This window comes from Candoia aspera, chromosome 3, assembly GCF_035149785.1.
Source record: "Candoia aspera isolate rCanAsp1 chromosome 3, rCanAsp1.hap2, whole genome shotgun sequence".
In the NCBI taxonomy this organism is placed as follows: domain Eukaryota; kingdom Metazoa; phylum Chordata; class Lepidosauria; order Squamata; family Boidae; genus Candoia; species Candoia aspera.
Genome location: NC_086155.1, coordinates 188,662,961 through 188,723,908, shown reverse-complemented (window position 1 = coordinate 188,723,908; position 60,948 = coordinate 188,662,961). Strand labels below are relative to the sequence as shown.

The window sequence follows — 60,948 nt, the reverse complement described above, 5'->3', positions numbered from 1 at the left end:
TTCCTTTTATTTGCATGTTTTTTACTTTTATATTTTAGTTTAACATTGTTTAATAAAAATTAATTAAAATTAAAATATTATTTATGCAGCCAATATATGATTACATAATTTGATAATGTTTAGATAACAAATTTGAAGTTCAAAATTTGTCCAAGTGGTAAGCAAGAAAATAGTGGCTCATCTGTTATATAAGTCAAATTATTTAAAAGTTTAATTGTATGCTAGCCCAAGGAATAATTGTTTGATTTAAATGGCCAACTCTGGGTATGGAAAGTTTTGTAGAAAATCTCAGGTTTGAATGAGGTTCATAACTGAAGATGGAATATGGAATAATTCACAGAAAGGAATGGCATGCCAATCTCTGATAATAATATTTTAATAACTGTATAAATCAGCTGGGTGATATGGGGCCAGTTATATATAAAAAGGTGAGATAAAAATCTAATAAATAATAGTATTTTGTGGTTGGTCCATACTTAACATATTTCAAGAAGTTACTACTGAAAATGACACAGCCAAAAAAATTAAGAGTCTGTTTAACTTCCTAAACTTTAGAGAATGTGTTATTAATTTCAGCTGTATTGTGCTACAAAAAATACAATAAAGATCAACAGTTAATAAAAAAAATTGGCAATAATCACATTCAAGATGTTTATATTGTTATTATTCCACATTTTACATATAGTATAGAGAAGTCTTTATTAACAGAGACACAAAATGAAAGTATAATATTATTTGGTAGGCTGAATCAGGACACATAGGTTACAACAGAAAGGGGGTTTGATACAATGTTTTTTTACTAAATGGTGCCCAACTATTTGGGAGACGGGTTTGCCAATCTAAGAATACTTTTGTTCACATGCTTTTAGGACATTACAACCTAAAATTTTGGAAAACCTATTGCAACATACTGAGTTAGTGCCTCACATCCTCTTGTATGCAGCATTTGTACGTCCTTTTTAAGATACTCTCACTTTCAGTCTCACTCTCTCCCAACGAGGCAGCAAAATGAACACTATGGAGATACCACAGGTAGCCGCCCCTACAGAAACCATACATCTCAGTTTATTAATATTTTCAAAATATCAAAAAGCAGAGCTTTGTGTTATATCCTGTAACAAAGTTATGTAAGTCACATATAAATCACATCCATAAGAATTTATTACCACTAGTAATTTCATGTATGATTACTTCACTACAGCCATAATGTGCTTCTGCTTTTCTGACACAAGTGGCATAGATCCAGGCTTGCTATGTTTACGACGGTTCAGTTCCCTAGAAAAAGAGACATTAAAACATATTTTATATATTTCATTGCTTAGGGAATAAATTTATTAACTGCATAACCAATATTTATATATCAGGATATATTATTATATTTGGAATACAATTAATTTATTATGTACTGGATTATGATTCTGGAAAAAATGAATTTTGAGACACTCTCTTCAGGGCAAATTCAATTAAAATCGAAATAAAACCTGGAACACAGATACTCAAAGTTCCTCCAGTTCTCCATGAATATGCTGTGCAGTAAGCTAATCCTGATCTTGTTTTTCTAAGGTAACATCACCTCCCATTTGTACAAAAGGTGATCAGAGTAACAGATGAATCCTGTTTAGGTAGCAGAAAAAGATGGCATCCGCTACTACCTGAACAGCCGTAGTTTCTGCTGTACAGAATAAGAGCTCAAGGAGTGCATTCTCCTTTTTGCTGCTTTCCCCCCCTCAATTTAATTAATAGTAGGATGAATCTGATTGGGAAGCATGAAGAAAAATAAAAGCCCTATTTAGGGACTAAGTAAGCCATTAATTACTTAAAAAGATGCCATCAAATCAGGTTCTGATGACTGCATGGACAAATGCTCACCATCTCAATCTGTCTCTAGCAATAACCTGTAATTCTTCCAAGGACATTCGGGTAATGTCCCTGATCCCATCCACCTTCATTATCCATTGTCATTCCCTTCTACTTCCCTCAACATGGCCAAGCATAATTATTTCTATCCTATTGACTTAGACCAACTGCTTGTTTCAGCAAATAATTATTATTAAGAAATTAAGCTTGGAAAGGAAACAATGTATTGTCCAATCCAACATCCTGCACTTTAAAAACAGATCCAATAAATCAAAGCAAGTTACTGTCCAGATTAGTTTTATAATCAACTGGAAAAGTCTGTCTAGACAGCTTCTTTCACAGCTGAACTGCAACAAATTTGGAGTTCCATAGTCTATTCAAAAGTGAATAGCAAACAAAAAGAATGATAGAATACATTTAATTTTTAAAAAATGAAATAAAAAAGCATACTTTCGACGACGAGCTTCTTTCATGATGCGTAGCTCTTTGGCTTGACTATAAATGATCTTTGGTAAGTGACGATGGCGATTTATACGTCTGATTTGGGGATGGTGCTGGAATTTTTCTTTCAGTTTTTGATTGTAGTTAATAGCAGCTCTCTCTCGAGGAGCAAGCTAAGAAAAAAATCATGATCTTAAAACACATAGTTAACAGTGGTGTATTCCACAAAACCAGAACAGGTTTATGAATGTGCGGTTTCTCATGAAGCCTTGTCGATTTCTATATACTGACTATGGGAGTCACAGAACTGCCAAGATCTCAAACAATGGCACAAAGTAATATCTGGCAAATACCTACTGATGAATCTTAAATTGGACAGTGATGGGCGGGCGGGCGGGCGGGCGGGCGGACAGGCAGGCAGGCAGGCAGTTTGGTCTAGAGGTTAAGGCTCCAGGCTAGAAACCAGGAGACTGAGAGTTCTAGTCCTGCCTTAGGCATGAAAGCCAGCTGGGTGACCTTGGGCCAGTCACTCTCTCTCAGCCCAACTCACTTCACAGGGTTGTTGTTGTGGGGAAAATAGGAGGAGGAAGGAGTATTAAGTATGTTTCCCGCTTTGAGCTATTTATGAAAAAAAAAGGAGGGATAGAAATGAAGAAAGGAAGGAAGGAGATTAGTTCCAAATTTATACTGAAACCAAAGAAATTGATTTTAACTGGGAAAATCTACATACATCTCTGATCATCATAGTTTCAACTGGGAAACTGTGAGCATCCTAAACCAAGCCAAATCCAAAAACGCCAGAGAATTCCTGGAAGCCTGGCACTCAGACAAAGTAGCCATCAACAGACACATAGAGGTAAACAACATTTACATACCATTCAAAAGAGACAATAGAAAATCCAAAAGACCAGTACACTCCCTTGCCAGCAATCAACACCCAGATATGCAAAAATCAACACTAGGATTAACACAAGATGAACCATCAAACAGCACAATATACCCTACTCAAGGAACTATTAACTCAATCAACCAAGCAGCAAACAACAGCTCAATCAAGGAACTCCCAAGGAGAGAACAACACCTCCAACACAAGCAGGGCAAGCCACGGTATATAAACTGAGAGCAAGGCCCACTCCCTCTTTGCACTGAAGATGTTGCCTAGTCTGGCAATGAAATGTCTGCAAGAAAACAAGGCTCAGAGAGCACCAAGGACTCCACTGATTATCTTTATTCCAACAGAAAGCACGCCAATAAATTCAGTTAAAAGGCAATCTATTGCCTTCTGCTCAGCCTGGTTGATAAATCCCTGATGATTTAACCATGTTAAATAAATGAGAAAAAGTTGTATTTTGGACATTGGAATGATACAAAATATACCTCAAAGTCCAACTGGATTTAACCTAGTTCTCAAGCAGAAGAAATGTAATTCTTTTTCAACAACTGCTGATATAGACAGAAAGACTATACATTAACCTTTATTAGCTGTAAGGGGTTTTTTCCACCATTCATTGTATTTCATTTCTTCTGCTTAGTCAGCAGTACATTTCAATCATTCCTGTTGTGCAAACTGTCAATACAATCCAAATTAAAAGGTTTTCATTTTAATTAAAGGCAATTACATTAAAACGGTAGCTGACAGAACCCTATTTCTTTCAAAGGGATAAGCTTTTTTAAAAATATTCACAGCACTTCTGGCTCTATCTGCTCACTCTAATTATAAAATGAACAATATAAAAGAGTAAGAATGAGCTCTTATACAATTAGATTGGCCAAATCTGCATGCCTAGAAAAGCCCATTTTAAGTCACTAAGGTAGAATTCTGTAAATCCATTCCTAGGAATCAGCAGTAGTAGCACTTCATGTTGCAACATTTTATAGCAGCTCTTATTTATTTCCAATATTTATATACTGCCAACATTATAAAAACTCTAGGCAATGTAGAAAGATAATAAATTAAGATGTCACATAAATCTCCAAAATTCAACTGATTAGGTTTACGCTAACATTAGAATTAAAACAGTTTCAGGAACAGTATTATAGCACAAGATTGTCACCATCCCAAACCCTGCCAGAAAAGCCATCTCTTACAGCTGTCAAAAAGATGTTAAGGGGGGAAACCATTCAGATCTTAAGGAGGATCTTGTTTCAGAAGACCAGGGCAACTATGGGGAAGCTCTGCTTCTGGGCCCTCACTCCCCTTACCTCCCAGGCTGAGAGAACCCCAATATACCATCTTGAATACAGCAGACAGCCAAATAAAATCTGTTTGGATGAGATGGTCCAGAAAGTGCTCTGGACCCAATCCTTTTTATAGGCTAACACTAGCATCTTGTATACAGAAATGTATTGGAAGCCATTGCAAAACCTGCAATATACATCATATTATACTTCTGAATTCACTCTCACTTGTCAACATTTGCGCCACTGCATTCTGCATCTACTGCAGTTGCTAGATAGTCTTCAACGGCAATCAAGATAAAGTACTTTGCAATAATCCAATCTAGATGTAAGGAGATGAGTTACTATTGCCAAGGTCTTCTGTTTACAGCTTCACAAGGGCATCCTTGGCCAAGGCCCCCACCTTGGATGCAGCTGGAGCTATAAATCCAGGTGCAACTCCAGTTGTAGACCTGCTCCTTTACAGAGAGTGCAATTCTCCTCCAGAGCCACAGAGGGAGATATTCATCCATCACAGCTGCATCACCTCAGTGGGATTCCATTTCAACTTGCTTCATCCCCTAAGTGCTGGGTTCTGTAGGTGTGGCAAAACAGGAGGATGGCTGTGCTCCCCATCTGCCTACCCATTCTATGTTTTTGGGTGATCTCTGGTAGAAGCAGGACAGGGGTAATGCATCTGTCCTTGCTCTCTTTGACTTTCAGTGGCCTTCGATAACATCGACCATGGTATCCTTCTGGATCGGCTTTGTGGGTTGGGAATGGGCAGCAAAGTATTGGGCTGGTTCTCTTCCTTCCTATAGGGCCGGTACCAGTCAGTATTGACTAGGAGTGGACTAGAGGTCCTGCCCATGGCCCTCATTATGTGGGGTGCCCGCTGGGTTTGATAGTCTCTTCACTCCTATTTAACATCTACATGAAGCTGTTGGGTGAGATCTTTTGTCGCCATGGGGTGAGGTATCATCAATATGTACACCTCTGCCCCTGGCGAACTAAGCAATGCTGTTGATGTCTTATCCCGGTTCCTGAAGAATGTGGGGGTCTGGATGGGAAACATCCTGCGCAAAAGTTATATTGTATTTAGATGAATGTTCTTCTCCCACAATCTTGCTTTTATTTATAAGGTTTTTTTTTTAACAGTTGTGATATTGTTTTGTTGGTTGTACACTGCCCAGAGTCACGTTCAGTGAGATGAGCAGCTGTATAAATTTAATAAATAAATAAAAGCTTGTGTTCAAAAGTAGCAGCTGGTCCTCACAGGATCAGAGACACTGGAGGCTCCTTTAAACCATTTACTTGGCAAGAAGTATCCTTGCCATATACTATGTGCAACAAAAAAATACCTGAGCTAACAATATATGAACTAATCCCAATCATTAACAATAAGTAAAATCCTCCAAAGCCAAAAGACCATCCAGATAAATATTTAGCCCCTTAACCTACTTCAAAACAGACCAAAGCATTTACATATCCCATAATAAATACAGAGCTATTTTCTTAAAGAAATCAAACAGCCTGTCATGGAGAGCTCGGAGTCTGAGTTGGGGGACAAGGAAGGACAGCCAGGTCCTGGAGCAGCCTTGGAGTGCGAGCAAGCAGCACCTGGAGCAGCCTTGGAGCACAAGCAGATGGCGACAGGGGTGCTGGACGAATGGGCACCTGAACAGGCAGAGGAGGCAGGGCTGGCCAGCAAGCAGTGAGATCCAGTTCCGCTGCCCAGCAAGGATGAGAACGAGGCGTTGCAACCCGCCCCCCAGCCTGAGAGCAAGGAGAGCGGAAAGGAGAGAGGGACAGCGGAAATTGGCAAGGCTGCACGTGAAAAAGCAGCCCCATCCTGTCCAGTCATTGGAGGCAACGGTCTGCTTGCCTGGACTCCATGTGCTTTGCCTCTCAATTGGAAGGCTTGTGTCTTGACCTTGGACTGGCCAACAAACTTCCTGCAACTTTGGGACCCTTGGAATTTGCGTAACTACTCTCACTTGGACTTGGAACTCTCTAAAGGCAAGCTAGCAGGACTTTGGGAAGGGTTTGTTTCTTGTAGTGCGTGTGTGTGTGTGTTTGCGCCACACTTCCCTTGCCAGCTTTTTATTGCTTCACAAACCTTGCAGTAAAGTTTGCAACTATCTCCCTGGTGTATTGTGTGTGATTGGCCTGGAATAGGACACAACCCAACTGCTCCCCTCACAAACACAGATTTCTACTCAAAAAATCTCCCATACATAATAACCCCTTCTTTTCCATAACATTCCATCAGAAGATCAATTTCACTCATGTCTTGCAACTCAATTTCTCCATTAAACTTCAATTCAGCAGTGCCAATTTCATCCAGCATTTCAACAGAAGCCCCAGTCTCACTCTTAGAAGAAACATTTCTGTTGCTGTTAAATTCTTCAATTTCATCCACAGCTTCCCTAACCAGATGGCACATTTTAGACCACATATTTTCCACAATGCTCTGAATGTCTGACATAATAACTTGGCAGGAATCAGAAAAAATCTGCTTAATATCTTGCTTAATATGTTGATGGAAGTCGGAGAAAGCCTGACTGAGATCCTCCATGTCTCACTCAGTAAATTATGGTGCCCTGGATACTTAACCAGCAGAAGTAAAAGGTAATGGAAAGTTTCCGAACTGAGTTTACTTTCTTGAGGCAAGATAACAGACAGTTCCCAGAGAAAGTAGTGGCAGGAAAGTAAAAGTTCAGAACAGCAGATTCAACGTGTAGGAAAATGCTAAAATCTTCAAAATTAGCACAAAAATGCTTAAATCTTCAAAATTAGCACAAAATTAGCACCAAAAAAAGACAATAATATACTCTCAACCATCTTTAGTACTGGAATTCACAAAAATAACGATGAGCACCAAGAGAGATCATTTCTCCTTAATGTAGAAAGCCTCTCTTAGGCTACAAATACTTTAAAATATATATATAAATGGGGTGCTTTAGAAATGGGGTGGCTGGATTTAATGTCCCTTTAAGGCTGCAGAGCGGCTTGGAAATGGTGACATCCCAGTCTCCTGGCGAACTCTTACCCGTCAATCACAAAAGCTGTTTATGATCTCCTGGCTGCAATTCGCCGTCTGGAGGACAAATGGGTCAATTCTGAGCATTTTCCTTGATCTGGAAAAACACTCCTGGACTGCAGGTGAAACCAGCCTGAGCCTGAAAAAACTGCCATGATGCCAGTTCTGCCCATGGAGCTGATGGGCACAGCTGTTCAGTGTGCCATGTCCCCACCAAAGTCCAAGGATATTTTCCTTAATATATCTTTTTAGTGGAATATGTTTTTACAACTCCTAAGCATCTTTGCTCTTCAAAATATTTAAATTCTATAAGTTTTAATGAATAATGATTTCACTAACTGATCATCATGGAGATCTATTATTCATAACCATTTCATTTTTTATTATATTATTATTATTATTAAACTTATACAGCACCTATCTCACTATAAAAGCAACTCTGGGTGGCTTACAAATAAATCTAGAAACATTAATAACTGCTTTTAGAAAATTCTGACTGAATCAAGTTCAAAACGTATTTAGTCTATACAATGGAACACTGTATTTCTAAATAAGTAAATGCATTTAATATTGATGTGAAGTAAGAGGCCTTGGTTAGATACAAGTTTATAGGTATAGCCATAATAGAAATCTGTCTCTTATCTAGGCAGAAATATTTTGTAGCATACATGGACACTATGAACAAGAGATGTAGCCTGCAAACTCAGTACAGTTTTTATTCCATATAGCAATCAGTTAGCTAAGCATACTATTTAATAAAGGAGATGAATTTCAAAAAGAGAAATTTGATTTAAATTGATCTATTTTCTTAGCAACTGAAAGTAATGATACTACCATGACTTAAATCAATATGCCCTGCTATAGATTAATTCTGGATGTTCTAAGCAATTAGTAAGTGGCCCTATTCCGTACCTATGAATGTGTTTTTAGAGGGACACATTTTTGTTTGTTTGTTTATACTTCAAATTTATTCATTGCCCATCTCACTCAAGGAGCGACTTATCCTTTATTTCTAAAAATTTTACGTTTACTTTCTCTCAGTTTAAAAAAGAAAAGGAATCTGCAGGGCTAAAGACAGCAGGCCAGTACTCACACTTCCTCCTTTGATAGCAGCCAATTCACTGGAGACAGCAGATGTAATATAATTGTGGTTTTATTGTATTTTAATTTTTTAGCTTTATTGTAAACCGCCCAGAGTCCCTCTTCGGGGGGGGGGGGAGATGGGTGGTGGCAAAATTTGATAATAAATAAATAAATAAATAAATGACATTTGAACAAGACCTCTATGCTCTAGGATTGGCAAGAGGAATGACATCTTCCTCTGGTATGTATCCACCCCTCTCCAGAGGAAGAAAGGAGAGCAAAAGGAGTGAAAGAGTCTCCTTCTCTTAAACCCCAGTCCATGCCTCCCCTATCTGCATATAAAGCAGACCCAATGGGAAAAACAGGAACTCCCTACTTCCTCTAACTCCTAAGCTTCTTCAAATAAACCTACCTTCCTTTCTTCTGCACCACATCTTCCATCATACATTAAAGTTAGGGAGGAGGCATCAATAGGATGCAACGAGGTACTTCAGAACAGATGTGAGAGTGCTCGTTGGCGCCTCCATAAGTAAAATATAAATTTTATGGGACCCTGCAGGTAATGCACAAGCCCAGGGAAACATGCAACTTCTTTAAGAGGTGCCAACGGACATGGCACGCACATCCACATCCACTTCGAAACACCATTTCAGCTTCAGTTCTGAGGCACAGTACATCCCTGCTTACGATCTTACTAGCTGTACTGTATTCCTTATGTACATATGATCTACCTTTCTGTCCTTTGCTAAAGCATCTAGTGTGAGCATTTCCTGAACACAAGACTATAATAAGAACAAAACAGTTGCAACACTAGGACAGCTCTCTCTCAAAAAAGAAAAAAGAAAAAAAAAACAGGTCACAGCAATATCAATTAAAAATTCAGGATGGTGTACAATGAATGTATTTGACAGCACACTAAACCAGGCCTTCTCAAACTCTGTGGTGCTGTGTCCCACTAAAATAAATGAATTTGTGCAACCCCACCATAAATAAAACTAAGTTCTTCTTCAGTAGTACTGTACATGGCAGCTATACATTTAGCATTCAATTGTTTATCTCACTCCTTTGTGCTCGCAGAGCCAGAACCCTGTCAGAACTCAATCCTGCTGCAGCTTGTCTGGGCATGGAGAACCATGTTCCGGTAGCAATCCAACTCTGCATGGGCAAGCCAGCAGTTCTCACGGGGCTCCCACCTTCTGTGCCCAAGCTGCATCATTGCATGAACTTGGTCCTTGTCTGTCAGAAAGATCAGCTGTCAGTTTATCCAGATAGAGTGGGAGCGAGTTCTGACAGCAACCTGGCCTTCTGGTCGTTAGGTTGCTTCAGTAGGAAAAACCAGGTCACTTGGTCCAGCTTTGTGTGAACCAACAGGCTTTTCCAGGCAAAATGGGAGTGAGTTCTCACAGGGTTCTGGCTTGCACAAACAAAGCCAGCTTGTTGTCAGAATGACGGCTTGCACATATAATGCCAGAACCCTGCAAGAACATGGTCCTGCTCTGCCTGGGCAAACGGAGGGTCAGCTTGTCGAGGGACAAAGGGACTGAGTTCTCATAATATTCCCAATGGTTGGTACTCTAGCTGCCACATTTCTTCCAGCTGCACTGTCTGCACATTTTTCAAGGGCTACACTATGTGCAGCACATTGCAACATTTCTCAGGTTGTAATCAAGGCATGGATAAGTATTGCCAAGTCCAGCAAGCTCAAGAAGGATCCCTGTTTATTTATTTATTATTTATTTATTAATCAAATTTATCACTGCCCATCTCCCAAAAAGGACTCTGAGCGGTTTACAATAAAACATAAATAAAAATATAAAACTGTAAAACACTATAATACATAATATAATAAATATAATAAAAACCTTGATGGCTGGAAGTTCTTTATGATTTGCAGGCAGAGCTGGGTCCTGCTAAGAAACTAACCATCCCCAAGAATGGCTACTCTCCCTCCCGCCCCAGGCATAAGTACAGAACCAGGCCTTTAGCTGTTTCCTAAAGTCCAGGAGGAAGGGAGCCAATCTCACTTCCGGGGAAAGGATATTCCAAAGGGTAGGGGCTATTGCAGAGAAGGCCCGCCTCCTGGACCCTGCCAGATGGAATTCTCTTGCAGATGGGGTCCGTAGCATGCCCTCTCTGCACGACTGGGTGGGACGGGTTGATGTGATGGGGAGGAGACGGTCCCTTAGGTAACCTGGACCCGTGCCATATACGGCTTTAAAGGTGATAACCAACACCTTGAATTGGACCCAGAAGCATACTGGCAACCAATGCAGCTCGCAGAGCAAAGGGGTGACATGTGCTGATCTTGGGAAACCCAAGATCACCCGCACGGCTGCATTTTGCACCAGCTGTAGCTTCCGGATACTCTTCAAGGGTAGCCCCATATAGAGCGCATTGCAGTAGTTATATGGGAGATAACCAGGGCATGAGTGACCATTCGAAGGGCCTCTTGCTCCAGGAAGGGGCATAACTGGCACACAACACGAAGTTGCACAAAGGCCCTCCTAGCCACGGCTGCCACCTGCTCTTCAAGCAGGAGCTGTGAGTCCAGGAGGACCCCCAAGTTACGCACCGGGTCTGTCTGGGGCAGTGCAACCCCATCCAGAACTACAAATGACAATTTCCCAGAAATCGAGCAGCCATTAATCCACAGCCACTCCATCTTCCCTGGGTTCAGCTGCAACCTGTTGTCCCCCATCCAGGCCCCCACAGCCCCCAGGCACTCAGAAAGGGTGGCCACAGCATCACTTACTTCACCTGGGATGGAGATGTATAATTGGGTATCATCTGCATATTGATGATACCTCACCCCGTAGTGACAGATGATCTCGCCCAGTGGTTTCATGTAGATGTTAAAAAGGAGTGGAGAGAGTACCAAACCCTGCGGCACCCCACAAAGGAGGGGCCGCGGGCCGGATCTCTCGCTCTCTATCAACACCTACTGGGACCGACCCTGGAGGAAGGAGGTGAACCAGCGCACAACCACACCGCCCACCCCCAACTCCCTAAGTCGGTCCAGAAGGATACCATGGTCGATGATATTGAAAGCCACTGAGAGGTCAAGAAGAGCAAGGATGGATGCACTGCCTCCATCTCGCTCCCGCCAGAGGTCATCCATAAGTGCGACCAATGCCGTTTCTGTCCCATAACCAGGCCTGAAACTGACTGAAAGGGGTCTAGATAATCCGTTTCATCCAGAATCCTCTGGAGCTGCAAAGCCACCACTTTCTCAACCACCTTCCCCAAAAAGGGGAGGTGGGAGACTGGGCGAAAATTGTCCAGTATAGTAGCGTCCAGCGATGTTTTCTTGAGGAGGGGGCACACCAGCACTTCCTTAAAGGCTGCTGGGAACACCCCCTCTCTCAAGGATGTGTTTACCATCGCCTGGACCCAGCCACATGTCACCTCCCGCACTGCTTTCACCAGCCAGGAGGGGCATGGGTCTAATTGGCACGTGGTAGCATTTACAGTCCAAAGGATCCTGTCCACTTCCTCAGGTTCAACAGGATCGAACTGATCCCAGATAACCTGGTAAGTACGTTCCTAGGGTATCTCCTCCGACTCTGTCTCATGCTTGGAGTCCAACTCAGTCCAGATCCGAGCAATTTTATCCTGCAGGTGCCCTGAAAATTCCTCCACATGGCCCTGTAGATGGATTTCTGACTCCCCTTTCCCTAAAAGGGATCGGGTAATGTTAAACAGGGCCTCTGGGCGGCATTCTGCGGACACAATAAGAGCGGAGAAGTACTGACGCTTTGCCACTCTTACCACCACAAGGCAGGCCTTAATCGCGGCTCTAGCTTGTGTTCAGTTGGGTTCGGTTTTTGTCTTCCTCGAGCGGTGCTCTAGGTGTCTCTTAACCCTCTTCAAAACCCTCAGCTCCTCCATAAACCACGGGGAGTGCCGGGTTCTGGTGGGCAAGAGAGGCCGCACAGGCACGATCCTGTCCAAGGCTCCAGCCGCCTCCCTATTCCAGGCAGCAGCCAGGGCCTCCGCTGGACTGTGCAGGAGAGACTCGGGTATAAACCCCAGCTCCCTCTGAAACCCAGCCGGGTCCATTGGTGCACTAGCTGTGACTGTGCAAACACTATTCTGATCACAGCTACCACTTGCAAGCTGAGGATCAAAGAGCATTCTCAGACTGTGAACCTACTCCTTTTGGTGGAGCCCAACCCAATCCAGAGCAGGCTTCTCCTCAATCCCCAAGCGTATGTGTGTGTTTGTTTTCCTTCCCAACAGCACTTCCTTCCTGTCAATATTTAATGTTAGCTTTGTCTGTCTCATCAGCCTATTGAGATTACATGGTGTCCAAGGGTATTGTTTGCTTCCTCTGAGTTAGAAGGTAAGGAGCAGCATCTTCAGCAGACTGATTGCATCTCACTCCAGAGCGAGTTGATGGAACGCGGCCCCTTAATTATTATAATCTTGTCATAAAAATATTTTTATTTTGTTTAAGATAAAATGATTACACTGAATTATAATTGCTACCAGAATGTAAGATTATCATTTTAAAAAAATCAACTAAATGGTTTTTGGCTTTCTAAACTACTCTGCATTAAGCCTAACAATGAATTTGCAGTTACTTACCACACCCAGCTTTTCAGAAGCATTTGCTTTCCACAAACGAATGTTCATTTCATCAGAGCCACACAAAATGTATTTGTTGTCTGATGTCCATTTGACAGTGATGACATGTTGCATTCTCTTTGTATGATAGACCTCTCTAAGAATAGAAAAGATAGTTTTCTTTCATTTTAAGTGGAAAGATTTTATGGTATTTTTACAGGGCTGTGCAGCTTTTTGGATTCAATCTCCACAGTGTGCTTGGGAGGGTACAGGAGCATAAAAGTAGCATCTGAAAGCACTTTTTATTGACTTATCCTAAGAGCTATACAACTCTAATATTTTATTTCTAAAAATTATCTGATTATGCTGATCTCTGTTATTAAACCTGGAAGTTAAAATGTCAAAATAATAGATATGAACAGGGGGTAGGTGTGGTAATTAATCTTTCTATTACTTTGTTTGGAATAGAATAATTTTAGAGAAATGTATTTAGTGATTCAGAGAAATTAACCATCTTTTCTTCTATTAAAAGGATGTTCTAGTACAGCAGAAAAGTGAGGATTCAAAAGAGCAACTATTTGTGAACTCAATCCCATCTCTGCCTTACATTCCAGTTTTTGTTTTGGCTACTGTGAAATGAGTGTTTGTTAATGGCCATGTTGACTATGACAACTATGTCAAGAACGAGCATAACCATCCCATGACACTTTCAACTTTCATATGTAGCCCCTCACTTCAAGGATGCCCTCTTAAAATCACCATAATATTAAATGAATGATATATTTAATAATAGTCATAACTTTCCCTCAAGTAAGAAATTAATATACAATTTTATTATGGCCTTTTTTTTCAAATACAATTTTTAGTGTCCCGGGTTTGGAATTCCTTATGGATTTTAGGCCAGGGATGACTTATTGTTCGCAGTCACTCACATGCTGGCCACTCCCCACTCGAATGACTGCAACGTGCTCTACATGGGGCTGCCATGGAAGACCACCCAGAAGCTACATCTGGTCCGGGATGGGGCAGCACACACAGCACTGGACACCCCTACGTTCGCCCATGTTATGATGGAACTGAACAAAGGGACTTAACGACCAGTCCTTGAAGTTCCAAACATCACAGCTCCCCTAAAGTCATGTGAACAAAGTTCTGGCCCGCGCACATTAACAACCACCCCCCTGCCACCGTGCCCTCACCCTGAGCTGACCTTTGTCATCATCTTTGCCTGCCTCCACTCTGCTGGGCTCACCATCCTGGCCACATGTGGGGAAGGCGCCATGGAAACATCCCACAGGCCAGTGGGTGAGAGCTGCAGGCAGATGTGTGCTACGCCGTGTGCCACTACCTGCTGGGGCCTCCTTTCATGAAAGAAGGACCTGGCTGGCATGCAAAAGAAGGCTCCAGCTGCACCAGCGCAAAAGAACGACCCAACCAGCATGCAAAAGGAGGCTCTGGCCAGCACTCAAAAGAAGGCTGGCATGAAAGAAGGCTGCACTGGCATGAAAGAAGGCCCCAGCTGGTAGTGATGGAAGGTGCAGTGGGCAGGGCCAGGTGGCAGGGGCAGCTGGCAGCAGCAGATAGGAGATGGTGGGAGCTGAAGTGGAGGCAGTCCCTTACCTTCTTCCAAGAATGGCTTGGATCCAGGTGGGTCCTCACCTAACAACCACATGGGATTTGCTCAACGACAGCAATTGGGATTGCTGGAACTGCCATCGCTAAGCAGAGCAGTCACTTAATGTTTCGTTTAATGGCTGCATTGCTTAGTAATGGAGTTGCTGGACCCAAGTAGGGTCATTAAGTGAGGGGAACCTGTATATGGCATGGGACCAGGTTATTTGCAGGACAGCCTCTCCCTGAGGACATCTGCCCATCCCACCAGTTCAGATAAGGTAGGCACGCTCCAGATCTCTTCCCTTAAATGCTGCCATCTTACGAGACCAAGGAAGTGTGCCTTTTCCATGGCAGCTTCTGCCCTATGGAACATCCTTCCCCATGAATTCCAGCAGGCCCCTCCCTCTGAAAAGCACTTAAGACCTGGCTTTTCTCCAAAGTGCTGGGATAGAGTGAGGGTGAGATTGGCATGGGATAAACATGTTGTAAGCTGCTTTTGTTTTACTATTTTTATTTTATTGTTGGTATATATAGTTTTTATCCTGGGTTGTGAGCCACCCAGAATTTAATTTAAGATGGCCAGCCATATAAATGTTGTAAAAAAAATTTTTTAATGTTGGAAATAATCTAGCAGAAACAACTATTTTCGTTAAAAAACAATTTTTTTTGGTTCTTGTAACAGGTTTTTAAAACAAATTACTCTTAGAGGACACCTGTAATAGAATACCATATGGATGAATAAGCTGATTCTTTCATTTAATCACTTAAACATCTGGCTCATTTACCAAAAGCTCTTAATAAAATTAATAAACAAAATATGTCTTGTTTCTTCTGACTTCTAAAGTTTCATATTCAGAGTTTAATTAGGAACATAAAATAAGCCCTGGCATCTGGGCCAAGAGCACTCTGATGGAAACTTATATAATTAAGTCCATAAATTTAACATGGTTTTGCTATGTATAGAGTTATGCATATTTATGAGACCCAAGTCTTTTGAGGGGATATTGTCAAAGAAATGTAGTAAAACCTTGAAAAATTTCAAGAAGAAACTCTTTCTCAAATGAGAATAGAGATATACGCATATTGAAGAATTCTGCTTTAGAAGCTCTACTTGTTCCCTAGCTGAAATTACCTTGGAGAAAAAACATCGCAAAATGTTTTAAGAAGAAATTATTAGCAAAACTGCTTTTGTTTTTTATTGTTTAGTTGTTTCTGATATAGATCTTAGAAGCCAGCTGATATAAACTATTTTGAAATATTAATACAAAACCACATTATGAATGTGAGTCTTCTTTATGAGGTTTCCTGTGCCCTAAGCACATACATCATAAAACTATATCGCATCTGCAACAGCCATGCCAACAGCACTAACTGCAAAAGCATGCAAAACTACAGATGACAGCTTGAAAGTCTTGTTAAGAAATCGGCACTCAACCTCCACATTCACTACAGCTTTGCACAAGCTGTACTGCTGATCAATCAGCATGTAACCATTTCAATAAGCAACCATATTCTTTCTATTTCATCCAAAGATGAAACGCCCCACTGATCTAAGCACCCATTTCAGTGGCAAGCATCTAAATCCCCCCACTTAGCAGTAGTTAAATTGTAATTAACAATAGCTTAACTTTCTTGACTGGCAATTTATGTGGCATAGTTGGAATCATCTTGAAAAAATAAAAAGTCCTGGGTAAATAAAAATTCATCTCCATTGCTGGATTCTGTCCTAAGCAAGTACAGTTTTATATTAGAGATATGGAACAAATCAGAAATTTGTTCAGATATGGAACAAATCAGTTTTTGAACCCAAGAACATTTTAGCCTGGCCATTTTTATAACAGTATCAACAAATAGCAGAACAATGAAACACCAAAATCCACAATTAAAAATTTCACAAGCAATGCTTTTGGCTTAATAAAGATTAAGATTATATCTTTACAAGAGATTCAATATATTAAAACAAATTGAGAGATTTAACATTGGTGGCAAAAGAGGAACTCAAGAAGTGTAATTATTACAAAATTTCACTGACCTGCTATGACCTTTATCTGCAGGAAAAATGCGAATAGATTTATCAAAGCTGGCTGACACAAATTCTTTTCCTGTAGGGGAGTAATCCACATCCAGGACTGCTGATACATGGTCCATATGAACCATTAAAGCCTTGCCAAGGAACCGCATATCAAAAGTATATAAGCTGAAAGAAAAAAAAATGTCCTAAAGGTACTACTCTTAATTACTTTACAACTGATTGATCAAACACTGTGGTACAGCAGGTTTGCCATCCAGTGCCTATGGATGTCAGACATTCCTCAGAACAGTGCCTCTAGCCCTCATAAAAATATATTTTTTTTAAAAAATGGGCTGAAATCTGTTTCAGCAAAAATATCTAAAGTATCATGAAAAACTTTTTGATTTAGGACTGATTGGTTAATGGTATGGGAAGCTGGAAAGGCTGCCACTTCTATATTAAAGGCAAATGAGTGGAATAATAATTAAAAGTTAAACTACTTAAATCCAAGTATTCCGCCAGATTTTGGACTGACCCCTGAATTAGTTCACAAACAATACCCTTAGGCTGTTACTGGCATTCAAGTAAGCATTAGGCATAGAAGAAATTCTATCGGCTTTAATACAGGACCACACCCTTTGGAATAAGAAAAGGAAATTTTATTAGCATTTCTCATATTCTACTTGAATAGAAGCCCAGTGAGGTGGGGGCCCTTAGCTGTCTTTGGCTGACCTCAAAAAGCTAAGCACGGCTGGATCTACAGGGGTTAATTATTTTTTAGTAGTTTCCTATTCTAGGAAATCCCAAAGCTAGACTGAGAAGATGAAAAAGCACCCTGGAAGAAGGCAGGGATAAATCACTTCCATATTGTTGGCAAGAAATTTACACTGGCATATGTCTATGAAGTAACTCAACTTGAAGTGAACTTGATCTACCTAAGAACCAAAAGGAGGACACAGTTCTCTTTCCCAAGGACAATTGTGTTTTCAGCTCTTACACTGAATCCTGGTATGTAGCCAACTTTAAAAAAAATAGAGAGAGTCATGATAGCAGAGAATCTGGAATATAAATAGAATTAACGTTTACTCAGATACGTAAGTATCTGAGGCATTGTGACATGTGAAGCGTTTTATATGAGACTGTCTCTGAACACACATAGTCCTTGACATTTCTGCATTCAGCAAAAAGAGTATAAAAATACTAAAAGTAGCTTCTCAGACTCCAACTAAAGTTTAAAATCTCATGTTATTTTGATGGAAATAATTTCCTAACCAAGTCATATTATATTGTGCTTGTATCCTTTTTTGACATAATCCACCAAGAAAACATTTGTTACAGAGCAGATTAAAAATATTATTAATCAATATATCAACATTTACAAAGCCCTGAAATATCTAAAGCAGTCAAAACTGAGAGCAAGCAAAATCAATATTTCTTACTTGTAATCCTCATTTGCTGCAGTGAAAATGAAAGCTTCCATGGGATTCCAGCAAAGTGTATTTGTTCTCATATCCAAAATAACCTGAGAAAATTCAAATATTTAAAAGTAGGAAAAAGCAATCAAAAGTCATATACTGTTTATTACAGTAAATTCTACATTACAAATAAATTATATCATTACAATACAATACAAATGTGTTTATAATAAATTATATAATACACAATTATTACTTCATTCTCTCTCAGCCCAACCACCTTACAGAGTTGCTGTTGTGGAGAAAATAGGGGGCAGGAGCATTAGGTATGTATGCCACTTTGAACTGACCAAAGCTGGGATATAAATCAAATAAATAAATAAATAGCCATTAAGTAGATGTGTTAACACTGGTTAAAAACTGAGCAATCTAAACAACCTCTCGGTGAAAGATGAACATATTGGTGAAACCATCAAGAATCAACTTACCCAGATATATCATAAGACTCAGCCAGGTAAAAAGGCACAGTATAATAATGTAATTACAGGTAGTTCTTGACTTACAACGGAATTGGGACTGGAATTTCTGTAGCTGAGCAATGAGGTTGTAAAGCATGAACACATCACTTAGCAAAAGCAATCCCTGCAGTCCCAGTTGCTGTCGTTAACTGAATCCCATGGTCATTAAGTGACGCAACCAAGTCAGTGGGGAAGCAGGCAGGAAGTTGCAAGTCCCAGACAGCTTGCAAACAGGCCAGCAGGCAGGTAAGTGGCTGCTGCCAAATGGGGGAGGGTGTGAGGGAGGGGCAGCAGGGGTCAGGGAGAGCGTGCAAGGGAAGCGCAGTGAGGATCAGAGAGGGTGTACAAGAGGCATGGAGAGACTTGAGGGTGCACGGGTGAGCAAGGGAGGCATGGTGAGCACAAGGGTGAATGAGGGTGCAAGGGGGGCATGGCAAGGGTCAGAGAGGGTGTGCAAGGGTGTGAGGGAGGCACGGCAAGGGTCGGGGAGGGTACGCAAGGGTGCAAGGGAGGAGCAGCGAGGGTCAGGGAGGGTGTGCAGGGATGCATGAGTGGCAGGGAAGTGCAGCGAGGCTCAGGGAGGGTGCATGAGTGGCAAGGAGGTGCAGTGAGACTCGGGAAGGGTACATGGGGTTGTGTGAGTGGCTGGTGCAGCATGAGTGCAAAGGAGCTGGGGGAGGGTGCACAGGTGGACATTTACCCCAGCGATTTGCAACCTTCCCTGCTGGCTTCCCCACTGACTTTCTGGGAAAGCAGGGAGGGACAAAGATGGCAATCATGTGATTGTGGGCACTGCAACCAGTCACAAGTGTGAACCAGTTGCCAAGCACCCAGATCGCGATCACATGACTGCAGGGGTGCTGGGATGGCCAGAAATTCAAATGGTTGATGAACGAATGGTGTTAAGTCAAGGACTACCATATAGCAAAAGTGAACTCATTCTATGAAATTTATTGCAGCACTGAATGGAGGACATCTAGCCTATTTATCCAATGGATTCTTGTTCACAGAATCTACTGCTCAAAAAGTTCAGTTCTGGCACAATTAACATTACCAGACACACATACCCTTCCTCAACTGATTATCATTTATTACTAAATTTATACCCTCCTTTTCTATTTATATAAACACTTTAAAAATTTGCTACCTTCCAGATTAATTGGAACCATAATTCCCAGAATTCAAAAATAAACAGGTACTGAATTGGGGGAAGCTAATGTACATTTTATTTTCTAAAACATTTCAATGAATCTAGCATATAAGTGATGCACCATTTTCTCATTAGAAACATTTTCCAATTTATCTTAACTGAAGCAGTAGGTGAAAAATAAAGTCACTCCTATTTTAGGCCATCAATCATCATAACCAGTGCACCTCTACAATACTGTACACAGCAACAGGTTCAGCTCATGTTAGGACAGCTAATTTTCAAATTACATTTATTGGTTTAAATGTAGATCAGAAATACACCAGCAGCAATTTGCTTCACTGCTCAGGAATTATCTAAACTGGTTTGAATTAAACAAAAATGCAATGAAAGGGACTGTGCTGGATGTCTTGTTGAAGTGGCAAAACTGACCACTTATTCTAGCAAGATCTCTTCTTGGGAGAAGTCTGATAAATATGAAGAAACCCATATATTCTATGGCTCCACTTCAAAGGAACTCCAGCAATACAGCTGGGAGATATTATAAGCCAAGAAAGTGTATTATTCTTAGTCAGTAAACCCCTTTCATTTTCACTGAACTTTAGAGAATTTCCTGATATCTCAATCCATCAGTTAATTATTTAGACTCAGTGACTGCCTGCTACTTTGTTGCTAATAACATCACCCCTGAACTATCTGGAGAAGACTTTTTTTTGTATACTGCACTATGTAATCTATTCTAGTTTATTGCAAATTCCTTAGTGAACAATTAAACTCAGCAGGAAAAAATTAATACATTCAGAAGGCCAAACACATTACATATCTTTGTCTGCAAATCTACAATCCATCTGAGGTACGTATTAAAAATAAAAGCAAAGTATGCAATAGGGAATATAATGATATCCACAGTGCTTTTCCCCCTATTGAGGATTATTATATATACACATGCGCAAACCCACATACATATGGAACCCTGCTTCTCTATAGCAGAGGTGGCCAATCTGCAGCCTGCATACAACACCAAACACTATTTTTGTGGACTCTGGAGCCATAGACTACATCCCCAACATTCAGAAGCAAAGTACTAAATGACTATGATAAAAATTTTCACTTATTTTTTAGTGAAGAACAGAGAAAAAGTATTGTGTGAAGCCTCAGAAAAAGGGTTAATGAATCTAGATAATGTAACCCCCACCAAGTCTCCAAATCCTTCCTTCAATGATGGAGTGGATTAAATCACCATTACACTCACTGTAGGCCTGGTCAGACAAAATAATTTTTTAAAAAGCCAAGCTTACAACTGCCAAAAAATTGTCTACCCTACCTACAATGATCTCCAATACAGCTGTTTTCTGTGATTTATATATTTTACAGGAATTTGAACTAAAAAAAATCTGAATCTGTGCAAATATTATCAAAATGAAGCAGTATTTAATGTACAATTGATCAGTAAGTACATGTTCAAGCAAGTGGACTTTTTTTAAGAGCGTGTACATTACCTTCTTTAGAGCAGTTGATTGTCTCATATCATACAGCACAATATTTCTGTCTGAAGTACAGCTTCCCAAAAGATTCATCTGAAAATAATTAATTACTGTATTTTGAATCTGCCAATATGGAAGTTCTCTAATAGAATTTGATTACAATTGCATGACTGTTTAAATGTCATTATGCAGGAAATTGATGTCTTAAATGTAACTGCAGTTATTAATCAGAAATAGTTATAATATGTAAATGACCTGTTTTAACTAGCATCCATATCCTTTCATTAGTAAAGCTTTCAAAGACGTGTATGCAAAACAGCAGCTGAGTTTTTTTAAAAGGTATTGTTGTTTAAAAAAAAGAGCAAGTAAGGAGGATCAAACTCAAAGTATTCATGTTGTCACAACAATCCTCCGCCCATCTTTCAAGTGTTCTTGGGTGAAGAGGATCGGTTTTCTTACATTCGCCAAATAGCACTTCGGTGAGAGCAGGATCCTACAAAAATGCACAGAGTTCACAGATGGAGAACCTCCTCTATCTGCAGACTCCACGTATTATTTTTAAGACTCACTGCTCTCAAGCTGAACTGATAGCTATGGCTCCTCCCACTCCCTTGCTGCAGACATTCACCCTCCACTGTGGAGAGCAATGAAAAGGACAGTGTGGTAGCACACTTATCAACCTTTCTTACGAATGGGAGCAGATTGTTACAGGATTGTATAATCCTAGAACAAAACTGTAGGCCCTACCCATTCCTACACCAGGAACTACTGAGCTCAAGGCTACCTAGTGCAGCGTAAGCAAGCATACGATTATCTTTGCTGAGCACTGCTCTGCATCAACTTAGCATTCACCTGCTGTGAGGCTTCTGGAGCTTTCTTCAAGTTCCAACTTTCCTCGTATTGCTCTTTTTTCTGCAAATACCTCCCTGCTTTTATTACTGCTGTTCAGCAAGTCACTCTCCCCTGACTTTAAAAACTCATTTGCACCTTAATATTCGATCCTACTGTTATTTGCTATCCATAGTTCCCAAGAGTTAAAATTAATTCAGCTTAGCTGTCAGATTTATTCTTGCTAAACCAAACTGTATCCTCTTTTAAATATCAATGATTTTTTTTAAAGGTGAAAAACTACATAGGCTGAAAAATGAGCATAACCGTAAAAGGTTTTGAGGAACTGTTCAATTAAGGACTGTTTTATTCAAATGAATCAATTTATCTAATCAGTGTTTAAGCTGCCTCAGTCACTATGGACACTGTAGGCCAGTGTTTCTCAACCTTGGCAGCTTGAAGATGTGTGGACTTCAACTCCCAGAATTCCCCAGCCAGCAATTCTGGGAGTTGAAGTCCACACATCTTCAAGTTGCCATGGTTGAGAACACCGCTCTAGGCATTTCTGCAGTCATTTAAGCCTTCTCATTCCCCTTTAGCTTTGTTTTACTTATGAAGGTTTACCTCTAATTCCTGTGGCAGAGACCAATGTCTTCACATATGCTTTATGACCATAACCATGTTGCTAGTATTAAGTTATTTAGTGAAAATAGTTATAGTATCATATATAAACCAATCAAATTATTACCTCAATTGGATTGAATTTAACACTGTTTATGCTGTCGACTCCCCAAGTCAAAGAACATAAAGGACTAGTTCTCTGCTCATCCCAGATATCAACTTGATGACCACAAGTAGCAAATATAGGTTTCTTCCAATGATGATCAATTCCAGTGTACACCGTCTTTAAAATATAAAAAACAAACAGAACCAACAACTGGATGTTATAGTCAAAGGTTTTAGATTAGAGACATCAGTAACAGTCTGAGTAAAGAAACCCTTTTTGTGAAGGATCAGCAACTGGTTATTTTAGTGGTCCCTATATGGCAGGAGTCATTTCTTCTAAAACTTGCTATGACCCAGAGATTCACTATCATCATGGCAGCTGGGTTATCTGAGAACAGAAGGAAGTTTATCAATGCAGTTGGTTCCTCTCCTTAAGTCTTGAACCTGTCTATAGCTCCAAGAAGCATGTACAGCAGCCTGTTTCTTTGCATTTAAAATACTGTATACTATACAACACTTCAAAAACTTTATGAACTGTATAAACATTAACCCCTCTCACAAGATTTTTAAATTACATAGATTATCCTATATAGCATAGTATAAATAACTCAGACGCATGGCATTTTGTGGCTCTGCTATCAGAACATTTCATTTGTGTGCATAACCTGGTACCTTCCAGATATTTCAAACTTCATCTCCCATCTATCTCAGCCAGCATGGTCAATAGCAAAGGATTATAATAACTTTAGTTCAAAACATCTGGAGAGCTTCAAGTTTTAGTTAATTTGGTCATACTTTCAGCAAACCTACAGCAAGTAAAAACAAATCCCAAATGAGCAGCTACTGTTGTATTAATAGTTGCTGCTACAATTAATAGATAAATCAAAGCTAAACAATGGCTCTTGTCTTAATCCAATTTCCAGAAAGTTTTACAATTGAAATATTACATCCATTCGTTACCATTAAAGGAAATGCAAAATCAGTTACAAAAAAAATATTTTCTAAGTTCATACATTGGAAAACAAATTCAAGAAAAAGTAAAACACAATAATTAATACATTAATACCTTTCCAAGAATGGTATTTATTGGCTCTTCTGCTTCCCCATAAGCTGGCTCCTCCATTTTCCAGTGCTTCACTGTTTTATCATCACCCACCTAATGATTTGGAAAAAACAGAGTATTAAATTTTCCTGGTAGCAGCTATAGATACGCTGAACTTCAGTTCTGAAGCCAAAAAGACACTTTGAAGCAGGCACGGGCACACAGTCAATCAAGTCAAACACATGCTTTTGGGACTGTGCAGCTGCTCTGTAAGCCCATCTCCAATGCACCTTTTCAGCTTTGAATTCAAAGCATAGCACATGGCTAGTAACAGCCTTATGAACCAGCCCTTTCCTCTTTATGTTGAAAGCATTACATAAATGAACAGTTTTATATCAATCTTTCAAGTATATACATAAAACAAATCCAACATACCAAGTAAATACAGTGCCAGTTTTTCATATCACCATTGTTTTCAACCTGAAGAAATATTGTCTCTCATTCTACTTCACGTCTATTCCATAATCTTGACATTTTTATGAAACAGAATTTAAAAAACAAATAAGCAGCACGCATCCATGGAAAAATGTGAAAAGAGCATCTGAATGAAGCAGTGTAGTGAACTATATCAATGCCTTGTGTCAAGACAGCTACTTTTACCAGAAAGATCTAAAGAAAGTAGATATACAGTATTCTTTGTAGAAACACACTGGATCAAACAGCACACTTAAGATCCAAAAAAATCCAAATGATCTAATATAATACTTTATGGAATAGTTTCAAAATAATCATAAATAAATTCACATTCCCACCAAGCAGAAATTCTATTATCTATGGTGAAGTATATACTGCAGGGTCACAAGGATATAATTACTTAATTGTTTGGTAGAAGCTAAAGCAACAGTTGCACAATTTAGGAAATGTTTAAATTACATTTACTTTTCCACTGTGGCTACCTATCATCTTCAGACAGAAACCGAACCATTAAGTTGTTCTTTGCTTGTTTTGGGATCTCAAAGAAAGGAATAGGTTCTGCCACAAAGGGTGAGTTTATCTTGCACTTTGCTTTACACTTTCAGGAAGAAGAATTTATGTTGAAATTTAAACATTGTTGCAGTGCAAAAAATAAACTACAGTAAGAAGCAAGCATCGTAAACCAAAAGAACCAGAATTTATAAACCATAAGCTAAACAGAATGCAGCACAGAAGATAGCAAAATGCAACAAGTACAATAAGCACTCAATATCACTCCTTGATTCCCAATATTATACTCACAGTGAAGAAAGAGGTGCCACAAAAACGAGTACATAATCCTCTTACAAAGCCCTCATGCGCTTGCAATGTACGGACGCACACACGTTTCATCAAGTTCCAGATTCTAACCTAATAAAATCAACATGTTTATATAATAGTAATTCATAATTAAGTTTATGACAAAACTGTTCATTTTCATTTGAAATCTAGAAATAGACAATATTTAAAAACAGCCCAGCATTTAATAATAGCAGCAAACTACCATTCTGGGAGCTGAACAGAAATAAAAAATAAAGCTGAACAGTATCAGGAAATCTTTTTAACAGGCTTTCATTTGGCAGTTCAGTTTTTCCACACTGATGTCATAATTAAACTTTGAATTGCTGCACCTCAGAAATCTGAGGCTGAAACTGGATGATCTTCCAAAAGAAAACATGCTATTTCCATCACCCAGAATAGAAACAAATCCAATTCAGAACTAAACATTTGTTTTGGTTTAGGCAAAGAAAAGTCATGGAGAAATTTTTCTTCGGTTGTAAAATGGGAATTCTGTTCGCATAATGTTGCCTCTAATCCCTATATACTTTCTATGCTGGCTAAAAGACTAAGTAAATTAGTTATCAAATTCCTCTTACTGTAACTTGACAATTATTTCTGGAGGTCACATGCTTCCTGTACTATTTTCTTCCTCAAACATCTGAATCATAGGGAAGGGCAACTGAATGAAAAAATAGGACTAAAAGTCATGGCAGCCTTAAGCTAAGGAATCCTGATCTGTTGAGGTAACCATAAGCATTAAAAGCAAGTCTGTAGTCTTGCTCATGTTACAGAAAAACATTTAGCAAAATCCATAAAAAGTTTTCATAACTATACTTAATAATCACCATGAAAACATCTGCTTCAGTTATTTTAAAATAGCATTTACCTCTCCATCACATGCTCCAGACAGAACTGTAGACAAGCTCTGTGGATGTTTAGCCATGCAATTAACTCCATCCCGATGACCATCTAATGATGCAACAAAAGGTTTTGCAAATATACGATCTAATTTAGTTGCATTTAGCGCCCTTGTGTATTCCCGCGGAATTTCAAATGGGTGTAACGCAGGATCATAATTCCGTTGAACTAGAATAAAGTGAATAAGATAACAAACGTATTACCATCAATGAAGATCGCCTCTGAATTTTTTGGTACTTTGTGAATAAGCCAGTAGTATCCTGGAAAACAATTTTTTTCCACCCTTAGATTCACAGTCCATTTCCCAATTTTTATTTATTTTTTTGCTTGTTTGTTAAATTTATACACCACCCATCTCACTATAAAAGTGACTCTGGGCAGTTTACAAATAAAAGTTATAAAAACCATTATAAAAATACAAAAATACAAAAAATAGAAGATAAAAGCGGGAAACTAAAAGGAAGAGAGCGCATCTATTTACCATCTTTCAAATCCTAATTATGGCTACACCTTCCCCAAGAACAGAACTCTAATGATGGACCCTCACTATCTGAAAACCGGACCTAGAGACAGATCAGGGCTCAGCCCAAAGACTAAATATTGCATCCGCAGAATGCCACCTGACAGCCCTGTTTAAAATCACTCGTTCCCTTCTTGAGAAGGTGGGCCCATCGACCCACCTACAGGGCCGTGCAGGGGAGCTTTCTGAGCATCGGCAGGATAAAATCGCTCGGATTCATTCCAAGTTAGACTCCAACAGTGAAGCGTGGTCCGTGGAGATACCAAGGGAGCGTTCTTACCTAGTTATCTGGGAATAGTTTGATCCTGTTGGACCTGAGGAAGTGGACAGGATCCTCTGGACTGTGAATGCCACCACCTGTCATCTAGATCCATGTCCCTCCTGGCTGGTGGAAGCAGCTCAGGAGGTGACGTGGTTGGGTCCAGGCGATGGTTAATACTTCCTTGCAGGAGGGGGTGTTTCCAACTGCCTTTAAGGAGGCGCTGGTACACCCCCTCCTCAAGAAACCATCGCTGGACTCTACCATACTGGACAATTTTTGTCGTGTCTCCCACCTCCCCCTTTTGGGGAAAGTGGTTGAAAAAGTGGTGGCATTGCAGCTCCAGAGGGTTCTGGATGAAACGGATTATCTAGACCCCTTTCAGTCAAGTTTCAGGGTTGGATATGGGACAGAAACAGCATTGGTTTCACTTATGGATGATCTCTGGCGGGAGCAGGATGGAGGCAGTGCATCCATCCTTGCTGTTCTTGACCTCTCAGTGGCTTTTGGTACCATCAACCACGGTATTCTTTTGGGGTGGCTCAGGGAGTTGGGGGTGGGCAGAGTAGTTTTGCACTGGTTCTCCTCCTTCCTCCAGGGCCGGTCCCAATCAGTGGTGATAGGGAGCGAGAGGTCCAACCCTTGGCCCCTCCTTTGTGGGGTACTGCATGGTTTGGTTCTCTCTCCGCTCCTTTGTAATATCTACATGAAACCACTGGGTGAAATCATCTGTCACCACGGGATGAGGTATCATCAATATGCATAATTCTGGGGGTCCTCCTGGACTCATGGCTCCTGCTCAAAGAGCAGGGGGCAGCCATGGCCAGGAGGGCCTTTGCGCAACTTCGTGTTGTGCACCAGTTATGCCCCTTCCTGGATCGGGAAGCCCTCTGAACAGTCACTCATGCCCTTGTTATCTCCCATATAGACTACTGCAATGCGCTCTACATGGGGCTACCCTTGAAGAGTATCCAGAAGCTACAGCTGGTGCAGAATCTTTGGTGCCCCTAGAAGGGCACATGTAACACCTCTGTTGCGTGAGCTGCATTGGGTACCAGTTTGCTTCTGCATCCAATTCAAGGTGTTAGTTATCACCTTTAAAGCCCTACATGGCATGGGCTCAGAGTACCTGAGGGACCGTCTCATTCCCATTGCATCATCCCGTCCCACCCAATCATGCAGAGAGGGTATGCTGCGGACCCTGTCAGTAAGAGAACTCCATCTGGCAGGGTCCAGGAGGCGGGCCTTCTCTTCAGTAGCTCCAGCCCTCTGGAACATGCTGCCCCCAGAGGTGAGGCTAGCCCCATTTCTCCTGGCCTTCCGGAGGAATTTGAAGATCTGGCTCTGCCACCTGGCTTCAGGCAGGGAAGGGAGTCATCATGTTTACAAGGGACTCGCATACAAGGACTGAGTTACTATCTGCCATTTGGATTTTATTTTTATCTATATTGTTCACTTGTAACTGTTTTTAGATACTGTATTTTTTTACATTGTAATTTTGTTGTATATTTATTGTTTTATTATTGTTGTAAACCGCCCAGAGTCCCTCTGGTGGGAGGAGACGGGCGGTGACAAATTTGATAAATAAATAAATGAAACCTGCTCATTCTCCAGGTAGAAATTTCCCTCAGCCTGATGGGAACTGGGCCAGGCGGGAAGTTCGTAATAAAAGCAACTGGTCCCTTTATAATCCTAATTAAACCGTGACCATTTAGGAGCGGGCCCCGTCCGCTACTTTGAATGGGGCGCCCTTGTCCGTTCCCTAGGGAGCGACCCTCTTCTCTTCTCGCGCTCACCCCGCTGAAGGTCCTGCTTGGTTTCGCGCACATAGTCGTCCGGGTTCCTGCTCAGCACCTTCACCCTCATTTTCCGCGCCGGGGAAGCGATCCGCCTTCCGGAGACTCCCCTTCGCCGAACCACGTGAGGAGCACCTCCCGGAATCACTTCCGGATCGAGGGGCCACCGCAGGCCGAGGCCCGTGAGAGCGTTAAGCAGAGGGAGTACTAGTGAGGAAAGAAGCCGGCCGCTGCGCGATCGTATGAACACTAGTCCCGCCCACGTGGAGGGACCAGCTGTGAATGCTGTCGGGTGATTGGAGGAGCAACTATGAACGACTGGCGGTTGCTGGCTATAGGAAGAAGGAAGCTGTGGGGCTGTGGTAGGGGAATTTAGTGGCCACGCGCGCGTCTACGGGTCTCGCGCGTGGTCTTTTTTTCTCGCGTTAGCTCTCTGCTTCTCCCCCATGAGTTCCGCTGCCGTTCCAGGCGTCCAAAGTACGCTGGCGGGCTCTGCTTCTTCCCCCTCGGCTACTTCGGCCCCGACGGCAAAGCCCCTCTTCAGACACGTGCACTACGAGAACCTGCTCGCCGGACTGAGCGGCGGCGTCGTGTCCACGCTGGTCCTGCACCCGCTGGACTTGGTCAAGATCCGCTTCGCAGGTGAGCTCCCCTCCTCGTCCCCACCGCCAGAGAGGCGGACGTTAAATGGGCGCAGGATTGTTGTAGGGAAAATAAGTATGTTGCTTTGAACGAAAGGTGGGATATAAAAAAATAGAGTAACCAAGTTGTGCTTCTTTGGGTGTATTTCTGCTGCTCGTCTGAGGTGGATCTATTTCCAGTAACATTCCCCCAGTGGAAAGAATCAAACAGTTAATTTCTGAAAGGGATTGAGGGCTATCTTGGATCCAAACATCCTTCTTCCATATTACAAATCCAAAACTGCCAGGCTGAGGCAAGTGTGATAATGCTTTGAAGGCTAATGTATAAAGGGAAGAACTAACCCTCTATGTATCCTCTTCCCTAGAAACTGACAGGACCTTGATATGACAGGTAGTAACTGCCCTTGACTCTTATCTTCCCCATTAACATTGTACATACACCATTGCTATTACTGAATCGGATCATTAGTCCATTCAGTCCACTATTCCAATTTAGCTGGCAAGCCATTTCTAGGCCTGTTATTTAAGATCACCTATTAAGAGGCCACAGATTTGTTGTTGTTTACTCATTTAGTCGCTTCCGACTCTTCGCGACTTCATGGACCAGCCCATGCCAGAGCTTCCTGTTGGTCGTCAACACCCCCAGCTCCCCCAGGGACGAGTCCGTCACCTCTAGAATATCATCCATCCATCTTGCCCTTGGTCGGCCCCTCTTCCTTTTGCCCTCCACTCTCCCTAGCATCAGCATCTTCTCCAGGGTGTCCTGTCTTCTCATGATGTGGCCAAAGTATTTCAGTTTTGCCTTTAATATCATTCCCTCAAGTGAGCAGTCTGGCTTTATTTCCTGGAGGATGGTTTGATCTTCTTGCAGTCCAAGGCACTCTCAGAATTTTCCTCCAACACCACAGTTCAAAAGCATCTATCTTCCTTCTCTCAGCCTTCCTTATGGTCCAGCTCTCACAGCCATATGTTACTATGGGGAACACCATTGCTTTAACTATGCGGACCTTTGTTGTCAGTGTGATGTCTCTGCTCTTAACTATTTTATCGAGATTTGTCATTGCTCTTCTCCCAAGGATTAAGCATCTTCTGATTTCCTGACTGCAGTCAGCATCTGCAGTAATCTTTGCACCTAGAAATACAAAGTCTTTCACTGCTTCTACATTTTCTCCCTCTATTTGCCAGTTATCAATCAAGTGGTTGCCATAATCTTGGTTTTTTTCAGGCTTAGCTGCAAGCCAGCTTTTGCACTTTCTTCTTTTACCTTCATCATAAGGCTCCTCAGTTCCTCTTTGCTTTCAGCCATCAAAGTGGTATCATCTGCATATCTGAGATTGTTAATGTTTCTTCCAGCGATTTTAACTCCAGCCTTGGATTCCTCAAGCCCAGCATGTCGCATGATGTGTTCTGCGTACAAGTTGAATAGGTAGGGTGAGAGTATACAGCCCTGCCATACTCCTTTCCCAATCTTAAACCAGTCCGTTGTTCCGTGGTCTGTTCTTACTGTTGCTACTTGGTCGTTATACAGATTCTTCAGGAGGCAGACAAGATGACTTGGTATCCCCATACCACTAAGAACTTGCCACAATTTGTTATGGTCCACACAGTCAAAGGCTTTAGAATAGTCAATAAAACAGAAATAGATGTTTTTCTGAAACTCCCTGGCTTTTTCCATTATCCAGCGGATATTGGCAATTTGGTCCCTAGTTCCTCTGCCTTTTCCAAACCCAGCTTGTACATCTGGCAATTCTCGCTCCATGAATTGCTGAAGTCTACCTTGCAGGATCTTGAGCATTACCTTACTGGCATGTGAAATGAGTGCCACTGTTCGATAGTTTGAACATTCTTTGGTGTTTCCCTTTTTTGGTATGGGGATATAAGTTGATTTTTTCCAATCTGATGGCCATTCTTGTGTTTTCCAAATTTGCTGGCATATAGCATACATTACCTTGACAGCATCATCTTGCAAGATTTTGAACAGTTCAGCTGGGATGCTGTCGTCTCCTGCTGCCTTGTTATTAGCAATGCTGCTTAAGGCCCACTCAACCTCACTCTTCAGGATGTCTGGCTCTAGCTCACTGACCACACCGTCAAAGCTATCCCCGATATTGTTATCCTTCCTATATAGGTTGTGATGGTTGCCTTATTCAGAAAAAACACAGACTCACCAGCCAGGGCTAAGGATATCTTGTTTATTAAGAATAGAATGCAGACACGGAGAAAGACAGGAATGAGCACATGGCGTGTGAGGTAGCCGGTAAATACCCGCGGTGCGGACCTCATCCTTCCCCACCCCCCATTGTCCCAAAGTCCTGACCGACGGTGAACCCGGAGTCTCGATGGGTGATCAGGGGGCGATTCCGGAGTCTCGATGGGTGATCAGGGGGATTAGCGCTGATTACCTCTGTCCTCTTCCTGTGTCTGGAGCAGGTGTGTCCCCCGTGGTAATGCAGAGATGTCAGGGAGATAGGATGATGGCTTCCCGGGTCAGGGCAAAGGTATGGCTCCTTTGTCCTTTATCTGTATTGTCTTTCAGTGCTTATGGGATTAGCACTGATTCTTTCCTCCCCCCTCCCCTTCACCGGAAAGGCATGTTCCCCGTTGTGATGTATGTATACATCGCAACGGGGGACATGACACAGGTCTTCTGTATATTCTTGCCACCTTTTCTTGATCTCTTCTTCTTCTGTTAGGTCCTTGCCATCTTTGTTTTTGATCATACCCATTTTTGCCTGGAATTTACCTCCAATGTTTCTAATTTTCTGGAAGAGGTCTCTTGTCCTTCCTATTCTATTGTCTTCTTCCACTTCCGCACACTGCTTGTTTAAAAATAATTCCTTATCTCTTCTGGCTAACCTCTGGAATTTTCCATTTAATTGGGCATATCTCCCCCTATCACTGTTGCCTTTTGCTTTCCTTCTTTCTTGGGCTACTTCTAGTGTCGCAGCAGACAGCCATTTTGCCTTCTTGGTTTTCTCTTTCTTTGGGATGTATTTTGTTGCTGTCTCCTGAACAATGTTGTGAACTTCTGTCCATAGCTCTTCCGGGACCCTATCTACTAAGTCCAGTCCCTTAAATCTATTCTTCACCTCCACTGCATATTCCTTAGGAATATTAGTGAACTCATATCTAGCTGATCTGTGGGTCTTCCCTAATCTCTTTAGTCTGATCCTAAATTATGCAGTAAGAAGTTCGTGATCGGAACTACAGTCAGCTCCAGGTCTTGTTTTTACCAACTGTATAGATGTCCGCCACCTTTGACTGCAAAGGATGTAGTCAATCTGATTTCGGTGTTGTCCATCTGGTGAAGTCCATGTATAAAGCCATCTCTTAGGTTGTTGGAAGAGAGTGTTTGTTCTGCAGAGTGAGTTGTCTTGGCAAAATTCTATCAGCCTATGTCCTGCTTCGTTTTGTTCTCCCAGGCCATGCTTACCTGTAATTCCAGGTGTCATTTGACTGCCCACCTTAGCATTCCAGTCTCCTGTGATGAAAATAACATCTCTTTTAGGCGTGTCGTCCAGTAGGTGCTGCAGATCCTCATAGAACTGCTCTACTTCAGCTTCTTCAGCATCTGTGGTTGGGGCATATATTTGGAACACTGTGATGTTAGATGGCTTGCCCTGAATTCGAACTGAGATCATTCTGTCGTTTTTTGGATTGTATCCAAGCACTGCTTTAGCCACTTTACTATTAATTATGAAGGCTACTCCATTTCTTCTGTGGTCCTCTTGTCCGCAGTAGTAGATCTGGTGGTCATTTGATGTGAAGTGGCCCATTCCAGTCCATTTCAGTTCACTGATGCCCAAAATGTCTATCTTTAATCTTGACATCTCACCAATAACCACATCCAACTTGCCCTGGCTCATAGATCTTACATTCCAGGTTCCAATGGTGTGTTGATCCTTAGAACATCGGATTCGCCGTTCACCACCAGCACCGTCGGCCGCTAGCCGTCCTTTCGGCTTTGAGCTAGCTGCGTCATCACGTCTGGGGCTAGTTGAGCTCATCCTCTGTTCCTCCCTAGTAGCATTTTGACCATCTTCCGACCTGGGGGTCTCATCTTCCAATGGTATACCGACATATCTCTGGTTGTACTGATCCATTTAGTTTTCACGGCAAGAATACTGGGGTGGGTTGCCATTACCTTCCCCAGGGATCGCATTTAGTCTGACCTCTCTGTCATGACCTTCCCGTCTTGGGTGGCCCTTCACGGTTTAGCTCATGGCATCACTGAGGTGCTCAAGCTCCAGCACCATGACAAGGTAACAATCCTTTGCTGAAGGGCCACAGATTAGATACTGAATTTTCTATATAAAAAAATTGCTGTTCCAATAAATTATTTTTTATGACCTGGATGTTTCTACTGTCTTTGCCAAATTAATTTAAAGATGTAAGATACATCAGCTGCTTTGTCTTCCTTTGAAGGAGGCACTGAGGGCCTCCTTCAAAGGAGAATAAGGGATGAGGTTGTTAGTATAGCCTGTAGAGGCATAATGCATGAATTGGAGTTTTGTTCTCATCAGGAGAGGAAAAAAAACTACTTGTAGTGTGGTAGTTTAAGAGAGTTATATTGCTCACTGGATGATCTAAGAGCATACAGTTTTCAGACTAATTTCCAATTCTTTTGTATAGTGAATGATGGCTTGGAGCTGAGACCAAAATACAATGGTATCTTTCATTGTTTGTCAACCATCTGGAAACAAGAAGGATTACGTGGTCTGTACCAAGGAGTGACTCCAAATGTTTGGGGGGCAGGTGCCTCTTGGGGTCTGTATTTTTTCTTGTAAGTTGAAGCTGTTTAAATATCTCCCAGTTAATCCCAAAACAGTTTTCTTTTTCCCAATTTTTTCACTTCTTCTACAGCAGATTAACAAAGATGTTAACTTTGTCCATCCAGGCTTGAGCCTTAAGATTGTACAGCACTAATCTAATACTTTTCAACAGCTTTTACTTGGTCTCACATCCACTGCTTTGGATTATTCTTTCCCGGACAATATCAAAAGTTTAGCTTACTGTTATTAACTTCTAGAGATTGTGAATTTATTGAAATATATAAACACTGTGTATAATACATAGACCACACTGGTATTTTATATGCTAGAATATTGCTTTCTTATTAGCACTACTATGAGAGCCAGTTTGACATAGTGGTTAAGGCATCAGGCTGTGAGTTCTAGTTATGCCTTAGGCACAAAACCAGCTGGGTGACCATGGGCCAGTCACTTTCTCTCAGCCCTAGGAAGGAGGCAATGGCAAACCACTTCTGAAAAACTTTGCCAAGAAAACTGCAGGGACTTGTCCAGGCAGTCTTCAAGAATCGGACATGATTGAACATATTAAAAAAAAAAATTAGCACTACTACAAATCCACCAGTTAAATGAGCAATCTCATATTACCCACCAACTACTATTTTAAATTATATTTAATATTTATTTATTTATCAAATTTTATCGGAGGGCCTCTGGGCAGTTTACAACAAAGTAAAGTTTAAAATTCCACAAAATTCTAATGCAACAAATATGACAATAAATAAACAATAAAAATACAAAATGTGATAAAATCCAGTTGGCGGAAGGTTGTATCTCAGTCTGTGAGCATAAGGCCATTCTGGGGTGCTAGCCATCCCCAAGAATGATTATTCCCCTTCCTGTTCCAGGCATACTGGCAGAGCCAGGTTTTTAGTTTTTTACGAAAGTCCAGGAGCAAGGGGGCCAGTTCTCCAGGGGAAGAATGTTCCAGGGGGCGGGAGCAACTGCAGAGAAGGCAGTTGAGTTGCTATCAATAAAAACAGAATAGTTATTTAATGAGGACTTTTTATTTTTTTCCCCAATCATTTATATTGCATTCCTTAATTTTATATAGCATTTTATAGAAACATTCAAGGAGAGAGACTGTATGTTATTGTGTGGGGAATTGTCTAATATTAGATGCACATACACGCACAGACACACTTATTGCCATAGACCAGTGTTTCTCAATCTTGGCAACACTGCCCTAGACCACGCAGTAACCTTCATACAGTAGCTGAATGGCTATTTGAATTCCTCTCACCAAAGTAGCTGTCGAGAGTCATTGAGCAGTGGTTTGAAAGGCAACTTGTGCAACTGATCTTTCTTTTCCTTTCCTCCACCCCGTAGCCTCCTGTACTCCCCAAGATCTTCTCTGGAGAGTTGGAGACCTATCTAAGATTATCGGTTGTGTCATGCAAGACTGCAGTGGGAGAGCGGAAGCAGGTAGAGAGGGATGTTGCAAGCTCCTGTCCGTGATTTCAGATAATTTCTCTCCTTGCATTACATCTGTGTTAGGGCTATGTATCATTTTGGACTCAGCTCCCAAAAAGATGCTTTGGAATATGAGAGGGTACTAACATAGCATCTCTCTGCAACTCTTTGAAGCAGTGTTTCTCAACCTTAGCCATTTTAAGATGTGTGGACTTCAAATCCCAGAATTCTGGGATTTGAAGTCCACACATCTTAAAATGGCTAAGGTTGAGAAGCACTACTTTGAAGTCTTTTTCCAGGAAAAGATACAGCTGTATTATAGAGTTGAAAACAGTGCACCCAGACTCTCTTCAAAGCATCTGTTTAGAATCAAATCTGAAACATTGCACAGCCCCAATCTGTATATAACACAGCACTGCTGTTTAGGATTGCCTCTTGATCACCTGGAGACATTTACAGCATATACCAGGAGCTTCAACAGGGCAGAAGTGAGGAGAAGCATCAGTTGTATAAGCTGCCTTCCCATTTTATGGCTACTGAATATAATTCAAGATTGTCAAATAATATCATCTATTGGGCTCCAGATTGTGGCCTCACTTTCAATATCATATCCGAACCTTCTTTCTTGGAAGAATTTTGTCACAAACATATGGAGAGTCCCATCTTAGGGAAAGCAGGCAATATCTAATTGTCTTTGAAGCACAGGAAAATGTTAAAAGCTGTTTGTGAAAGGGCATGGGGTCAGTTTGAAGAAAGCTATTCACAGTAATTGGGCGTGTAATTATTTTAATGCTTCTATAACAAATAATAATTTGGATATGCTAACCTTACATCATATTTGATTCTTCAGCTACAATGCAATCAAAGCCTACAAGACAGAGGATAAGCTGGAAAGCCTTGGAGCAGCTGAACACCTAGTGTCAGCAGCTGAAGCTGGTAAGAAATATATGAGCTATTTCTTGCCTGCCTGTAAGCTGAGCTTTGTTTTTGTTGAGTTATGTTTAATTCAGAAAACAATTTTGAACATCTGAAAATGTTTTTGTCTTTTTGAAAGTAAAAATACTCAACTTGCTGAGTATTAGGTCTTATAAAAAGATTGTTTTCTCTAACCCTATCTTATAAATATAAATTCTTATCCATAATTCCTGGCCACAATACAAAGATGCCACAAAATGTATTCCCAACTTTACAATGCAATTTATACTGAAAACATTCTAATGTATTAAATGGATTTTCCTTCCAAGAAAATTATAATTCCTTCCAAGATTATAATTGTAGTTATGTACACCTCTTATGTAGTTATGTACAACTCTTCGGTAAATATTTTCCACAGAAGTATAGATACTGAATTTTTTGCAATCTTAATACATAAATTCCATGTGATATATAAATAGGTCCTATGTTTCATAAACAACAGATTTTATTAAAATCAGAAATTTGTAAATTATGTTTGAAGTTGTCTCTATAATATTAAAATGCTAGCACTGATAGGATTTTCGAATTATATTTGATAGGAGCAATGACTTTGTGTATTACAAACCCAATATGGGTAACCAAGACTCGGCTTGTGTTACAATATGAAGCTGGTGCAGACTTGTCAAAGAAGCAGTACAAAGGAATGTTTGACGCTCTTATTAAAATATACAAATATGAAGGCATACGTGGGCTATATAAGGTAAATTAATTAGGAGGGTGGTCAAGAGTTCTAGTATTAGTATTTTGTCATTAAATACATTAAACAGTCTTTGCAAGGGTTTCAGTGCAAAAGATTTGTTGCTAAGTTCCAGTTCTCATTCATGTATGTTTGGAATGTCTAAATTGCAATAAAGAGTTTATTTATTTTATATATTTTTTCAAGTTATTAATACCTGTAAAATACACATCATTGAATCACTGAACAAGTAGATAGATTGAAATTTAAATTTAGAAAAGGACTTGTGTAAAGTAGCACTTAAATCGAATATGGCCTTCATAGAATTCATATATGGAAACCAGATTGAATCTTCTTTTCTATAAAATGTATTCTGTAATTTGGAGCATTCCATCACTCTACACATACTGTATATATATTGGCAATATTGGATTTTAAGCTTGTAACTATATAATTCATATGGTAAATGGGATCATTTTTACATTTTGTTTTTTTAATGGCTTCAGGGATTTGTACCAGGTCTGTTTGGAACATCACATGGAGCCCTTCAGTTTATGGCTTATGAAGAATTAAAATCCCGATATAATAAATTTAAAAACAGACCATCAAATATGAAACTGGTAAGATAAACTATAAATTGGAAGCATCTGCTTAACATAAAATGTTAGGACTGCACAACACATTCAAAGGGTGCATCATAAACATCATACCTTGAAATGTTAAGTCAGCCACATCCTCCAGAAGACGTAAGGCTGTTGATTGGACGGCTTTCCCGGGTCATCACTGTGTGGGTGTATGCCCAGCTGCTTCAGTGTATGTATACTTCATGTACATCTTCTTGCCCATTAAGATGTCTCATGGAACTTAATCTTCTCTTATCTTTAATTTGCTACTGAAATGATTGGTCCATCTCACAAACTGAAGGACACAATGGACATAAAAGTTGCTATTCAACACTGTTATTATATGCTGATGATGTAGTATGACTTATTTATTGGATGCTGTACAACAGTTTGGTAAATTACCAGTTACCCAATTAATTGGAGTAAATTTCATGTACTTCCTATAGATTCTAATGTATATATAGGATTCCGTAAAAAAAATGGGGCTTCGTTTGATGTTTGAATTCTTTTAAATATCACAAGGTTCTTTACTTGTAGAGGTAAACTTTTCAAACTGATTATCTCAGATTAATATTACTATAAATAGTAAAAAAAAAATCCCAATGAGTTTATGGAAAAAGATAAATGCTACTTAAATGTTGCCTCAACACTGAACATATACTTACAAGGATTCCCATGTAAATATTTTAAGGCAGGGATTCTCAGACTGTGGGTTGTGACCCTCTAGGCAGTTGCGCTTGTTTGGGGCTTGCCCATACCAAGATGGACAGCGATGAGAACTTGGTTCTGCTCCACCTGCCTTGCACATATAAGCCTGATGGTCAGGAAACAGGGGTGCCAGGTGTATTCTCTCCTTGCCTGATTTGGCGTGTAGGAGTGGCAAGGCTGCACCACCCTTGCATAGGGAGTGCCCAACTGGAATTGGACCAGATTAGTGGGGTTGGAAAAGAAAGCTTGATAAGTTATTAACGTTTTGAAGGATAGTTTCCTAAATTTTATCTACATTCCTGTTGTGTATGACGGTGGATTTTTACCTTTCCTGACTTTCACGTTTATTACTGGGCACATCAGCTGACACCATGGCAGGGGCTTGGTTCTTTTTTCATCAAGATTTTACTGTATTTACATCATTATATTTGGAAGGTATTATGTTATGAAGAACTATGGATTTATCCATCATGGGGCATGGTAAAAGTGTATAATGTTATAATGGAAAGATAGGGCTGCCTTGGATTACTGCCTTGGATTGGTGATATGTGTTCTCTCTCAGTTTATGAACTGTCTATCAAAATAATGGAGAAAGTTACCAACATTACTTCACATAGCCAGGAGTTTAATGCTTTGTTTAAACCTGAGCTACTGCAGATATATGTGGTGTTTTTCTCCTTTTCCTTTATTTCTGTATATTAAAGCAAATACCTAAACTACTAAAAGACTGTGTGCACTGGCAGTCTGGGAAAGAGCAACTGCGCCAAGTTTTCTAGAGGGGGCAGCCCCCTCAGCTTTGAGTAAGGGTGCCTCACTCACATCAGCCCATTTTGTGAAGCATCTGTTCCAATGCTTTGCACAGCTGTATAAAATATCATCACAACATTGAAGCAACATTTGTATAAAGATGGAAAAATAATACAGTACTGAGTTAAAAAGTATACATTTCTGTGGTTTTGCAAAATAGTTGAGAAGTAATATCAGTCCTTTTCCATTTTCAGAACACTTTAGAATATATTACCATGGCAGCATTATCCAAAATATTTGCAGTCACAGCAACATACCCCTATCAGGTTGTGAGGGCACGCCTCCAGGATCAGCACAACAGATACTCTGGAGTACTCAATGTCATCCATAGGACGTGGAGGTAGGCCTGGGAATGTAAATCTAATAACAGTTTTTTCTATTCTACCCTTCATTTTCTCAGGATTATTAAATATTTGTTTCAGAGGAAAATTGGGGCTTTCTGAATTGGAATTAAGGCACTGGGCTGTGAACATTCCCCTTGGAGCTATGAACCAGGGTGGGAAGATTTTGTCAGGTTTCAGCAGAGGGAAAGGTGGAAAACAAGTATCTGAGCTTATTTTTCTCTCCCATTCTTATCTTTCCTTAAGCCTATGAATATAGATAAAGTTTTTACACAGGGATTTAGAGATACCAGTCATCACACTAATATGTGCAAATACCTTTCAGTGGGATGTCAGTACATGTTTGTTAATGGTTTCCTGAATTAAAAAATTATCCAGGCCTTATGATTTAATATATCTCTATTTGGAAATATTTAAAAAAGCCTACAAAGAATTAGTAATTACATCCACATGCTAGTTTTCAGCAACAGATAATCAAGTTGACAGTAATCCAAAAATACATAAGAAGAATATAAAAATTACATCATTTGAGTTTGTTGAAGGACTTTACAAACTCGTTGGAAGTTGCAAATAAATCTGTTCTGCTTCTCCATAGGAAAGAAGGAGTTCATGGATTTTACAAAGGAATTATGCCCAATGTAATTAGAGTCACTCCTGCATGTTGTATCACATTTGTAGTATATGAGAAAGTATCCCATTTGTTACTTGGACTTAATAATAACTGAATATTGAAGATTGACTTGACATATTGTTCTTCACCCTCTCCGTTAAGCAGGTATGCTGCACAACTGTCTGGCATAGATTTTTTTTTTCTGGATTCATATTTGCCAGTTTCTTTTGTAACACTTTTTGAATGGACCAAGGTCACCAGAAAGTTGGTATGTTTCAAATATATTTTATATTGATCTCTCTGTAAGTATCTCAGAATAAATTGTTCATGTGATCACCCTCAGTGAATTCAGTTTTCCTTTTATTCATTAGTTAACAAGGATTAATAAGAATTTTAAAAAATAATGAACAGGGCCAGACATACTGTAATAGCATTTTGCTTAATAAGCTATCATGTTAGTTCTGATTGCTATGAAACTGGGGCTAAAACTAAAGGTCTACGCTAACATAGTTAAATCAAAATTTATAGTTAAGCAGTAATTATATGAGACTGGAATGAATAAATAGCATAACAATGGCTGGCCATTATCACTTTTGCCATCGCTCCAATTGTACTGCTGTTTGATTTAGATTTTGCCTCTCTTCCCAAAGTGTAGACTTTTCTCTCTTTTTGACCTCTGCCCACTCAGAGTGATTTGTCCAGCCCACGTATCTCTGCTCCTGCCACCCTCCCCTACCTACTTCCCCCTATCTAACCTAGGCAGGGCAAGGAATATTAGCAGTTGCTGAACTTTCTAATCACATGGGCATTAATTGTATTTGTGTTCACTCACCAAGAAGTATCACTGAGTTTTTAAGCGTGCATAGGATTGCAGGCTTTCTTGTATAATATTTATCAAAATATTTGTAACCCATCTTTCAGTGGGTCTGTGTTACTTAAAGTAGCACATATCAAGCACCATAATCCATAATAAAACAATATGGAAACAAGTTTAGCTTTTGAAAAAAATCAGGAAGTTTTCACACATAAAATCTTTTCTACTTGCTATAACAAAAAATTACCAGAACATTTTTCACTGCTCAAATAGCAGGTTAGGGAGATGAGGCATGTTTTAGTCAGCACTGGATTGTTTTCATAGTATTTAGTAGTGTGGTTTGGATTAGAAAAATGTCACTCACTGTAAATAATGTAAATACATTATTAAAGCCATTACAAACGTTTAAACTGCATATGGAAGATGTGTACAAAATAAATTAGGAATTATTTATTACCATAAACATTCAGATTTCCTCTCAGAAGGGAATTAGAAGTTAATTACATTTATGGCCAAGGTTTTTAAAAATGTGAATGAACACAGTTTTCCCTCCTCTTTGGTATAATCAGACTTCTCCTAAAATTGTGGAGAACTTCAACAAGTTGTAGTGAGATTTTCAAAAGGAACAAAATCTACAGTACATTTCACATTTAAATTAATGAGATATAAGTAGTTTAAAAATTACTACTTTTTCCTTTGCTGTTTAATAAAAATGACAAAAATAACATAAGCTCTACTACTATAGAAATACTATATATTTTCTAAGATACAACATAATGTTGACTTTATTTTTAAAAATTTTGTTTAAACTAAAATTTGTTTAAAACAGTAAAACTCAACATATTTGCAAAAGAATTATAAACATACAAAATGTCTTATACATGGATTTCCACATAATCTAATTTTTTTGGTTTCTATACACACCTTACAGATACCAAGTCATGCAAATAAGAACAATTTGTAGTAATATGTCTACTCAGCCAGCAAACAGCTAGGGCTAACATGTTTGGGTTTAAAAGTTCCCTAGGAAAATTATTTTATGTACTTGTAAGTACTTCAGAAATTAACTGTGTTCAGGGTAGCTTATCTTTTGTTTATATTTGCAATATCCTGTAGAGATTAAACTATGTGAAGATGGTGTACATAGATTTAAAAATCATGTTCATTTGTACATTCCACCAACTTTTATGTTTAAGCTTTTATATAATGACTCACATTTGTACATTGACTTGCTCTTAAATTTTTATTTGAATAAAAAATGCATATATGTTCCACCATGCCTGGCAGAGCTTCTACACATACAATATATAATACATCAAGATGACAGCTGTACCCTATATAATGAAGATACAGGTTTGCTTAATTAAAGTGAATGGCAAAATTGCTCTAGACAAGCTGTGTATGCTTATCAGATACACTAAACAGGCCAGCTACTAGAGACTGATACAGTGATTTTTTGGAAGGCAGTTATAATTCATTTACTGTATTCAACTGCAGTAATTTGCACCAGGTCATTTTTTCAGATCATTTATTTTATTGTTTCATACATCACAAGAAAATTAGTTTTCTCTTTCTTTTCAATAGGAACTTGAAGATTAGAAAACAAACCATGCTTTGGGGGTATGGAGCAGATACACTTGAATAAAAAGTTACTTTTTGTTTATATTTTTTTATAAAATTACATTGGCTATTTATGTAGATTTCCTTTTTGAACAAAAGGAAGGATATATAGAATTGATAGAAAAGTAATCATTACTAGAGATTGCTCCTTCAGGATCTATATTCCAAAATGCTGTAGAAAAAAATTGCTAAGGCTACATAGAAACAAATGGAACATTAATTGGTTGCTGGCATTTCTGTAAGACCTCAGCTGAGGCCAGCACCAGGCTGACCTCCTCTGGATTCAGAAGCTAAGCAAATCCAGGCTTGGTTAGCACCGACCATCAAGGAATTCCCAGGAAGTTCAAAAACATCCTAGAAGCAAATCACTTCTGTGTAGTTGGCAACTTATGAAGTCATCTGAAGTCAAACATGGCTCAAAACAGATTTTACCTTATTTCTATAAACAGGCTTGTGCACTGTAATCCAATGTTTATTTCCATGTACAAAAATGAAATGGTAAGAGGATACATATAGTCCTGAACATTGTTTTGGGGACAGCAAGAAGATTTTGAAAGCTCTATTTTGGCAGTTCCTCTATAATTATGCGAGACACCGAGTTCCATCCTGTTGATGCATCTCCTCTTGGGTAATCTGAGCAAGTACCAACCCAAACAGCAACATCCACCAATCCAGCATTGATTCCTTCACATAATCCTTCCACTGTTTAAAATATAAAATACATTGGTTTCACCCATAATCCATTGCAAACTTTAAAGACTAACAAATAACAGAGAATGGTATTCAGCATTGGTAGCGGCAATCAGCAATTACAGTCTTTGGCTTGCACGGATGCAGAGATAGGGTTCTTGAAAGGAAAAAGCAATGCTGGTCCCCACAGGGCCACCTCACTAGCCAGCCAGAGTAACATGGAACCTGATGTCACAGCCTTTCTGTTGCTTTCCAGGGTTGGACTAAATGAGGAATTTGGGCCCAACAGCAAGGAAAGGTTATCTCTTGAATCTCCCTTCCCCCCTCCATCTCAAGTTCCATACATGGTCTCACTTTAAAATGTATTTTGCACGTTAGCCTGGAGTATTTGTAAGAATATCTTTGGGACAGAAATTGCTCTGTTTTATATGAGGTTTGTTCGTTTGTTTTTTAAAGGAAAGTAAGCAAAAGAAATAAAATGTATTAATACTCATTGCCTTTTTAATAAAAATTAATTGATTTATTTAATTATTTAAATTATTAAATTATTTCTTTTGGAAGTTGTTTTTCTGACTCAGGACTTCTCTCATTTGAAGTGCCACCGCAGAAGACAAAAACTGTTTACATCACTGGCTGTGTTTGTGTGACTTTTATCTACAATTAACCATGTACTCACCCAATTTTCTGGATTCACATGGCATACCACAACTTAACAGGTTTGATTTGATTTCTACAAAACTTGAGGCCAAAATATGACTGGCTAGTTTGTGGTCCAGTGTTTTATGAGAATACAGACATGGTTAGCATTGTATCTGCTTCATAGCACTTGAGTTAAATGTTTTAAGACTGGGGAGAACCATCTAAACTTAAGGTTCCCTAGCTAATTAGCATCTGAAAAGAATATTTTGCTATACCAATTTATTATCTTGTCACCAGAATTTTACTTGCTATGGATGATTACATCCCTGATCTGTCTATCATTTCACATAAGAGCAGGCCCTTTACCATGAAATACTTGTTTTTATGATATGGCCCTAGTACATACCTGAAGAAGTGCGGTGTATATTAATAGTAGAATTTAATTCTGGACTTCCTTGATCTAAATAAATTATAGCTTCAATAGGAAGTGGTCCAGAGCATTCAGCCCCATTAAAAGTAAAATACCAGCGCTGACAACAGGCGTTTCTGCATTTAAGTCGAAGTGATCCACTGAAAAGGACTCTTAAAGCACTGTTGGTGCGCATCTTGGTGAATGTACATTCCTATGAGAAAAGAAGAAGTGAAACTTTGTAGAAAACACAATTATCCTAACCAACCGCTGTTCTGCAATAGCTGTAACCCCAAGATATGCTGGATACCTTCACAAAAACCAGTTTCATAAAACTGATAAAAAATGATTGGGAAAATGTGAGATTGTAAGGACAGACAAATTGTTCCCATTGAGCAATACTTGTAATTAAGATATTCTTTTTTTATTTACTAAAACCATTTATGCTTCATAGTGTAAGTTTTTGTTTTAAACATCTTCCTATTATGAATGACTTTCACGCACTGATCAATAATTCTGAAGCTGCAAAAACTGGTTGCCAAATAAATGAATCAATAAAAGTATTTAAGAGCCCATCTGCTATTAACTCATTAAAATGATTACTTCCTTCACATTGCTATATAGGGTTAGACAGACAACTTGATTGTAATCATGTTGGAGTGTTTCCTAGCTAAATCCTAATACAAAATACTTATTTCAATCTATGAATTACTGGTTTTCTACCAATAGTAAGTTTAATTTGAGGGTCCACCTTGGACTACATGGGAGCTTGGCTAATGATGTCAGGATGTCACCAGACAGGACTCAGCCAAATATTGGGTGCCATCAGGAGGCATAGTAAAATGGTATAAGGGGCAAAAAGAGTAACTTATGCCTTGCAAAATACCTACTGTATCCCTTAAAACATCCCCAAAATGGCAAAAATGCTCAAATTTGAGGAGTTGGGGGTTTCAAAGAGTGAAGTGGGTGCCTGGAGTTTTTGAAATTCTTAAGGCACCCCAGGGCATCCACAGGGGGTCAGAACAGTGGCCATAACTGTGATCAAAGCCTCACTTAGCTCTATGCATCCCATGGGTGTAAAAAGGAACAGAGCTTCAATCTTACACTTGAAACATCAAACATCAATTTTGACTCTTAACTCCATCCCTTCCTAAAACCTAAAAAGAGGACAAAGATAGTGTCTCTGCCAACTCCATAGATGGTCTGGAACCACACAAGGCTACAGGCTATCTACCTTTGCCAAAATGGGATACTACACAGCCTCTAGATGTGAACAGGTGATTAGTCAAGCAATATAGAACAGATTCCTCACCATATCTTGGTTGCCTACATATTGTGCTATAACTGTGCTTACTTACTGCGATTTTTCCAAGGTCTATGCCATAGTTCAAGGCGCTCCAGGAACACTGCTTATAGTTAGGTGTCCAGGATTCCTCAAAGCTTTCCCGCATACATTCTCCCTTTTCTCCTTTAATCCCATCTCTGCCAGGGATACCCGGAGTTCCAGGGACTCCATTGATTCCAGGGGTTCCATCCCTTCCAGGAACACCAGTAGGTCCTTGCATACACATCCCATTATACTGAGAAGCAAAAATATTTTGGCATCATGTAGGTATTACTATATTTTTAAGAAATTTTATTTTAAGATAGAACAGTATCCTTCTCGAAAATGGTCAATCAGACAGAAAAAAAACCATGTTTCCATGTTCAACAAAATGAAAATGACCCTCCCTTTTGGGGAAAAATAATCATAATTTCAAGTGAATAAACTGTTGATGTCATACATACATAGCTAATTTGGTTTATGTTTACATTTTTAAAACAACTTGAAATCTTTGTCCAGGTTGTGAGGGGAGCTAACCTTGCCATTACAGTGAAGACATGTCTGTCAGTACTTTATCCAGTGGGAGAAGAAATACGTCTATAATTATCCAAAGGGCTAGTCATTGAAGCACTCTACAAAATTAGCTTTACAGTAGTTGGAACAGAGAGATCCAGATAGCATGAATTCAGTTCTCCAAGAAGTTGCACTCTGAATCAGTTCTGTCATTCCTTTAATCTTTAACAGTACAATCTGAGGCATTTCTACTTCAAAATTATTCTGCGAATCAAATGGATGTAAGTTAAAAAGAAAAAGATAACCTCACATCAGTCTTGATTACTGGTGCCTTCATGGACACATCCATGTGTTACCTTGGCAATGTGCAGAAGTGATTTTCAACTTCCCAGTCTAGCCTACTATCCTTTTTTGTTTTAATTGGTCTTCCACCCAAACATTAACTTGGTCAGATATCCAACCATAATTATCTTCCAACCTCAGAACAGGTTGGCCCAAGTGCTGTCACCTGTCTGGGGTTTACTCCATTGGCATAACACCTGTAGAGCAAATCTGAATTCTGCTTTCCCTTCATCCTGCAAAAAGGTCTTCCTTATGCACATGTATAGATGTGTGTCTCTTGTTCTGGCTCATCAGAAGTGGTGAATTCCCAATATTTATCTCTTACTGTTGCTTGACCACCTGGCTTGGAGGTGGGCTCTTGTTTCCTCAAGAGGTTTTTGGAATCAATCACCCACTGAGGAAGAAAAGAAGTAAGCAGCAAGAATCTGCCACATACACTTGGTATTATCTTCTCCCCTCTTATAGAGGCCATTGAGATCAACTGCCTTCTGAGAAGGAAGAACAAGATCATCTAAGAATTCCCTCCCTGAGCAATCAACTTCCATCAGAGAGATTGTTGTTAAAGTCACCATAAACATCCTGAATTAGTGTTTGAGTTACCTTGTTTTCATTTTCCCTCCCTGTTATCTTTTCCTTCCATGCTGTGAATTTGAGGATAGGACAAGGGTACCAATGCTGTTAATGAATATATAAATTGTAAAGCAAAACACAAATACCTGTATGTCTCAGAGACCATGACACTTACTCTCTTTGTCTCTATTCCAAATTATAATAGACTCTAGAAGTACATTTTGTGTTTAAATGCTCTTACCTTTAATTGCATATACTTTAAAGGAGTTTATTCAATGATTGTAGGTTTTTAGTTTAGTTTCTTTTTTATTCTTCTGTACTTTCTTGATTGAGTCTTGTTGTTTAGTTTAAATAAAAAGGCAGTCTAAAAAGCATTTCTCCCGTTTTCTTCATGCTCTGTTGTCTAACTTTTTGACCAACTCTGTTCAGAAATTGATAGTATAGGCTTAGTGGTGGCCAAAAAAACCCAGGACAGAATATATAATAATAGGTTATTTCTTCCAAGCCCTGTCTTAAGAAAGGAGGACAGAATTAACCAGCTTTCTACTACAATTGTTAGTGCCAGTAAACCCAGGGGAACAGCATCTTGAAAGCAAAATGCTATTTCAAGAAATATGAGGAAAAGAAAGCATAATCATCATTTCTGAGGTAGTCAGTGAGAAGATTGCACGGGGAGCTTGAAATAGCCATTCTTAAAAGTGTCTGGTTCATTCTAAGTGTACAAGGCATTCCTGTGGCAGTACTGACTAGAATATCAAACCACGGCTGAGGAAACCCACGTTTCAATCCTTAGCCAGCCATGCTTAAACCTCAAAAGGTTGAGGCATGCAAGAAGTTGGTTGGTGGGTGGGTGGGTGGGAGGGAGGGAGGGAGGGAGGGAGGGAGAGTTATGTATGAGGTCTTCATAAACAAGTGAGATTAAAAGTCCATTTCTGAACCAAATAGTTTCTCTCCAGCTGCAGCACATTAAAGCAAGCACCTTCCCCAAGATGGTGCCCTTCAGAAGTGTCTGAAGAGCAACTTCCAAAGGCTTTGCTGGCTGTGAATTGCAGCCTGGAAGGCACAATGTGGGGAAGATGCCCTGGAAGCTTTATAACTTTTCTTCAGATTAAAATAGTATTCAGTACACTCAAAGTCTGGTACTATTCTTTACAACAATATGATTCCTCCCTTTAATCTTACTTTTTGGCAAAAATTTTGGAACATTTAGCTGTCCCTAAGCAGGTGGGAGAATCTTTTTGACCCGGGCTGATCCTGAACAGCTGAGCAGGGTTGGACCTGGTTAGTATTTGGAGAGGAGACTACCGGAAAACAATAGGGTTGTAGGCTAGATGGGGAAACTGCAAAAACATTCTGAATGGATTTAATGGATGAGTCTATGAAATCAGAAGTCAAGCTCAGCTTGAAGTCTCTGCAGACACTCATCTCTACAAATGTGCTGTATAGCTGAGGTCTAACGGTTTTAATTCCAGTGCATTTGGCTTTCAGATGGGGACTCTCACACAAGCACATTCCTCTCTGCTGGCCCTGTGGGAAGAAGGTACAGTGATGATTAAAGACATGGTTCCCAAGAGCAAATATAATGATTCCTCCAGCTTACAGAGGAATGTCTTCAGTGAGGAAGAATGTTTCAGGAAGCCACTAATCTCCCTAAATGCTCAACTCAGTAAATCACCAAGAATGGAGGAAACCAACTAGGTTACTCATCCTCTGAGTCCCGCCACAGCAGATGACCCAGCCGGGTCTTTCCTAACCCTTCAGCTGTGGGTATCCAAGCTCCCATTTCATGAACTTTGGGGAATAGGCTGGGTTTACTTATTTGGCTTACTAACAACTGAACAACAACAAGAAGAGGGAAAACAGAGACCAAGTGTAAGAGAAGCAAATCTCATTCAACTCTGCCTAAAGACCTTTTTGCACAGGAAAAAGATTCCCTGGTGTCAGCCATGCTAAGCAAAATGGTACACAGGCTTGATTTCAAGGCTGAGGTTAGTAAAACATAAAATATAGGAAGAGTCCGTGCCTCTGTCGTCGGCTTGTCGGCTTGTTTCCTCCCTTCCACTTTTCCTTTGCTTTATCTTTTATCAGATTTATTTTTAATTGAAATCATCATACCCTGATGTACCATTATGATCAGAATCAATATGATTGTCACTAGCAGAAGAGCAACCCCTGCATGTAATCCAGCAGTACTTCAGAGGAAAAGGCTACCTAGGCGGGATGCCGCATTTAGGATGTTTGTCTCTTCGAGAATGTGCATATTTATCCATATATCTGCAAAACGAAAAGGAAGCTCCCCCCGTCCCTTCGCGCAGAGGGACGGATCTGCCCCGCACTTCCTAAGGCGCGCTCTGGCCGCCGGAGCGAGGCGCAAAGCGCTCTCGGGAGCGCGGGGTTCCCTTCTGGCCGGCGGTGCCCTCGTGCCCCAGCGCCGCCCGCCCGCCCGCCCGCCGGTCCACTCACCACGTCCACCACCTCCCGCTGACGAAGCGCCTTTTGTTTCCCTTTCTGCGTCTCCGTCGTAGTCCCGGACGGCGAAGCGGCCGCCAGCAGAAGGAGCGAAAGCAGCAGCGCGGCGGGGAGCGCGGCTGGGGGGCGCGGCGCGGCAGCGGTGGCGGAGAGCTGCATGGTCGGCGATTGCTGGCGGCTCGGGGCTGGGGAACGGCTGGCCGCCGCGCCGGCGAGCGCGGATGAATCGGGCAGTTTCCCGACAGCCGCAGCCGCACAGACGAGGCTTTCACCGCCGGAGAGCGCCAGTTCTCCCTGGGGGCGGTCAGGAATGCGCCGCTGGCTCCCCTCTGTAAGCGGCGCGCCTCCACCCGGCTAGCTGGGGCTGAGGGGAGCCGGCCGGGGGCGAAGAAAGCGGCGAAAGCAGCTCTGCCCGGCGCTTTAATCTGGGCCAGACGGGAGAGCGGTCCGCGCTGGGGCGGGCGACGATGCGGTTCCCCTCTGCGTCTCTCCAGCGGTCCCGCCTTCCCGCCTGGCCCGGGAATCGGCCACTTGGGGGCGCGGCGGGGCTCCCCGGCTCGCCATCTCGCCACAGGTTGGCCTCTGGCGCTGGTGGGGGTCCTTCTGGGGCAAGGCCAGGAGTGCGGAGGAGGCCTCGTCTTTTCCACCTGGCGGGTCCCCGTTCCAGATGCGTCGCCTCCCGGGTTTGCTGGAGAGCGCGAGTGCGGGCCGGCTCGCTGGCTTTGCACAAAGAAGGCTCGCCGCCAGGTCCGCGCGTCCGGAAGGCGATCTCCAACGCAGAGCATTGCAGCGGGGGAAAAAAGAGACAACGCAAAGTACGTGGGAAGCGGCAAAGCTTTTCAGTTTCCTGTAGATATAACGGGAAAAGTGAATCTCCGTTTGGGACGGTTTTCTATTTTAAATTAGGGAATAAGCAGTGGAAACCAAACGTTTTCTCTAATGGAAAGTTTTTAAACGAAGTATGAAGAGAAGATTGTTGAAGTCGAACTGCATTATTTATTGCATTTAAATCCTGTCTTTTCTTTGAGAGTGCAGAGGGTGACTCCCTAGTTTTTCATGCAGAACAGCCTGGTAAGATAGGCTTGGCTGATTGGGTGTGACTGACCCAAAGACATTCAGTAGACTTCCAAAAATCAGAAGCACATTGTCAGGTTAACAAGTTTTATTTAAAAGCCTTTTAATAAAATTTGTTAGCTTGAAAAGATGCTACCAGACCCTTTCTGATTTCTGGCTACCAGAAATCAACAAGGCACTCTTCCTACAACGAAAATTTATCTATGTGGTTGCTAGGAGTCGAAAACGACTTGATGGCACGTAATCAATCTTCCTACAATGTCATTAGGCTTTGTGGTGAAATGAGTCCTTAGATCTCCCTGACACAGTCCCCGACCCTTAAACCATCATTGGTAGATTTTCTAACTTGTCTTTAAAAGAATTGAAATGCAGACACTGCTTTAAGCAACCCCTGTTTACCATCCTTTTGATGTCAGACATGGAGACATCCAAATAGGATGTAGCCTGTAATCTACCACAAAAAAACTTTCCTCATTATTATCACCTCACCAGAAAGGTATGACATTTGGTCCCTGTGATTTTTACCTTGTCTCATTTCCAGCTGTGATTCACACAACCTTGTCTTGCCAATTTCCTACTGCATAACACCAGCTGCAAAATCCAGAGCCCTGCAGAGCAATTCTAGGCAGCGTATTATTATGCCATCAGCTCTGTTATTACACCAAGGTCTAGGTTTGGCTAATACGGTCTAATAAGGGAAAGCTATGGTAGCTGCCACTAGTCAAGAGTTTATACCAGCATTAACTAGTTGTGTTGGAAGCACATGTTGAAAGCAGGAGGAAAAAAAAGCCTATCATGGTAACAAGGAGAGCTATTGCCAGACAATCAGTAGACATCATGTCTATTAATATTATTAATATTAATGTCTATTAATGTCCATTAATGCCAATGTTATTTATTGGCAGAATCCAAGTATGCAAGAAAGTCCAGATCTGACTTGGAAAGGGGCAAAGGAATTTTGCGGTTCCTTTTGACTGCACCACCAAATTACAGTAGCAGGACTGGCAAAAAAAAAAAAATCCTACCATTTTAAGACATGAAACACCCGAGAACTGTAATATAGTAAACAGTTAAGTAAATTTAACATAACAAAGAGATCAAATTCATCTCCATGTTGATATGTCACATGCCCCCTCTTTTGCATTATATGCTGCCCTCTGTGGCCCCTAGGTCTCCAAAATGTTCAATGTAGTCCCCAAACTTTTCTGTTTCTTGCAGATGGACAATTTGTAGTGATGTGAATCATAAGATACTGTGTAGTTTTCCATGTTTTTTCTCTTAAGAAGATGTTTATGTGTGTGAAAGTAAGACTTTGGGAGAAATGGAGTAAACACTCAGAATTCTCTTTTGCTGGAACTTCATGAAACATCAGTGAGGCAAGGTTTTTGCACCATTACACTCTCATTTAAGTTAAGCCTTACACAGGAGAGTATGATTCATAAACAAACAACCAAAAAACCAACTTCTTCACAGTATCCTTAAGTCTGTTACAAGACACCAAGATGCAGAAATATGCACACACACAAACACACAAACACAGCGCTTTAAAGAGGGAAGCTCTGTTTGCCCCAAGACACTTCATGAAACATTCTGATACACAACCAAGGAGTATTCCTAAACCTTTCACTTTATTATCCTCCCTTGTCTCTTTATAACCCCTTCTACTGTTCCAAGGTTAGGAATTCATATATACAGGAAACATAAATGATGTGAGAATAAAATCTAAGGCATTTTGATCTTCTATTATTAGTAGTTAGAAGATTTGAACCTAGATTTGAAGCCTGATATGAGCAAGCAATAACTCAAGAACCATCTTTGTTCAAGATGCTGATATAGTCTCTCTCTCAGCCAAATAATCTGCTGTGTACCAACAGTACACAATTGCACATGACTCAATCAGTTGTCGGTTGTCTATGTTACTTAGGCTTTTCAGTTGCTGCCAAGAGGGCTGATTAACATCTCCTCCAACTTTTTGGCATTTTCTCTTGCTCCACTTCCCAGTGAAAATTAAATAAAAATCTGTGTGATTCAATCAGGGCCAGCACTGTCAATGAAACCATTACAGGGAACAAAACCATCCATTGTCTTTTTGCCCTTTTTAAACTGTCTATGTGTCATGTTTCCCCTTTCAATGTTCTGTTAACATTGTAACGTTTCACATGTCAACTCATTTTCCGTGTATACTCGCTTGGCTCGTTCGGGGTTTTTCCATTCCTGCACTCTCCGTTGTTTTGGATCTTTGGAATGTATGTTTGGGTTTGCAATCCTGTTCAAGGTTACTTTCCCAGGCGTGTGTAACGGTTCCTAACACCTGGGAGGGGGTGCGTGCTGACGGGTGCTTGGGGCGGAACTGGATTGAAGGCAAGGCTTTTAAAGTTTGTATTTGGCGCGCTTTTGCTCATTCTCAGCTTTCTCTGTATTTGCATACTATTCCTTTAATAAATCAGTTATCTTTAAGCCCGAGCTTGTGAGACTGAATATTTGGGATTAGGCAACCCTTACATAAAGCTGAGAATCAATTTCAATCATATTCCGCTAGCCCCATCCAATCGTTGGATAAGAGGGAACGCTAGCGATGACCATCAGATTCGCGCGAGTGAAGGGAGCGAAGAAGAGTTGGAGGCGGCAAGGACCCGGCCAGCTCTAACTTCGAGAGCGCAAAGAGCAGCACGTCGGGAGATGCGGGATGTCCAATTAGATGAGTTGCTGATATCTATGCAGGAGAGTCTGAGGAGCGAACACAAAACCGTAATGGAGAGAGCAACGGGGAGGGGGTCTCCACAATTATCCTGGGAGCCCGAAATCCCCTTGTCACCGAGGGTGGTGGTAACCAACCAACCCCTTGAAGAGCCGGTCACTCCTGCTCGTATGAAAGCACTTGAGGACAAAATGAATCTAATAGTGACAATCCTGAAGGATCTCCCCAGGGGTGCAGAGCCAACCCAGGAAGATTGGGAGGAAGAGCCGTCACAGCTGGCTTACCCCAGGCCCAGCACCCTACCACCCAGGGGGAGAAGCACGATTCGAGCATCCCGTCAGGTGGGGGGGCGTGAGGCAAGACCTCCTAGGGATCGGCCACCCCTGGGGGCTCGGCGTACCCTGACATTTACGGAGCCACCACTGCCAGCTGAGCCGGTAAGAAACTTCCCACCATTTGGGGTGAAGTTTGATGGGGATCCCACTACACTCTCCTTCTTTATCACTAACGCTAAGCATTATATGGAGGATTGGGGCCGAAGCTTTCGTTCGGAACACGGCAAAATCAATTTTATTGCCAATAAACTGAGAGGGAGGGCAGCCGATTGGTATGTGCAACTGTGCCAAACCGAGGCAACAGAATTAGAGGACTTCGATGACTTTTTGTGGGCGCTTAAACAGCATTTCGAAGACCCTCTAGCCCAAGAGACAGCCAAAAACTCCCTGAGGAAACTCTACCAAGGGTCCCTCTCAGTTGCCAATTATGCGCTCGAATTTAAAGCCTTATCAGGGAAGGTGGAAGACTGGTCCGAGCCAACTTTAATTGAAATGTTTAAGCAAGGGCTAGAACCAGAAATCCTCCGTTGGGCACTAGGAAGAGACGACCCTAAAACGTTATACGGATGGATTCAATTAGCAGGCAGCGCCGAAAATGCCCTGCAGACCTATGCCCATACAAAAGAGCTTAGACAATCCCGAATTGCCAGAGGAGCGCGGACGACTGGACCTGCCAGCCGCCCCAAACCAAAAACCTGGGAAGAGGAAAGAGAACGGCGGTTTTTCAAAGGTCAATGCCTGAGATGTGGAAAAGAAGGGCATCGCGCCACTTCATGCCCTAGACGACGTCCTGAAGAACAGCAAGCAAAACCTTCAGGGAAGTCGCCTGCCCTACCGCGGAAGATGAAAGCTGCCATCGCAGAACTTGACCCACCAGAACTACCATTCGGGGAAGAGGAGGAGGAATTGCAATTCGAACAGCCGGCGGGAAAAGGCTACCACCTGCCCTGAAGGGCGCCCTAGGGCAGGTGGAAGAAACCAGGCATGACTACGATTCGGTGAGTGGGAATTTCCCTACGCTGACTGTAAAAGTTAAACTAGGCTCAAAGACCAAAACTGTAGAAGTTTGGGCCATGCTTGACTCGGGCTGCTCCCGCTCCCTTATGCACCCTGATGTCGTAGCGGCTCTGGAACTGCCTACGTTCCCTTTGCCAAGACCTATGATCTTCACCCAATTGGATGGAACTATGGCGGGGGGGAAAGCAGTCACTCATTCCACAGGACTGGTGGCTTTACAAATGGGTTCCCATCGGGAAAAGCTACCATTTGTTGTAGCTCCAGTGGGGGGCCCTCTAGTGATTTTAGGTATGCCCTGGTTTGCACAACAAAATCCTTTTATCAACTGGCTACATAGGACTGTCACCTTTGCGGATGGATTTTACAAAGTACCCGAAAAGGATCTCCTAGATGACATGGAGGGTGGAGGGATAGCACACACCACTGTACAAACACTTCAACCCCTGGAGGGACTACCCAGTCAATATCAGGATCTAGCTGATATGTTTGGGGAAAAGGAAGCAGATCGCTTGCCACCCCACCGAAAAACAGACTGTGCCATTGAGTTTTTGCCTAATGCAAAGTTACCTCACCCAAAAATCTACCCCATGTCTCCCAAAGAGCTAGCCACACTAAGGGAGTTCATTGACAAAAACCTGGCTAGGGGTTTCATTGAACCTGCTAACTCCCCGGTTGGGGCTCCTGTCCTTTTTAGACCAAAAAAGGATGGCTCATTGAGGCTTTGTACCAATTTCCGCGGGCTCAATGCGGTCTCAATATTAAATAAATATCCTTTGCCCTTGATCAAAGATATGTTATCACATCTGGCCAGAGGCAAAATCTTCTCAAAACTAGATTTGAGAGAAGCCTATTTTCGTATTCGCATAAGGGAAGGGGATGAGTGGAAAACGGCATTTAACTGTCCTCTCGGGGCTTTTCAATACAAAGTTTTACCCTTTGGGTTGTCGGGGGCGCCTGGGGTTTTTATGCAACTAATCAATGAGGTCTTGCATGACCACCTATTTAAGGGAGTACTGGTGTATTTGGATGATGTATTGATTTATACTGAAACCATGTCAGAACATATTCAATTGGTGCGTCAGGTGCTGGCTAAATTGAAAAAAGCAGAGTTGTATGCCAAACTGTCTAAATGTGCCTTCCATCAATCACAAATTGATTATCTAGGATATAGAATTTCCGCTAAGGGCATTGAAATGGACCCTGCTAAAGTGGAAGCCATTGTGGCATGGGAACCTCCCCGTACCAGGAGACAATTACAAAGTTTCCTTGGATTCGCCAATTTCTATCGGGCATTCGCCCAAAATTTTGCCGAAATCGCCCTCCCCCTCACTGAACTGTTGAAAACTAAAGCGCAGGGGGATACGCAGCGTTCAAAAAACCCAGGAGCGCTCCTTAAATGGACTCCAACCTGTCAACAGGCATTCGAAGCGCTCAAACACATCTTCACCACTGAACCAATTTTACAACATCCAGACCCAGCCAAACCATTTGTGGTACAAGTGTGTAATGATTGCCCTAGCCCAAATACTCAGACTCACAAGAGGCTGCTAAATGAAATCTGATTTATTAGAGAACTAAAGACAAGTACAAAGAAAGCTGAGAATGAGCAAAAGCGCGCCAAATACAAACTTAAACCCTTGGTGCAAACGTATCCCGCCTCCCTCGTAACAGCCCCGCCCGGCACAGGTGCTAGCAATCGTCAGAGACGCTAGCCTGGGAAAATAACCTTGAGCGCAGTAGATAAGACAAATACATTCCAAAACAAAGCTAAAAGATAACTGTTCCCATACTCCCCAGAGAGATGAAACACGCATCCAATTAATGACATGCGAAACGTTACGATGTATCAAAGACATTGAAACGGCGAACATGACATACCGCCCCCCTAAAAATACACCTAGGGACCCGGCTTAGTGGGATAAGCAGAGTGAAAACGGGCTACCAGGACAGGGGAAGCCACATCTGGTGCAGCAACCCACTCTGGATGAGGGAAATGTTTCCAACGAACTAAATATTGTAAAGTATTGCGAAGGCGTCTAGAATCCAAAATTTCTTTAACTTCAAAGTGTTGCTGACCGTCAATCATGATGGGGGTTGGAGGTGGAGGTTGGCGATGCCAGCGGTCAGAAGGAATAGTCGATTTGAGCAAACTGCAATGAAAAACAGGGTGTAAGCGTTTGAGGTTATGAGGCAAGTCAAGTTTAAAAGTCACAGGGTTAATCTGAGCGGTAATCGGGAAAGGACCCACAAATTTAGGCGCAAGTTTCTTTGAAGGTTGTGAGGACTTGAGAAACTTAGTGGAAAGGTATACCGAGTCCCCGACTTGGAATGCAGGGTGGGGGGCCCGCTTTCAATCAGCATACAGTTTATAATCCGCTTGCGCATCAGCTAATGCCTGTTGAATCATTGGCCAAGAGTCAGCCAGTTGCGTTGTCCAATCATCTGGAGTGGCTGATCCTGCAGGAGGTTGCGGTAGATCAGGGATAGGTACAAAGTCTTTACCCTGGGCTACTCGAAAGGGGGTCTGGCCAGTGCTTTGATGCACTGCATTGTTGTAAGCCACTTCAGCAAACGGTAGGAGGTCTACCCAATTGTCCTGCTGATAATTCACAAAAGCTCGAAGGTACTGCTCCAGAGTAGAATTTAGAGCCTCAGTGGCCCCGTCCGTCTGAGGATGCCAAGCCGTGGAGAGGGCTTGCTTCGTGCCTAACAGCTTGAGGAACGCCCGCCAAAATTGCGAGGTAAATTGTGTGCCCCTGTCCGAAATTAAGCGGGAGGGACATCCGTGTAGCCTGTACACGTGTACAAGAAACAGGCGAGCCAATTGACGTGCCGACGGAATGGACACGCAAGGGATGAAGTGAGCTTGTTTAGAGAAATAATCTTTGACCACCCAAATGACCGTTTTGCGCTGGCTGGGTGGTAGATCTACAATGAAGTCCATGGAGATTTCCTCCCAAGGGGAAGAAGGGGCGGCCACCGGCTGTAGAAGGCCCTGGGGCTTGCCCACCTTGCGTTTAGACATTGCACAAACAGTGCAGGAGGCAATGTAGTCCTTGACATCTTTACGCAATGTGGGCCACCAAAACTGCCTCCGAACCAGGTGCAAGGTTTTTACAAACCCAAAGTGACCGGCGAGCTTGTCATCGTGTGAACGTAGTAACACCTCTTTTCTGAGGCTTTCAGGAACATAGAGGCGGTTAGATTTCCAAGCGAAGCCTCTGTCAAAAGTAACACTGTCTTTATTCGCCAGCAACCAAGTATCCGTTTTCAGTTCTTTCAGAAACTTTTGTTGCAACTGGGAGGGAATTGACAAAGTGCTTGGCTGGGCAGCGTCCGTGGTGGGCGGCTGCCGCGCGCGCGTTTGGCTTCGCGTCACAGCCTGCATGCCCAATTGGGGCGCCGTCCATAGGGTGCTAACCACTTCTGGCGCTGCCCCAGCGTCCTGAGGTTGCCTTGACAACGCATCAGCCAAGAAGTTCTTTTTCCCCGGAATAAATTTCAATTGAAAATTGAAGCGATTGAAAAATTGAGCCCAACGGACCTGTTTGGGGCTCAGTTTTCGAGGGGCACTAAGCGCCTCCAAGTTTTTATGATCAGTCCATACTTCAAAGGGATGATTTGCCCCCTCTAACAGATGCCGCCAAGCTTCCAACGCAGCTTTTACTGCAAACGCCTCCTTTTCCCAGACATGCCAACGTCTTTCAGTTTCGGAGAATTTGCGGGATAAGTAGGCACAGGGCTTGAGGCATCCTGTCCCGTCTTGTTGCATCAACAATGCCCCAATGGAATAATCGGAGGCATCTGCCTGTACTACAAAAGGCTTTGAGGGATCAGGATGCTGTAAAATGGGCTCCTTGACAAAAGCTGCTTTCAGCCGCTCAAACGCCGTTTGACAAGCAGGCGTCCAGCGCAACAGCGCCCCGGGATTCTTGACTCTCCGAGTATCTCCCACCCCTTTTGTTCGAAGCAGTTCAGTTAGTGGCAAGGCAATCTCGGCGAACCCCCTTATGAATAATCTGTAGTAGTTGCTGAACCCCAGGAAACTTTGCAGTTGCCTGCGGGTGCGGGGACTCTCCCAGTCCATGATAGCCTGCACCTTGGCAGGGTCCATCTCTATGCCTTTATCTGAAATTCTATACCCCAAGTAGTCAGTTCGGGTCTGATGAAAGGCACATTTAGACAGTTTGGCATACAATTCAGCTGATCTGAGTTTACACAATACTTTCCTTACCAGAGCCACATGCTCTTCCATGGTTTCAGTATAAATCAATACATCATCCAAATACACCAGTACCCCTTTAAACAGATGTTCATGCAGTACCTCATTGATTAATTGCATAAATACCCCAGGGGCCCCAGCCAAACCGAATGGTAACACCTTATACTGGAAAGCTCCCAACGGGCAATTGAATGCAGTTTTCCACTCATCCCCCTCCTTGATTCGTACACGATAGTAGGCTTCTCTTAAATCAAGCTTAGAGAAGATCTTTCCCTTGGCCAGATGTGACAACATGTCCTTGATCAATGGCAAGGGATATTTGTTGGAAATTGAGACGGCATTTAATCCGCGGAAATCGGTACAAAGTCTCAATGTCCCATCCTTTTTTGGGCGAAAAAGCACCGGCGCCCCCACCGGTGAATTCGCCGGCTCAATGAATCCGCGTGCCAGATTTTTGTCCACAAAGTCTCTCAACAGAGTCAGTTCCTTTTGTGTCATGGAATAAATCTTTGGCTTGGGCAATTGGGTGTTGGGCAGCAGTTCTATGGCACAGTCCGTCTTTCGATGGGGGGGCAACTGGTCGGCTTCCTTTTCACCGAATACGTCAGCAAACATCCTGTACTCGGCCGGCAAGCCTTCCAGAGGAGGGACCGGGTAAGGCGGAGTCGCAGCTGCCGCAACCCCCACCATCTCCTCTGGGGCACCCTTCCCCTCGGCCGCTTGATAGAACCCATCCCTGAACGTGATAGTTCGGTAAACCCAGTTTATGTGGGGGTTTTGCTGCACCAACCAGGGTACCCCCAACACCACCAAGGGTCCCCCCACAGGAGCCACGACAAAAGACAACCCTTCTTGGTGGCTGCCCAGTTGCAAGGCTACGCGCCCTGTAAAATGGGTGACCGGTTTGCCCCCTGCCATGGACCCATCCAGTTGAGTAAAAGCGATGGGTCGTTGTAAAGGGAAAATGGGTAGCTCCAAAGCCGCTACCACGTCGGGGTGCATAAGACACCGGGAACACCCCGAATCAATCATGGCCCATACTTCTACAGTCTTGGATTGGGAGCCCAATTTCAATTTCACCGTGAGAATGCGGTAACTGCCACTCACCGATGGAGGCTCGCGCCCTTCCTCTACCACCTGCCCAGCGGCGCCCTTTAGAGCAGGTGGCTGGCGTTTCCCGCCGGCTGCAGGATTTCGGTCTCCCCTTCCATGTCGTAGAACATCACATCGTCTCCCTCGGCTTCAGCCACCGCGGCTTTCTGCTTCCTCGGCAATGCAGGGGACTTCGCCGACGGTTTGCCGGGCCGTTCCTCCCCCTTTGCCTTCGGGCATGCTGCTACTCGATGCCCCTCCTTACCACATCTCAAACACAAGCCTTTTGCGTACCGCTTCTCCTGCTCCTCATCCCAGGGTCGTTGTCCCGGTTTCCCCCCGGTGCTCACTGGGCGGCTGGGTTTCACCTCCCGCCCCGACTTGGCGGTCTTCCGCTGGGCAAAGATCTCCTGGGCATGTTCAGCCCTCCCCGCCAGCAGGATCCATTCGTACAGCGTATATGGGTCGTCCCTCCCCAGGGACCAGCGCAGCACCTCTGTATTCAAGCCATCCTTGAAGAGCTCGATAATGGTTGCTTGGGACCAGTCATCCACCTTCCCAGCTAGCGCTTTAAACTCCAAAGCATAATCTGCGACCGATCTGAACCCCTGCTTGAGTTCCTTCAGGGCTCGCTTTGCTCTCTCTTTTGCTAAGGGGTCCTCGAAGTGTTGTTTCAACGCCCAGAGGAACTCATCGAAACTTTCCAGTTCGGGCGCTTCCGACTGGCACATCTGGACATACCAGTCTGCCGCCCTCCCCTTCAGTTTGGTGGCAATGGTGATGATCCTTGCCTTCTCCGA

The 60,948-nt window shown here is 41.8% G+C and overlaps 3 protein-coding genes across 3 annotated transcripts; 1 reads left to right on the top strand and 2 right to left on the bottom strand.

The window, feature by feature from the left end:
• Positions 1 to 1,049: 1,049 nt before the first annotated feature.
• On the bottom strand, positions 1,050 to 28,864 carry DCAF13 (DDB1 and CUL4 associated factor 13). The gene is made up of 11 exons (XM_063299579.1): positions 28,719 to 28,864; positions 26,112 to 26,311; positions 25,208 to 25,315; positions 23,957 to 24,046; positions 22,913 to 23,068; positions 21,352 to 21,429; positions 18,212 to 18,294; positions 16,794 to 16,958; positions 13,169 to 13,304; positions 2,308 to 2,471; positions 1,050 to 1,275 (listed from the first exon to the last, which is right to left on the bottom strand). The coding sequence occupies exons 1-11, from the start codon at positions 28,786 to 28,788 to the stop codon at positions 1,188 to 1,190; spliced, it is 1,338 nt and encodes a 445-aa protein (XP_063155649.1). The 5' UTR covers positions 28,789 to 28,864; the 3' UTR covers positions 1,050 to 1,187.
• Positions 28,865 to 28,931: 67 nt separating this feature from the next.
• On the top strand, positions 28,932 to 41,144 carry SLC25A32 (solute carrier family 25 member 32). Its single transcript, XM_063299581.1, has 7 exons — positions 28,932 to 29,360; positions 33,992 to 34,142; positions 36,431 to 36,516; positions 37,095 to 37,255; positions 37,738 to 37,851; positions 39,564 to 39,709; positions 40,306 to 41,144. Exons 1-7 carry the CDS (start codon positions 29,165 to 29,167, stop codon positions 40,433 to 40,435), a joined length of 984 nt encoding a protein of 327 aa, XP_063155651.1. The 5' UTR covers positions 28,932 to 29,164; the 3' UTR covers positions 40,436 to 41,144.
• Positions 41,145 to 43,146: 2,002 nt separating this feature from the next.
• CTHRC1 (collagen triple helix repeat containing 1) lies at positions 43,147 to 49,869 on the bottom strand. Its single transcript, XM_063299977.1, has 4 exons — positions 49,705 to 49,869; positions 45,851 to 46,072; positions 44,490 to 44,706; positions 43,147 to 43,456 (listed from the first exon to the last, which is right to left on the bottom strand). Exons 1-4 carry the CDS (start codon positions 49,867 to 49,869, stop codon positions 43,314 to 43,316), a joined length of 747 nt encoding a protein of 248 aa, XP_063156047.1. The 3' UTR covers positions 43,147 to 43,313.
• Positions 49,870 to 60,948: the final 11,079 nt, after the last annotated feature.

Excerpts from the sequence above, each read along its gene's own strand:
- DCAF13 (XM_063299579.1), bottom strand. The coding sequence starts at position 28,788 with ATGAGGGTGAAGGTGCTGAGCAGGAACCCGGACGACTATGTGCGCGAA. Across the intron at positions 23,069-23,956 it reads TAAATACCATTCTTGGAAAG|ACGGTGTACACTGGAATTGA; the intron begins GTATTAATGTAT and ends TATATTTTAAAG. Across the intron at positions 13,305-16,793 it reads GCAGATAAAGGTCATAGCAG|AGAGGTCTATCATACAAAGA; the intron begins GTCAGTGAAATT and ends TTCTATTCTTAG.
- SLC25A32 (XM_063299581.1), top strand. The coding sequence starts at position 29,165 with ATGAGTTCCGCTGCCGTTCCAGGCGTCCAAAGTACGCTGGCGGGCTCT. Across the intron at positions 34,143-36,430 it reads TGGGGTCTGTATTTTTTCTT|CTACAATGCAATCAAAGCCT; the intron begins GTAAGTTGAAGC and ends TTGATTCTTCAG. Across the intron at positions 37,256-37,737 it reads GCATACGTGGGCTATATAAG|GGATTTGTACCAGGTCTGTT; the intron begins GTAAATTAATTA and ends TAATGGCTTCAG.
- CTHRC1 (XM_063299977.1), bottom strand. The coding sequence starts at position 49,869 with ATGCAGCTCTCCGCCACCGCTGCCGCGCCGCGCCCCCCAGCCGCGCTC. Across the intron at positions 46,073-49,704 it reads AGCGGGAGGTGGTGGACGTG|TATAATGGGATGTGTATGCA; the intron begins GTGAGTGGACCG and ends TTTGCTTCTCAG. Across the intron at positions 43,457-44,489 it reads TATACACCGCACTTCTTCAG|TGGAAGGATTATGTGAAGGA; the intron begins GTATGTACTAGG and ends TATTTTAAACAG.